At 37.2% G+C, this 72089-nt stretch overlaps 2 protein-coding genes across 2 annotated transcripts; one reads left to right on the top strand and one right to left on the bottom strand.

Annotated features, from left to right (window-relative positions):
* Window positions 1-31404: 31404 nt before the first annotated feature.
* LOC123252351 lies at window positions 31405-43174 on the bottom strand. Its single transcript, XM_044681703.1, has 4 exons — window positions 43166-43174; window positions 42738-42938; window positions 42202-42639; window positions 31405-31533 (listed from the first exon to the last, which is right to left on the bottom strand). Exons 1-4 carry the CDS (start codon window positions 43172-43174, stop codon window positions 31405-31407), a joined length of 777 nt encoding a protein of 258 aa, XP_044537638.1.
* ZNF330 (zinc finger protein 330) lies at window positions 42694-68749 on the top strand. The gene is made up of 10 exons (XM_044680301.1): window positions 42694-42836; window positions 47475-47606; window positions 55369-55388; window positions 55495-55565; window positions 58101-58180; window positions 60665-60791; window positions 61258-61362; window positions 64379-64425; window positions 66084-66201; window positions 67997-68749. The coding sequence occupies exons 2-10, from the start codon at window positions 47487-47489 to the stop codon at window positions 68269-68271; spliced, it is 963 nt and encodes a 320-aa protein (XP_044536236.1). The 5' UTR covers window positions 42694-42836; window positions 47475-47486; the 3' UTR covers window positions 68272-68749.
* The last annotated feature ends 3340 nt before the right edge of the window (window positions 68750-72089 follow it).

Here is a 72089-nt window from a genome sequence, read left to right as displayed (position 1 = left end):
TTTAATCTTTGAAAACTTCTCAAGTCCTTTTTTTGACCACTTCCCTCTGGAGTAATCCAAGTATCTTTTCTCTATGATTGATACTCTAGTATTTGGAAAAGGGAATGAGGATACTATCCCAAGGATCTCAATTCTAATCCCTTCAAAAACCAGAGAGGGCAACTGTCTTAACTAGCCAGGAGGTATTTCTTTTTCCAAGGTTGGTTACCACCCTACCACCTATAATCAATTGGGGAGTTAGAGGGAAAGCAGTGTTTAACTTTAGGGTTTTTTTTTTCACTTTTTACCCATTTTCCTAAAGAGGAAGGTTTGGAAAGCACAGAGAAATATTTATTTCTTATATTTTCAGATGAATCAAAAAAACTTTTTCATATTTTTACACTAGTAATTTACACTAGTAATTCTTGAATTGAATGTCTAATTTTTTAATACTATTTAATAAATATTCTTCAACTGAATGTCTTCTGGGATATAACAAGTGTCATTCACCTGAATGATGGCCCAAGTCATTATATCTTGCCCTAGCAAATAGATGTTTTCATAATAGGGAAGAAGAGTCAGATCTATGTGCTATGAATTTCTTATCTCTTCTATTTTCCCTTGAGTAAAGATACAGACTCAAAGCCAAGCTAACCCCAGGCAGCTCTCTGCTGCCAATCTAACCATTCTGAGCTTTCCATGTGCAGATGCAACCACTCAAGACTGAAAAGGACTTACTGGAGCCTCACCACAATTCTGTAAGGAAGGCAATATAGGTATTCATATCTCCCCTGCTTTGCAAATAAAGAAACTGAAAATCAGCAAAGTTAAGTCATTTGCCACAGAGCCACACAGCTAGCAAGTGTTGGAGGCAAGCATTTAACCAGGGTTGAACTGAATGGAATATGTTGGGTCTTCCTCTCAGGTTCTATACATTGTTCCTAGAACAAATAAATTTGGAAAAGCAGAGCCCAAGGCACTCTGCCTAAAATTTGCCCTTTATATAAGTGGCTTGAGTTTCCATCATTTTATGATTTGGAATGTTTGAAAGATTCATTGTGCTGAGTTTTCTTTAGATTTATGCTTATTTGGAAAGGCAATACCAGCTCTAAGCTCTCTAGACCTTCTGAAGTACACAGCTTAATCAAAATCTGTCTGTGCTTGAGATGGGAACACATGCTTGCTAAATCACCACTCAGTCACATCCCTGCTCAGTCCCTTCCTCAAGTGTCCCCATATAATTTGTCACAGATGTTCCTGCCTATGGTACACTCAGTCAATGGCTGATCCACTACAGGTTGAGTGGATGCAAATTTCTTGCCATCAGAGAATGAAAGGAGAAAATCAAGAATGCTTCATTGGGAACCATTTTGGTGCTTAACTCTAGTGACTCAGCCATCACATTCACCTTTCACATGTACAGAGATGAAGCATCATTCCTATCACTCTTTTTGATTTTCCTGGGATTTGAATTCAAGGAACCCACAAACATTCATTGAGCACTGGTATGCAAGAACCTCAACTAATTGCTAAGCAAAGTAAGACCAGATGAAAAATGGCCCTTGCCCTCAAGGGCCTACTGTGGAGTTCTGACATGTAAACAGAGAAGGAAGTCTGGGATCATTTTAAGAAGGGCTGCTAGGTGGTATGGTGGATAGAGCATCTGGAGTCCAGAGATATGAGTTCAAATCCAGTCTCCCACACTGACTAGCTGTGTGACCTTGGGTGAATCATAACCTCATTTTCCTTGGCTGTAAAATGGAAGCAAAAATAGCACATCTCACAGAGTCGTTATGAGGATCAAATAATATTCGTAAAGTGCTTAGCACAGTGCCTAGCACATAGTAGGCACTAGAGCAATGCTAGCTACTAGTATCATAGTAATAAAGAGGAGGAAGACAGTATTAGCCACCAACAAAGTCAGAAAACAAGATTCCAATGGGAATAGTATATGGATTAAGCCTTGAAGGAAGCCTGGAATTCAAAAAAGGCTGGTTGTCCAGAAGGTTCCAAAGTAGCTGAAATATTTAATTAAATTCATTCCCTGAATGCTTATTGACTCTAATAACATACATGATAATATACCAATATATTATTAGAGATAAATAAGAAATTCTCTAACTAGAGTGATTTTTATTTTGTGATTCATTTGTTGGCTAGCCTTGATCTGACTTCTCTGAGAGGGAGTGCCCCCAGGCTCTGCTTTCCATTTGTTTCTTTGCTTCAATCTGAACAATGGTTCACAGAGAAAGAAATCCTTCTGGCTGCTTCAATGACACTTTTCCTTTTGCATACAAATATTGTCTCTAATTTTTTTTCAAGTTGTGAGTAGACAACCATGGCACATGAGCAACAAATTGAAGACTGAACAAACTCACCCAGGACTTCGTGTGGAAATTAATTAAAACTTAGAGCAAAGTGAAGCTGAAGCATATTTAATGAGGTCCACAGTCCTTGCGCTGCCTAGTAATTAGGCATACATGGTAAATCATTCATATAAGTGGAAAGAACAAGTATTATTTTTACCCAGACAAACTGAGCTTTTCTGGGGTGGACTGCCAGTGGAGGGAAGAAGAAGGGGACAGAGGATGGGAACTGGGGGAGATAAGGAGGGAGAGTGTGATAGCTCCCACACTAGAGGCAAGACTAGACCACTGCTCAGCTTTCCCTTCTTTGGTATGATGTCAGGGTAGGTAGGATATGATCCCAACGTCATATTTGTTCTTAATACGCAGTTGATACTGTCCTCACTCCCCTCTAGGGATCAGACTGGGAGTACTTTTCATTTAGTCTTTTATCTAAAGATATGGTAAGAGGCTCAGATTACTGGTGGTACAGGAAATAGGGACAGGAGAGCTTCAATCAGGCAGGCAAGAATTGCCAAAACAAGGCAGCTAGATTGCACAATAGATAGGGTGGAAGACCTGGAATCAGGAGGACTTGGGTTCAAATTTGGTTTCAGATTCTTCCTAGCTGTGTGACCCTGGTCAAGTCACTTAACCCCCATTGCTTAGCCCTTGGTCCTCTTCTGTCTTAGAACTGATACTAAGATGAGAGGAAGAGATTTTAAAAATATTGTCTGGACAAGGGTTCCAAGATATCAGAAGAGCTAGCAAATCCTTCCTCAAACTTTTTCTAGCTATGAGACCCTCAGTTTCCTCTTCTGTAAAGAGGAGGAAACAGCACCTACTCATGAGATGGTTGTGAAGTTCACAGGATGATAGATTAGGCCCTAGAAGGGACTGCCTGACCTCAGAGACCACTTCACTAAGCACTTTCATTTTACAAAAGAGGATACTAAGAAATAAGAGATATTATTTATAAACCAGTGTGTAACCCCAATGATCATATTATTACTATTATTTTTACTTTGATTGTGGTGGAGCATAATCATCCACATTCATTCCTTAAGCTCCTATTTTGTGCCAGCCACTGTACACCAAGGAGATAAAGAGAGAAGAGAAAGTTTCCCTGCCCTCAAAGAGCTTATATTCTATTGAGGAAGTAAATACCTACACTTAGAAATAAGGACAAAGTGGAAACAAAATAGACAGAAGGTGACTGAAGGGAAGGTTGGCAGCTTGGAGAACCAGGAGAGGCTTCCTGTACTTTATCTTGAAAGAGACAATATATTCTAAGGTATGAAGGTGAAGAGAGAGTACAATTCAGCATGGGGGACAGTTGGAACAAGAATTAAGGATGAGAAATAGTAAGAAGGTCTATTTGCCTGAAACCATAAGCTGGTTTCAGTTTTTACTGCAGAATTATCAACAGGGTGAGTTGGTGTTGGGGAAGTATATTTAGCAAAGACAGTCTTCTCCCTGCTTCATGTAGCACCAATTACCTAAGCCCCTTACTGAGCCCGAGAATCAGGATCTCTGCATAAAAGAATGAATGAAAGGTTCTCACAGCCTGAGTTCTAGGGGACCCTAGGTGACAGTTTCACCTGGGCATTAGGAACTAGGAAGGGTATAACACTGGGCCAACACCTTACCATATAATCATACTGAAAGGCACATATTATTCATATCCCCCAATCAAGAGCAGTCTTTCTAGGTCTCAGGGAGGCATCTAATATTGTCCTTTCCTATGTTTCCCCAAGACCATACACCACAGAAGTTCAAAGCAGTCAGGGTGGTACAATTTCACAGGTACAGGGAAAAATCGCCATTATCTCCAGGTGCAACATTGTGCATAGTCAAAAGACAGGATGCATTTCACAAAGAGCAATGTTTGCTTAATACTCAAATTGGTCCTCTAAATGAACTCAAAGGCAATAAAAAAAATAAAAGCAAAGACAGTCAGCTTCCAGTCTTAGAAGATAATGTGGAAAAAAAAAAAAGAAGAAGATAATCTGGTTCTGCAGAGCTTCCCAAACACATGGAATTCTTCCTAAAAGGATTTAAGATCCAGCATTGACTGGAAATTGCACCATCATGTTGAGGTGAGAAACCAAACCACTTTGACCTGGTAATCGCAAACTGTTCTGAATGCAAAGGGGTGGGAATACTTCATCCTTTCCCTTTTCTTATAGGATCAATGACTCTGCCCTGGACTCACACTCAGAATGAGTTTAGGTCATTGAATTCCCCAAAGGGAAAAAATAAAAAAAATGAAAATCAAGTTTCTTATCTCAGGAAAGCCAAGTACCTGCCACAATTCTAGAGCCTGAGACTCTCTAGACAAGGAATACAAACCTGAGGTCAACCAGAAATCAGCCCCTTGTCCTCTGGTGAGAAACCAACTGTCCTGGGTGAAAACTGCACCATGACTTGCTCAGCAAATAAGACCATCCAACTAGCATCTGGAAAAAATTTCCCAAGTGTCCCTTTCTACACCTGGCACAGTGAGATTTCTCTAGGGGACTCTGTACCTATTGGAATTTAGAACTCACCTAATAACAGGACAAATAAGCTCAGTTAGAGAAAAATAGCAACCAAGGTCAAATAAGCTGAGAAGGTAAGAATCACAAGAAAAGAAAGTAAGAACTAAAAGATGATTACTTGAGATTTCCAGTTATGTAGACAAACTGTGCCCTATGAGCTTATAAGGAATTTGTTGTGCATTTGTTTCAATTGTATCCAACTCTTTGTGACCCCACTTGAGATTTTCCTGACAAAGATATTGGAGTGGTCTACCTTTTCCCTCCTCGGGTAATTTTAAAGTTGAGGAACTGAGAAAAACAGGGTTAAGTGATTTGTCCAGGGTCACACAGCTAAGTGTCTAAAGATAGATTTGAACATAAATATTCCTAACTCTGTGTCAGTGCTCTCTCTATCCATTGTATCACTGCATAAATATTTCTTAACTAGGCATCAACATTTTAATGATGCAACTCCACACTCCTAATTTTGGGCTCAATAGCAATACCTATGAAGGCTTCAGTAATAGAGTAAACAAAAGCTCTGTTAGTGGAGTATAGTAAAGCATGGGCTTGATAACTGCCTTCAAGTATTTGAAGGTTTGTCATGTGAAAGAGATCTTTCTACTTAACCAGAGAAGTCAGGAATCGAAGCAATAGATAGACATTGCAGTTTAATTTTGGTTCAACATAAAGACTTCCTAACACTGATAGATAATCCAGAAGTAGGATGGGATCTTCAAAAGCCTTTTATCTCTGCCCATTTTAATGTAGTATAAAGTAAAAAAATGGTTAGTCTGGGGTGGCTAGGTGGTGACTCAGTGGATAGAGAGCCAGGCCTGGAGTCAAGAGGACCTTGGTTCAAATCTGGCCTTAGACATTTACTAACTATGTAACCCTGGGCAAGTTACTTAACCTCAGTTGCCTAGCCCTTACCCCTCTTCTGTCTTGGAACTGTTATAAAAAATAATGAGGATTGATTGGTGGTAATAATAATAGAGGCTATAAGTTAGAGGCTTTAAAGGTGGATTTTGGTGTGAGAGAGAGCATACTCTCACCCACGGCCTCGGTGTAGGTGCTGCTGGTAAAGCTATGCCTCTCCTCTCCTGACAGGCTTGCTCAATTAAGCCTGTCAGCTATTCTTATAACAGTTGCCCAGACAGGGAACCACTGAGAAGTTATAGGTATAGTTAACCTCTCTAGTTCCTCAGCCTGGGGTTAGAATAGATATTGATAAGGCTATTGATGTGCTATTTGAACAATGGTGAAATCCGACTGAGTAAGGATCTCCCTCTCCCAAGGACCTAGATATAATGCCCACTCAGGAAAGGTATTTGATGACAAAATACTGTATTTGATTCTAATCAATGGGGTTAGGAACAAGGGAAAAGGATGAAGGATTTGGGAACCTTATTTGCTAATGCTCTAAACTATTGATCAGACTATTGGAAGAAAGCTAGCTCAAGCAGAGGCTGGAGGTTCTTCGCCCTCACACTAACCCTGGCCTGACTTGGCTGAAGCCAAGCCAAAGATTAGGGAAGGCTATTGATGATCTTGATGATAGTGTCACTATTTCCTCTCAGCTCTATTATCAATGATGGTGATTGCTCTCTAGCTCTCAGGATGACAGGTTGGTTAGCAGGTACAGGTACAGGTCATGTCTACCCTCCCTCGAGACCTCCCATCTCCCAAGATCTGCTCCAGAGTGAGCCCTAGGTGCTGGGCCTCATGGGTGTTTATAGGGCTGGCTCCAACAGACTTTTTGCCCTGGCTCAGAGCTTCTGGGTATGTTCTGAGGTGTTCAACTGCTGGTCTTGTCATTCAAAGTTGGTATCCATCTTGTCCCAGAAATCAATATAACAGAACCAATCTTAGTTTTGGTTCTGAGACAGAAGGTAAAGGCTTAAAAGAAGAAGAAAAAAGGTTAATCTGACATTCTACCTCTTTTCACTAATACCTTGAATCAATATTCTTCTCTGGCCAAATTATTGTATTCCCTCTTTGCCCTTGTCTCCCAAAGGACCATGAAGATTTTTTTATGTCTATACCTTTGTTAACTCATTTAGGTAAGCTAATTTAATTAATACCTCATCTCAGTGAAGGCTTCATGATACAGAGGAAAGAATGTTGAATTTGCTGTCACAGAACTTGGGTTTGAATCCTGGCTCTGTTACTGTATGATCCTAGGCATCATTTAACTTACATTGGCCTTAGTTTCCTTATCTGAAAAATGAAGGAATTGGACTAGTTGACCTCTTAGAGCCCTTCCATCTCTGAAACCACGATCCTATGATGTAATTAAGACCAGGTTCAAGTTTTAAGTGGTCGGGCCCTTCACTCTCCCCTTCTTGCTTCCAACTCAGTCTTCACAGCCATTCTTAAAGCACAAAAGTATTCACTTACATACAACAAGCTGTATTTTGTCATGCCCCAATGGATGAGCACTTTCCCTTGAGTTTCCAGTTCTTTGTTACCACCAAAGAGCTACCATAAATATTTTTGTTTTCTTTTTTATCTCTTTGGGATAGTGACATTTCTGGTTCAGTTTAGTCACTTTTTGAGTGTAATTTCAAATTGTTCTCCAAAATGACTGGGACCAATTCAAGTTCACCATCAAGCTCAGTTGAAGTACTTATTTTCCTGAAGCCCCTCCAATGTTTGTAAGTTTCTATTTTTATCATTTTTGTCAAACTGATAAGTATGAGGTTGAACTTTAGACTTTTTTTTTCTTTTTCATTTCTCTAATTATTGGAAATTTGGAGCCTTCTTTTCACATGGCTAAAGATAGCTTGGATTACTTCCTTTGAGAAATTCTTTGACCATTTATCTATTGGTGAATGGTTCTTTTTAAAAAATAAATTTGAATTGGTTACTTATATACCTTGAAAAAGGACTTTTCTCAGAGGAACTCACTGCAAAGATTCCACACCCTCTCCCCCTACATTAACTGTTTCCCTTCTAGTCTTAGTGATGTTGGTTTTATTTGTAAAAAAAACCTTTATGATTTTACATAACCAAAACTTTCCACTTTATCTTCTGTGATCCTCTCCGACCCTTGTTTGAGCATGAACTCTTCCCCTATCCATAGATTCAAACATAATTTCTTCTTTCCTCCCCTCATTTGTTTATGAAACGACCTTTTAAGTGTAGATCATGTGTCCATGTGTGGCTTATCTTGGTATGTGGTATGAAGCAACTAAACCTAATACTTGGCTCCATTTTGAAAATTGCAGGGGGCAGCTGGGTGGCTCAGTGGATTGAAACATGAGGTCCTAGGTTCAAATCTAGCCTCAGATACTTCCTAGCCATGTGACCCTGGGCAAGTCACTTAACGCCCATTGCCTAGCCCTTACCACTCTTCTGCCTTGGAACCAATACATAGTATTGATTCCAAGATGGAAGGTTAAGGGTTTAAATAAAAAAAAAGAAAGGAAATTACAGTGGCATTTACCTTCCTTTAGTCATAGAGTTAAGAGATATAATAACATAATAGCTAGGAAGTTGTTTGGCTGTGCCAAATGTACCTGTGTTCAAGCCTGACAGATATTTTTGGCCATGTGATGATAGGTAAGTTTTTAGCTATAATTAATCAATCAATAAAAATTTACTAGATACAAGTACCAGTCACTGTTCTAGTCATGGAGATGCTGCTGCAAAGAATAAACAATATCTACTCTCAAGGACTTTAAAGCCAGTATTTGCTCATCAGTTGTTGAAGTGTATTGGTATAAGAAGTTTCCTCACTACAATAAAATCAGAGGTTCCTTCTCCAATCTCCTGCTCACTTACTCCCTTCCCTTCCCCAAATCTTGTGGCATCTCTTTCATTCTGGATTTTTTCAAGATCACTGACAGTAGCACAACAATCACATATGTCAATTCTTTTGGCAATGAGATAAAATTCATTTGCCTGTGGTCACTTTTGCCAACTGAACAGAAGGATGAGGAGGAAGAACTATCCCAAAAGTAAATCCACTAGGCATTCACTTACTCTTGTATTATGTATCTTGAGTTGTTTGTTGTTTTTTTTTTTTTATCATTTTTGTTCATTCCTTTCTAGTTCAAATGTTATTCTCCTGGGCAGAGAAAACAAAATAAAACTAAGAAGTTTAGGGCAGCTAGATGGTTCAGTGGATTGAGAGCCAGATTTAGAGATGGGAAGTACTGGATTCATATCTGACCTCAGACACTTTCTAGTTGTATGACCCTGGGCAAGTCCTTTAACCCCAATTGCCTAAGAAAAGAAAGAATGAGATATTCTACTTTCTCTCCTTCACATTCTTTATCTCCCAGGCAACACAAGAAATATCCCTCTTTGGATCTTTTTCTTTCAAAACCAACAAACAGAAGTTATGGCTCAAAGTCTTAAGGGGACAGCTGGCCTTACCCACAAAGAGAATAGTTTCTCACATGAATTCTGGGACTTTGGGAAAGCCCCAGTGCCTATTCTAAAACCTCTTCTCCCTCTCATTGGTTAATAACTGAAATCTCCAAAGAAGTTCATTCTTTTAACTTAAAACTTTCTGGGTCTATTAAAATATGAGTACCTTTGGGAGAGTTAATGACTTAAACTGTTGTAATGCATAATTTATATTTTAATATGACTCAGTAAAGCAACTCTCTTTTCAGGGAATAGGAGGACACCTGAGGGAGTAAGGGAAGTATGGGATGTCGATGAGTAGGGAAAAGGAAATGACAAGGCTAGGGGAGTCAGAGAAATTCCCTCAATCCCTATTTTTGCCTAAATTGGTCCTTCTGAAAAACAAGGCTCAGATATTATTCTTTCATTGTTCGTGTGATATAAAGGAAAGAGTATTAGATTTAGATTCAAAAGAGACCTAGTTTAGATCCTCACCTTTGAAGATGATTAGCTATTTATGTTGCCCAAGTTTTCTCATCGGGAGAATGGAAATAAGCGTACTTGAAGTACCAACTTGCAGTACCAACCAGGGAGATGATGAGATTCACATCAAATAATATATACAAAACATCTTTACTGAGATTAGCTATTGTAATGAGTATGTGTACATGTGCATGGAGAGAGTGGTACGAGAAGGTGACACCATGGGAAACCACCTTAATAATTTTGCCAGTTGAATAAGCTGGCAAAGTATTTTCCCCCACAGGATTATTCTACTCATAGAGAGGATTGGAGGCAAGTCATATAACTCCTCTAGACATCTATTTCTTAATCTGTAAAATTATATATTTCAACTAGATGACCTTTAAGTTCTGGTCTAAAATGATCAATCAATTATCAATCACCAAAGATTCATTAGAAGCATTCTGAGTTTCAGGTTCTGGGGATAGGAATCAAATAGTGAAGGAGATCTTACTCTGGGACCTTTGTTTTCCTGGGAGGATTTCATAGGTTCACAGATTAATAGTATAAGATATTTGCAAAATAAATACACTAGATTGGAAGCAGGAGGCAACTAGAAATCAGGGTCATCAAGGAAGGAAGGAATAATATCCTAGGATTCTCCCAACATTTTATAAGCCCAAACCTCCAGTGAATGATTCCATAGTCTTTTGTCCTCCTTTTGTGATTAGGAAAATAATTTTAATCTTAATGCTTCTTGAGGATGGATGGTTAGGGCTATACTTAATATTGTTGCTGTTGTTCAGTTGTGTCCCGCTCTTTGTGACCCCATTTTGGGTTTTCTGGGCAGAGATGCTGGAAATGGTTTGCCATTTCCATCTCCAGCTCATTTTAAAGATGAGGGAATTGAGGCAAATAGGGTCAAGTGACTTGCTTGGGATCACCAATTTATAAGTGTCTGATTCCAGATTTGAACTGAGGTAGATGAGACTTCCTGATTTCAAACGTAGTGTTCTATCCTCTGAGCCACTGAGCTACCCTACTATATACTTAATGATAAATGCTTAAAAAGTATTCAACTTTTATCATGATCAGACTCCTATAAGTGATTGATTTTTTGCTTGATTACCCTCATTTGGATATGTGCTTTGTAATGTCTATAATGCTCACTATACATACAATACACAATTCTCAGTGTGATAAATAACTATAGCAATTTAATTGCAATTTCTGACAAGAAAATCAGATGCTTACTTGCAATGGCTGGTGAAACCTGACTGAAGGCTTCTGTTCATTGTTCACTTTGAATTAGAGTGAATAAAATCAGGAATATTATCTTTTATATGTAATATGCACTCAAAGATAACTGCCAGTGTTCAGAGGACAATTAGACTTTACTAGCTTATTAGAGTCACTGGACAAAAGGATAAAAAACTTTGTATAATTGCTACTTAGCAATGTAGGTATAGTACTTAGAGTTTCCATATACTGTTCCATATTTTGCCTGTTGTGCATATTTTTCTCCCTTTATTTAAAGCCAACAGCATTTCCACATGTCAATGAGACTACATGAGAGTTCTGAACATCTTAATCAATAATGAATTCTTTCTCAGTAAATAACAATTTTTCAATCTGGTGCAAATGTAAAAATATTCCATCTGAATAATCTGATTCTTTGGGAATATTGAACTAAAAACAATTCTGACCCCCTACCAAACACTGTATGAAATCTGCATGACATATACTTTAATACTTTAATGGGTCCGCGTTCTCAGAAATTTGAGTACTCTGCTAGTGGGGAAGATTTCAATCTATCCATTTTTGTCCAAGCTCTGATGTAAATCCTCCTTAGGGAGTATAGTCAATTTGCAAGAGTCTTTCTTTTGATCTCTTAATATTATGTGGGTACCATTGAAATATGTCCATATATTATCCTTCAATCTCACTACATGCCTGACCCATTCCCTTTTCTAGTCATACATCTCTTTGATGATAATCTTTTTGCATGCATCTTATGGTTGGTAATAATGCTATACTCTACTTACGCCCACCTTGCACTTCATTGGCCTTTGGATGACCTACAATATTGATTCCTCAGAAACTGTGGTATTCCATGATTTGCAGGCAGGTAGCATTACTGGAAAAATATTGACTAACATACTTCAATTTTATCATTCTTTAAAAAGTCAGAGTAATCTATACAGTAATCTTTTTTAAACAGGTTCTATATAAATTATTGTGGGTCACTATCTTAATGTTTTCAGTAAGTAATAATTCCAAAATAGGTCTATGGCCCCACTTCTGAATTATTCATTCTTTTAAGAATGGTTAAGTTGCTTAACCTTTTAAGAATTTTAAATAAATCATCAATAAACTATATTCCAGCTTCTGTTCATTTTCTGAAATGATATAGATGGGGGGGGGAGAAGTTAGCATCATTATGTTTGCCATGAAAACTTTAGTATGACTAAATTAATGTGATATTCTGCTTAACTTTCAAGGCCTTCCAAAATTTGGTACTCCTGTTTATAATCAGTCAAAAAACATTTATTAAGTGCCTCTATATACTAGGAACTTGCTAAGTTCTGAGGATAGGAAAAGAGGCAACAAATAAAAAACAGTCCTTTCTCTCAAGGAGAGACAACATTCAAAAAAACATATGCAAAGCTTGCACCATATAGTATAAAAGGAAATAATTAACAAAATGAAGGCACTGGAATTAAGGGGGGATGAGAAAGGCTTCCTATAGGAGGTAAGATTTTAGTGAGGACTTAAAGGAAGCCAATGAGGCCAGTAGTTGGAGCAGAGGAGGGAGAGCATGGAGAACAGTCAGAGAAAATGCCCATAACTAAGAGTTTGAGTGCCTTGTTCATGGAACAGCTAGAAGGCCAGGGTCACTGGATCTACACTGGGGGTAAGGTGTGAGACTGAAAAGGTAGGAGGGGGCTAGGTTATGAATGACTTTAAATGCCAAATAGAGAATTTTGTATTTGATCCTGAAGGTAATAGGGAGCCACTGGAGTTTATTAGTGTGTGTATGGGAGTGACATGGTCAGATCTGCACTTAAAGAAAATCACTTTGGTAACTAGAGGATAGATTGAAGTGGGGACAGACTTGAGGCAGGCAGACACACCAACAAATTATTGCAATTAATCAAGGTAAGAAGTGATGATGTACCAGAGTTGTGGCACTGCAGAGGAGAGAAGGGGTTGGTGTTGCAAAAGTGAAATCAATAGGCTTGGCAAAAAAAAAATGGATTTTGGGGGAAGAGCAGTGAGAAATATTGAGGAATACAAGATGACTCTTAGGTAGTAAACCTGAAGGACTAGGAAGACGGAGTTGCCTTTTACAATAATTATATATTAATGTACAATATAGAAATGATAGAATAATCGTGAAATAGAATATTTGAGTAAGAATGTATTTTTCAAAAGTGGCTAGGATTTTATTTATATTTTAAAATATTTTATTTCCCAATTACAGGTAATAAAAATTTTAACATGTTTTCTGAAATGATTAGATCCAAATTGTCTCACTCCCTTCATTCCTTCCCCCATCCAAGATATGGTAAGCATTTTTATTTGATATGTATGACCATGCAAAACATTTCCATGTTAGTTATTGTTGTTAAGAGAATATTCATAGCAAACCAATCCCCCCCAAATAAAAATAAAAATAAATTAAAGTGAAAAATCATATGCTTTGATCTGCACCTGACTCCAACAGTTCTTTCTCTAGAGGTAGATAGCATTCTCTTTGTCATGTCTTGCTAGAAAGATAATTTGTTCTAAAATTTTTCACTTGACAGATATGAAATGACTTATTTAATTCCCAATACTCTTTTCATCCAGTTGTTGTCCTCATCATCCACAGTTTGTGGCTCTTCTTACATAGTTTCACCTCCCTAGAAAATCTCTCCCTCTTCTTTCCTATTTTGTGAATTCCATAAGGACAAGGACTGTATATCCAATCTTAACTTTGTATTCCTGATCCCTAGAATGGGACTCTGCACAGAGTGGGCAGACAATACATATTGAATGGATAAAATAAAACAAAATCCAACATATTTCCAGAAGTCTTCCTCCTCCTCTTCATTTGGATGTAAAAGGGGCATATCTGAAAGACTAAATATTCCCTTTCTTTAAAATTGTTTTTACTAACTCATTCATTTTATTATTTTTTCACTTACATGTAGAAATAATTTTTTAGCAATTGTTTTCTGACCTTTTGCAATCTATATTCTCTTCCTCCTTCCTTCCCCTGACCACTACCCACTGCAGCAAACAACTGATGGAAGTTATTCCAGTGTTGTCAATGCAGTGGTATGCATTCCTCATATTGTGAAGGAAGACATATATTGTACATTGAAGAAAAAACTCATGAAAGAAATTAGGCAAGATATGGCATGGTTTGTTGTGCATTTATACTCCAACAGTTCTTTCTATGGCTAGGGATGACATTTCCATCAGGAGTCCTTTGGGATTGTCTTCGGTCCTTGTACTGCTGATAATAGTTTAGTTTGAGAAAGACTACATTTTTCTATGACCTCTGGGTGTAAAGGAAATGTCTAATTAAAATATCCAGGATTATGATACTTGTAAGATTGTTACTATAACAAACTGGCTAAAAAGATGTTGAAGAAAGAACCGTGTGGAGACTACAGTAGCAATATCTAGGAGTGTAAGAGATCAGGCACATTCATGAGATGCCCTGAAACAAGGGGTAATAGTTATCTCAAGCAGAGAGTCAAAGTACAACAGCCCAATCTCTGCAAATACAGTCTTCAAACAAAGATACCTGCCTTTTCCTTCATTTTGTTTCTGGGGTGTAGGGTAGAAAAGCAGAGAAAAACACAGACAGACACAGATTGACAGCTAGCCAGAGACAGAGAAGAGAGGTGGAGAAATTCAGAGACAGAGACAGAGAGAAAGACAGAAACAAGAGACACAAAGACAAGAGACACACAGAGAAAGTCTGTGACAGAAGACAGAGACAGAGAGACAGACAAGTGGACACACACACTTAAACACACACCTCCACACCCACACACACACATTCTTTATTAGGGAAATTTGAGTTTTAAAAAAGACTTTACAATATTTCTTGCTTAGAAATGAGAATCTTCACCTCTAGAATGTGTATGCCAAGATTATTTTTCTTATTTCTTAGCTGATTTTTCTAGTCCCAGGTTAAAATTTTAGTCTGGTACAAATTGGATTTAGATATTCTAATAGGGTTCTCAAAGAAGAAGGAATGGCTCCCATTCATGGCCCAGTTTGCCTCACATTGAACTTCATTGTTTGTGTGAATCTAGCATAGAATGGAATATAAGCTATATTTTAAATGGGGATGATCATATACTATCATGCCTCTAGGCCACATTGATTTTTCACTTCTCCAAACTCCTTTTGCATTTAAAGTAGCACATTGTCTCACATTGGATTTCTTTCTTTTTTTTTTCTTCCTCCCTCCCTCCCTTCCTTCTCTTCCTTCCTTCCCTCCCTTCCTTCCTCCTTTCCTTCCTTCCTTCCTTCCTTCTTTCCTTCCTTCCTTCCTTCTTTCCTTCCTTCCTTCCTTCCTTCCTCTCTTTCTTTCTTCCATCTTAGAATCAATATTAAGTATCTATTTCAAGGCAGAAGAATAGTAAAGGCTAGGCAATTGGAGTTAAGTAACTTGCTCAGGGTCACAAAGCTGGGAAGTATCTGAGGGAAGATTTGAATTCAGGACTGTTACTCTATTACCCTGAGCCATTTAGCTGTCCCACTGAAATACTTTCTGATGGGTTTTATAAGTAATATTCTAGTCATTCAAACTAAAATGTAAAACCCTAGTGGTCGGGCTGTTTGGCATTTCTTTGATATCTCATAGAGACTACATAGTGCTTGGCACCCAGTAGCTTCTCAGTACATACTTACTGGTTTATCTGTCTGTCTGATTCACAATAATTAAGCTCTGTTTCCCCAACCTAAGCTGTTGTTTGATGCCCATTCCCACATTGGCAGATAAAATGATTGGCTTGAAGGCACAACCAGTTGCCTGAGTGGGCTCATCTATGTATTTAAACAGGTAGGATCACTAAAAAGTCAGTATGGCAGCATCTTTTCTCAGTTTATAGTTTAAAAATACAAATATACTCAGAGGAAAAAAAGCACAGCTGCTTCAAAGGAAAACAGACAAACATAATCCAGAGCTGATAAACTCATACTGGTCTGAAAGCATAAAGAGAGCATGTTTGAAAGGCATCTAGGTAGCTTAGTGGATAGAGCACCAGCTCTGGAGTTGGGAGGACCTGGACTCAAATCTGGCCTCAGACATTTCCTAGTTATGGGCAAGTTACTTAACTCCAATTGCCTAACCCTTACTCCTCTTTTGCCTTAGAACTAATACTTGTATTGATTCTTAGAGAGAGAGAGAGAGAGACAGACAGACAGACAGACAGACAGAGATGGAGAGACAGAGACAGGGAGAGAGAGAGAGACAGAGAGAGAGACAGACAGAGACAGAGATAGAAAGACAGAGACAGAGAGAAAAAGACAGAGAGACAGAGAGAGACAGAAACAGAGAGAGCGCAAGATTGGATACAGTCTATCTGTAAATGCCTAATGGTCCTCTGGAGTACTCTGACTCCATCTATTCAGTCCTGAATCTATTGATATACCAAAAGATTGGCTGTCTATCTTAATATATTTCCAAGATGAAATATGGCCTTCTTAGTGATCAATTATCAAATTAGCAGAATGGACAAACTCATTCTATTTGCTTGTTTCACACTGTTTTGATCAGTGGCTAAGATAAAGTGTTGAAATGGCGAGATTGTTTTTCAGTCATTTCAGCCCTGTCCAGATCTTCATGACCCCTTTTGGGATTTTCTTGGGTAGTTTGCCATTCCTTCTCCAGCTCATTTTAGATATAAAGAATAGGGTTAAGTGACTTGCCCAGGGTCACAAAGTTAGGAAGTATCTGAAAGAATATTTGTACTTAGATCTTCTTGACTCTAAACATGTGCCACTGTGCCACCCAGGCTGGGCCATTAATATAAACTAGGGTAGACTATTTCAAATGTTTTCCTTTTTCCTTTTAGTATTTATAATATTTATGTGGATAGATACAGTCTTTTCCAACAAGGCTAAAGCTTTGATAGATTTAACTGATAATCAAGTGATAGAATTCTAACACTGTGCTATTTAATTTATTTTATTTTATTTGGTTATTTCTTTCTAAAATTTTCCTGCCCCAAATAACTGCCATTTTGAACTGTTTTTTCCTCTGATGAAATTAGTTTTATTTCTTTTTTTTTAAACCCTTGTACTTCGGTGTATTGTCTCATAGGTGGAAGATTGGTAAGGGTGGGCAATGGGGGTCAAGTGACTTGCCCAAGGTCACACAGCTGGGAAGTGGCTGAGGCCGTATTTCTTTTAGTTAACAAATAATTTTACTTTGAAATTCTAGCTTTGCTTGCTCTATCTTTGAATTTCATAGAATTAAAAAGTTAGAACTAGGAGAGATCCTATGGATCACCTATTCCAACCAGGATCCCTCAGTGGTCATCATCACTACAGTGTCTTTAAGGAATGACTATCCTAACCAACTGATTCAACTTTTGGAAAGCTCTATACAACACATGAGTTCTGAAGGGTCATTATCCTAACTACCACTAACACTCATAAGTCTGGGTCCCAAAGTGATGCTGGTCACATTTTCTCCTCAAAGTTCTAGGATTATTCCTAAGTGTTTGGGAAGTATCTTTCTCTTGCTATTGTTTTAAATCCCAATTCGAATGCATTCTCTCCAATATCTATGTGTGACCCTGAGCAAGTTATTTAACCCTGTTTGCCTTGGTCTCTTCATCTGTTAAATGGCAGAAGGAAATGGCAATCCACTTCAGGATCTTTGCCAAGAAAAATCCAAATGGGGTCATAAAGAGTTGGGCATGACTGAAAATGACTATACAACAAAAGAAAAGGAGCCCAGGGTGGGGGCAAGATTTGTAAGAAGCCATGTCTAGGGGTCAGGGCTGCCAGTTGGAAACTTAGACTCTTGGGAGATCCCTGATGCCATGCCAGGGCATGAGACCTATCGTCATTTGGGCTGTGCCCTATATAAGGGAGAGAGAGACCAAGTCCTGGTTGACTCAGTGGTTAGGCCAATCCTTTCTCTCTTCAACTTACTGAGTAGCTTAGGGATCAGCCAGCATGCCTTGAGGTTACAGGATTTACTCCTTAGCTTTAGGGTCAATTGACACCATTCATCCAACTACTACTATCTACAATTTATATACAGAAGATTTATCCAACTAATTCTCTTCAATCCAGCAGCAGCCTAATCCATCTATAGGCAAGCAGTGTCAATTAAAGCAGGCCAGTGAGGCCTGGCTCAGCCCAGTCCTAGCATTCTGAAACTGTTGGACTTAATACTTTGAGCTAAGATTAGATTTTATTTAGTGATTTCTAAAACCCTCTTCCCTTCCCTCAGCTTCCTTGATTATTTAAATAACTTAAGTAAAACCCTTGTTATAAAACTTAAACCATCTACTGACCTTTTGTTGGTTGACCTGACAGCAATAGTGAAAGAAGGCAGCCTCAAGAGAGTTTTGAGGAAGCCTGAAGGGACAGAAAAGTGTCCAGCTTCATCCTCAGAAGCTGTGACTGATTACCATTCTTAACCGCAGTCAGATGTGTTATTGATCTTCATCAGTAATTTGATAACACTGACTCATCTATCATCAGTTGATCAATAGTTGATTACCAGGAAACTAGTTTTCCTGAGAAACCATACTGTGATTGGTTGAGGGAATTCTAAAGGAAGTCTGGTTATACTAACAGACTTCCTGGTGATACCAAGAAGAGGCTTTAGACTCTTCTAACATCTGGAGCTTTCTGCTTCATTCCTCTAAGCCAGTAACATCATTTCTACTATTTCTTTCAATGATCATTACATAATATAGGCACTCAGGGATATAAATTTTCCCCTGAGTACTACTTTGTCTATATCCCATAGATTTTGATATGTTGTCTCCTCATTGTCATTCTCTCCAATGAAATCAGTAACTGTTTCTTTGATTTGTTCTTTGACCCACCCATTTTGAAGAATTAGATTATTTAGTTTCTGATTAATTTTAAATTTGTCTCTTCATGAACCCTTATTAATTATAATTTTTTATCACATTATGATCTGAAAAGCTGCATTTATTATTCCTGCTTTTCTGCATTTAAAACTCTCTTTATGAGGGAGGAACTTAGAGGTACTTTGCCAAGTACTTCCTAGATAGTGTGGCATAGTGGACAGAGTATTTGATCTTCAGCTTCAGCCAGGAAGACTTGAATTAATATTCAATCTATGATAACTAAAAATTAAGTCACTTTCTCTTTCTAATCTTTGGTTTCATCTGTCAAATGGGATTTAACAATGCCTATATTGTCCACCTTACAGAGTTGTTGTGGGGATCCACTGAAAGTGCTTTATAAATGTTAAAGAGTAATATAAATGCCAAAAACTACACAGGTAACATTAGATTAACAAAGGTTTTTGTTTCACGTCTGACTCACTGTGGTCTTTCAGGCCAAAATATGATTGAGAAGAGGATTTCAATTCTGATATTGATCAAATGTGATTAAAGGCTTGGGAACAATGGGTGGAAGTTGCAAAGAGACACATGTAGGCTTAATGTATGGGAAAACTTCTTAAAAACTAGAGTCATCAAAAAAATGGAATGGACTTGCCTTGGGAAATAGATTTCCTCACCATCAGAAGCTCTTCAGGAAATGATGAATGACCATATCAGACATATTGTAGAGAGAATTCTTGTCAGATACAAATTAGACTATATGAATTCTTAGGTGCCTTCCAAATCCTGAAATTCTGTTTGTATTCTGTAGAATTGGTCTTTTAAAAGGAACATACCAGAATTTCTGCATCCAAATGAATGTCATCTGTCAAAAATGTAGCTTATGCAGGCTTTATGCTTAATCCACTGATACTGCCATTGCTCCAATGTCTTTGACCTTTGGCCCCAGTTCCCATAACAACTTTATTTAAAGTGAGACCCCCCCAGGCCAACTATTTCTTCATTTATCACTTGGTTGTACTTCTCTGGACTTTTCCATCATTCACCACTATGGGTACTTTCCTCCTCTCCCCTTTCAGCTTTGTTTTGTGGGTTGTCTTCTCTTATTGGATTGTAACCTCATTGAGAGCAAAGAAAATTTTCATATTTGCATTCTCAGCTCTTAACACTGTGCCCAGGACTTAGTAGATACTTAATAAATCTTTATTTTACTGGCATACACCAATCAATCTTGTGACTTCATAATCACCTCTTCTATGTTGTTGAGAACACTTGAACTTGTCACTTTGAGTATCCTACTGTAGTCATGACTGGAGAAAACATTAAAGAGATGGTGGCAGAACCATCATTTCAAAATTAGTTATGTATTAGATTACCAGCTAAAGCATCTATTTCTTCCTTTTAGACTTTGCTACTGAAAACAATTCTTTAGGATGAAGTTGTGGGTGAATGCTTAGGTATCTGATAAAAGAAAATACAACTGTAATAAATCTTAGCCTCAGGTTACATTGTTTTTCTTTCCATGTAAAAGAAATGTTTGTTTATCTGTGCTGTGTGGAAATAACAGAAGGCCTTTGTGGCTGTGTAGTTTCATAATGTACATCCCAACCACATTATCATTTAGTTGGATCTATCCCCAATAGTATTTCTCTACTGCTACCAAATTGATATTCTGGGAGCTTGGATCTGTCTGAACATTTCTCTTCCTTACTCAAGAAGCTTTAGTGACTTCCTCATACCTCCAGGATAAAATACAAACTCTTCTGGTTGACATTTAAAGCCCTTTATAATTGAGCTCCGATCTTTTTATTTTTGAGGCTGATTTCACATTCCACCCAGTTCCTCTACATGCAAGTTCCAGCCAAATTAGCTATAAATGACATCCCCCTTTCCACCTGTGTGCTTTTACAAAAGATGCCTCCCAGACTTTGAATGTTTTCTTTACTAGCCTCAGTCTATTTCTTGGAATCTATAGATCCCTTCTAGGTTTAGCCACCTCCTCCAGAAGTCTTGTTCCTGATTTGCCCATTTGACAGTGTTCTGCCTGACCCACTGATATGACCTCGTATATATTTTGCATATCCTTGCTTGCTTCCTTATTCCCACCTGGCTGTTCTACTTTTGCATTTCTTTGACTTCACTGTACCTCAGGAGATTCTGTACTGTTTAAAGACTTAATGCAATCAGCCCAATATTAGCTACAAATAAGATCACTTGGAGACACTCATCTTCTCTCTTGGACACCAACAACTGATATCTGTTAGGGCTTAAGTTAGGCAAGAGGACCTGACAAAATCTAGTGCTTAAAATTATAAATAAATAAATAAATACCCATACTTTTTGATCCTGTATTACCACTCTTGGGTCTGTATACCAAAGAGATCATTTAAAAAAGGAGAAAAGACCTACTTGTACAAAAATATTTATAGCAGTTTTTTTGTGATGTCAAAGAATTGGAATTTGAGGGGTATGGCTATGCAAATTGTGGTAAATGATGGTGAGGGACTACTATTTACTATAAGAAAGAATGAACAGAAGAAATTGGAAAGATGCACATGAACTGATGCAGAGCAAAATAAGAAGTAATGGGAGAACATTGTACACAGTAACAGCAATATTAGAAGATGATCAACTGAAGGAGTTAGTTACTCTCAGCAGTACAATGATCTGGGACAATTCTGAAGGACTTGGGACAAAGAATGCAATCCACCTCCAGAGAAACAGATGCAATCGGATACAGATCAAAGCATACTCTCTTTCACATTAGTTCATTTACTGTTTTATTTCAGGGTTTTGGTTTTATATGAATATTCTCTTATAACAATGACCAGTATGAAAGTATGGATTTTATGATTATGTATATATATATACACATATATATGTGTATATATATATACAACATGGATCAAATTGCTTACCATCTCTGAGAGGGAGGAATAGAGAAATGGGGACAATTCAGATCTTATCATTTTGGGAAACACATTTGAAAATTGTTATAACATGTAATTGGGAAAATAAAATATCTTTGAAAAATTATAAATAAAATATAATCATCCCCTCAAGTCAGGGTGGTGGTGGGTGAGATAAGGATCAGTTTCTTGGTTTTAATCATTACATCTTTATTATTCCAAGCAGAGCAGACTTACCTTACCTTCTTTTTCCCCCATGCCTCATTATGATCCTTGGATAATATTTATTTGTACCTGTGTTAGGTTGAAAAAGCAACAGAGGGGAAAGAAAGTACTTTCTCTACCTCTTACCTTAGAAATATAAGTGTTATCACCCAGCCCACACTCTTCCTTTTCTCTTTAAACAATGGTTTTCTCACCTCATTCTCACCTCTGTCCTAGCAGAAAGTTTTCTCTGGGCATGCCTTAAGGGAGGGGGCAAGAAAGAGTGAATGCGGCTTCCTGATCAGAGCCTAGGGATGTCCCAAATTGGGGAGGGGGAGAAAATGTTCTAACTTAAGAGAAGAAGGAAAGCCCAGTTTAGTTATGTCTTTTTGAGAAATTTATCCAACATCAGGAAGTAAAAAAAAAACATATAATTCTCTCTCCTAATTTAGCTCTACCCCTAACCAGGAGAAACTTCTGGACCTGGGCTCAGGTCCTTTCTACCTCTCAGTATACTCAAGCCAAAACACTGTTCTTCCCTCCTGCTGCTCTTGTTCATAATTAAGAAGATACACAAATAAAAAGCTGTTAAAAGAGGTCAGACTTATAAAGTTCCTTAAAATAGAAAAAAAAAACCCTCAACATTAAAGAATTGTTGACTAGGAATTACACTTCAGTTTTCCGTAACAGAAGGAGAAGAGGGAGGGGGAAGTGGTTTCATCCATTAGCTGCCTGGATTCTCGGCCACGGAAAGCTCATCCATGGTTGACTCTCCTCACACTCTGGTCACAGCTGTCATCTTTGCTCCCCCTAGATGAAGATGCCAGTTGAAATCCTCCTCTCCCCCACAGCTCTATCTGCTCCTTCTGCCACAAAAGCTGCTTAGTTCCAGAATGTCTGTTTTAGCTCAGACTATGACTCCTGGGAGAATCCCCAGTCTCTTCCAGTTAGCTCTTTTGTCTCTTTCAAATTAAATCTCCCTGAAACACAAGTAGCCAGGCTGTTTCTCAAAAGTCTGTTACACTTGCATCCACTCCCACAGGTCAAAGAAAGTAAAAGGTTAGGGAAGAAGAAGAAAGCCAAAGCACTTAATAAAAGTAAGATCTGGATACCAAAAAAGTTAAATGTTGCAGTTCTTCCCATTCTTCCTGAAGAATGTCTTTTGATAGGCAGCTGCCTAAAGACCAGCTTGCTACTGATAAGAAGAAATGATAAGAGAAAGGATACAAAAGAAAGTGCTGCCAGCTTCTTAGACTGTAAGACAACGTGGTGTGGTGGACCATGGGCTAGATTTGGGTTTAAGATCTGAATTCAAATTCCACCTTTTCTAGTAGTCATTGTTGTGACCTTGGGGGGATTTCTTTGACTCTCTGGGCTTCTTTTTTTTAGATTAGATTGACCTAAGGTTCATTCTGCCTTTTAATTTATATACAATTGCTCAAACTTCAAGATATTCTAGGTTGCACTGTCTCCACATATCTTTGAAGATTTATTACTTCACTCCATGCAAACTTTCCCATATCTGCCCATTCCCCTCCCCATTCCTAAAATGCATCTTTTCAATTCTTCAGAAACTTCAGTTGTACTCAGGGGTTACATCTTTAATGAAGCCTTAGTAAAACTCTCCTAAAAGGCAAGACAACAGGGATGGTAGGTACCTATACCCATCTGACTTTGGTGTTCTATGCTAAGTTTCTACATCATGAAAGCTTTCTATTCCGTGTACCTAGGAGAGTATGAATATTTGGTATAGTGACATCTATTTAAAATATTGTTCATAAATTTTTATAGGTCAATGTTATGACAGTTACGGACAACAGTTCAGTTTGTGATCATGAACATTTTAGTTGGAAGAGATTATTGATTGAATTTTGCAAGATATTTCAAGGTATTTGTAGTATGAAAAATTGTTTGTTAGTTCACAAAAGAAGGTGACTGATGTACAAGTCTAGCTACCAGGTCATGTCTTGCTAGATATTCAGTAGGTGCTAAATTTTTACAGCTCACAGTGATTTGTTGCAGGATTTCTACCTTTTCCTTGAATAAATTTCTTTGATCACTAAAGCTAGGCTCCTTAATAATAATCATTCTGTAATTATAGCAAGTGCTAGTTTTTCTTTTTTAAACTCTTAGCTTCCATCCTAGAATTGATACTAAGTATCTATTCCAAGGCAGAAGAGTGAGGTTAAGTGACTTTCCCAGGGTACCAGAGCTAAGACATGTCTGAGGTCAAATTTGAACTCAGGTCCCTCTGACTCCAGGTCTACCTAGTTGCCCTATACCAGTCTTTTTATTAAAAAATTAGTCTCTTTTTGCATAATTGGTCAGCTGGTTGGATTAATGCTGTCAAACTCCAAAAGTCAATTTTTGGGGACAGGGGGAAATCTGGTGTTTTTTTTTTAACTAAAATGTTATAAAATTCCATCTTAAGTATGCCCATTTCCTTTGGAAATCATTCAATTATATTGTGTATGTGACAGGTTTTGAGGCCTATTCAGCCAGATACATTATGTGTCCCAACTTTAAAATGACCTTTGTTAAATGTGTTCATAATTGAACACACTCTTTTAGATGTGGCCTAACCAACTTAGGATACAATGGTATTCATTCCTCCTTCATTCTGGACAGCTTAAATTATTCAAAAATGTTAAGTTAGGCTCATTTTGCCTATGAAAAATTAATTTCATGTATCAAAGTCACAATTGGCTTATAAAATAATATTATTATTACTAATAATTATCATACCTCAGAACTCAACTCAGTATCTGTGGGAGGTGTCAGAGAGGGAACAATAGCACAGTAAGGGAAAACCAAGCAGAGTAAATACACATTTTGCTTGGTTATTAGGTATAACTTCTGGACATTATAATAAGGGAAGATTTTCAATCACCTCAGTATTTTCAACGGTTACATCTTCAGATTTTAGCAGCTCCTTGATTTCATCCTTTTATGTCTACCTGGGCTTGAAGATAAAATTTTTACAATGATCATTGCACATTGGTCAGCAATGCATTACTGTGAGATTTGGAATAGAGGATAATTTTAATAAAAATAGTGTGGAGTCATTGTCTATACTACATGAGATTTGTTTCCAGTTTTCTCTTGGTGAATAATAAAATTATTTATGCTTTCTGTACATTTCAAGGGCACTCATGGGTTGCTGTTGTTTTTCATTAGGGGTTAGTGCCATCTGTACCAAAGCATTTCTAGCAGGCCATATGGGCATTTATGATTTATCTTGTCTTTTTGTGGTACCAAAACATGAAGGAGTCCTACTCACTGCACTATCCCTCAAGTCATTACATTAGTTTTGTGCAGGGCTAATGTACTAATGAGCAGAAGATGAAATGACTGAGGAAATAAAGAGCTGACCATCGAGTATAACAGTTCATTAAACAATGCATGCCTATTGCCCAAATACTCTGGATCAGGCTCCTTCCTTAGCTCAGGACTGGATCCTTGAATACTCAGGGAGACAGACCTGCTCATAAGTTGGATTTAAGTGAGGCAGAATTGCACAAAGTCATCAGCCTCGCTTTTTCTTCCAGAGTCATTGAAGTTCAGTGATCAGACAAAAGTCTGAATAATTGGAACAGTGACTTATTATTGTCTTTAACTCAATGACAGCACTTCCTACCTTCTTCTTTGACAAAATGCTTTTAATGTTGAACATCCATTTATGGGTTTATTTTTTTAAAGTACTTACCTTTCTGTCTTAGAATCAATAATGGGTATTAGTTCTAAGGCAGATGGGTGGGAAGGGCTAGGCAATGGGCATTAAGTAACTTGCTCAGGCTCCCAAGCTAGGAAGTATCTGAAGTCATATTTGAACCCAGTCCCTCCCAACTTTTGGCCTCTCACTCTATCCACTAAACCACCTAGATGCCCCTCTAATTCTGTTTTGTATTCAAGCTTGGTGAGGTACATCAGTACTATGTCAGAGAGGAAAGGAGAGGAGCAAGAAAGGACAATAGGGGTAATGAAGAGAGATCTAATTCCTAGGTTGAGTTTCCTCAAAATAGAGCTAGCATAGACTAATAGAGGCTTTACTCACATTAATGTGTATACGTAGAAGTGAACTTCCTCCTTGTGGCAACCAAGTTTCCTGAACCTTTTCATCTCCTTTTGTCCCAGGGACCATCACCTAGCAACCCTCTTATGGAACTCACCTTGATCCCTAACAAACATAGGATCCAGGGCTACCTTCTATATATTAATACCTATAATCTGGGTACTTATTTTCATTTTTCCCCCACTGGTTTTATATTCTAATTATGACTCCAGTCTTTATAGTGTTAAATTTTTTTAATGTGTCTGAAATGCTACAACATAAAGCATAACCCACACTCAGAAATAGTTCTGTTGCATTCCGAGAATAACAAAAATGATTTTTAGAACATGGAGACAATGATTTTAGGCTGGAGAAATGACACTGGACTGTATAACTGGTAAGTAGTTACAATGCCAAAAAGCCATGGTCAGGAAAAGACTTCTCTGAATTAACTGGTACATTAAATCTCTGAAGGTTAATGATTTAATATTGTTTTCACCTTCCAGAAAACTGATCATGTCTGCATTTTCGTTGCATGAATAAAGAAGGAAAAAAACCCTGGACTATTCCTTCTCAAGGAGGTCTTTTAAAAAGAGGTTATCATTTTAAATACTTCACAGGATCTGTTATTTGTAGGGCTCATAGGATTCCCACAGGATATCCTCTCACGCATGTCAGAGGCTCAAGAATCAAATGCATTTACTCTGTGGACAGGGGTAACAACTTTTTAAATAGGCTATCAGGATTGCTTTCAAGATCTTCCAGAAGAGAATTATCACAGGTGAAGATCTAGCAGATAATATATATGTGGCCCCTTTCCCAGAGGAATAAGTGCTATTCCACAACCTAAGTGTTTTGATTGCCCCATGTCCATCACTCAAGGTTAGGGAAATTCATTACTGTGTGTGAGATATCTGTCTTCTTGAATAGAAATTTACCTGTTCTGTATTTCATCTCCTAAAGTAATGTTCTCAGTGTCTTCCGAGGTGACAATTAGCTAATGTGATAAACTATTCCATGCTAATAGAAGCATCTAGGAGAAACTCCTCTTTCCAGTCCTTTAGAGCATGTGTATGTTTTAATAATGATCCCCTGGAGTGATGGTGTCTGGAGGGATGGTGTCCAATTCATCACATTAACTAAATGGATTAGACACAATATAATCATATATTGAAAATGATGTTCCCAAGGGAGTCTTTAGTTCAGTAGGAACAAAGGGAACTATGCAAAGGAAGAGAGCTTCACATCCATAGATTTAGAGCTGGGAGGGACCTTAGAAGAAGATTTGGCCAATTTCCAATGGGAGACCATGGGAAGTTATAAGAATTTGACCTGTGTTAAAGAGTGACAAAGCCAGGTTTCAAACCCAGGTCCTCTGATTCTAAATCAGGCACACTTTCCACTCCACCCTACTGTTGTTCTAGTCAGAGGTGTGCTGAATATTCAGGGCATAGTGGGGTAAGATGACTGGGTGAAGCTAGTGGTGTATATTTGGTAGAGATGCTCAGAGGAAAGACTTGTTTATCTAGTGTTTGACTAAAGTCTTGTTTAGTAGGGGGACAGCTGGGTAGCTCAATAGATTGAGAACCAGACCTAGAGATGGGAGGTCCTGGATTCAAATCTGACCTCAGATACTTCCTAGCTGTGTGACCCTGGGCAAATCCCTTAACCCCTATTGCCTAGCCCTTACCACTCTTCTGCCTTGGAACAAATACACAGTATTGTTTCTAAGACAGAAGGTAAGGGTTTAAAAAAATTAATTAAAATCACTTTAGTAGACACAGGGCACTGATTAGAGTGGGAACATTACAGAGAGAGACAAGGTTATGTGGGGTATATCAGTAAGTAAAACAACAACATAAAAGGAAAAAGAAGAGCTTTATGTAGCCCTCATCTCCAAAATATTTTGCTTGCTTTATTTTAGTTGAGTCTGTGGGTCAGGCATGCTAGGTAATATTACATCCATTTTACAGAGAAGAAAACTGAATGTCAGAGAGATTGAGTGATTGGCCAATTAACCCATGATCACCAGCTGATAAGTATCAAAAGCAGGATTTGAATGGAAGTCTTTCTGATTTGGAGGCAGATATGCTTCCCTCTTTAGTAGTGGTTCGCAAACCTTTTAGTCTCGGGAACCTGTTATACTTTTTAAATTTATTGAGAATGATCCAAAGAGATTTTGTTTATATGGGTTATATTCATTGATATTTATTGTACTAGAAATTAGAACATCTTAGTAATGTCATGAAAATAGTCTTGAACTTGCAGATACCCTGAAAAGGTCTTGGAGACCTCTGGGAGTCCCCAGACCACATCTGAAGAATTATTGTTCCAAGTTGTTGCTGTTCAGTCATTAAAGTTTTGTCTGAGGGGCAGCTGGGTAGCTCAGTGGAGTGAGAGTCAGGCCTAGAGACAGGAGGTCCTAGGTTCAAAACCAGCCTCAGCCACTTCCCAGCTGTGTGACCCTGGGCAAGTCACTTGACCCCCATTGCCCACCCTTACCAATCTTCCACCTATGAGACAATACACCGAAGTACAAGGATTTAAAAAAAAAAAGTTTTGTCTGACTATTTATGACCTTATTTAGGATTTTCTTGACAAGAATACTGAAGTGATTTTTCCTTTTCCTTCTCCAGCTCATTTTTCAGATGCAGAACTAAGGCAAACAGGGTCATATAGCTAGTGTCTGGGGTCAGATTTGAAACTCAAGAAGATGAGTCTTCCTAACTCCAGACCTGGCACTCTATAGTACCATTTAGCTGCCCCTAATTTATGCTGTAAATCCTTGTATTTTCAGTCCAGATGTGAAGTAGGTCTATAAGACAACCCCCAGGCTTCTAGCAGAAGGTATCACAATATGAATAGAAAAAGCCCATACTTAATTTCTGTGATTACTTGGGCAAATTCTAGGAAATGGCAGCAATATATCTTATTATATGTCTATATCTATATCTTTATCTTCAGGGGACCCCATTTACCAACCCTTGAAATAACTAAGACTCATATACATGACTGAGCATATAGACCAACAGAACTGTACAAAATTGCAAAGAAGATCCCTTTCCAATGCACAGGCTCTTGGTACCTTTCATCTGAGGTCATCATCATCTAAGAAGTGATCAATATGTGATCAAAAAGCCTCATCTTGGTAGGGCAGCTGAGTGGCTCAATGGATTGAGAAACAGACTCAGAGACAGAAGGTCCTGGTTTCAAATCTGGCCTCAGACACTTCCTAGCTGTGTGACCCTATGCAGGTCACTTGACCCCCATAGCCTAACCCTTATCACTCTTCTGCCTTAGAATCAGTACACAGTATTTATTCTCAGATGAAAGGTAAGGGTTTAAAAAAAAGCCTCATCTTGTAGCAGAACTTGTTTATTCCATTATCTGAAGTTTCAAACATCATATAGTTTGGAAGATATCCAGAATGACCAGAAACAGAATTTAGAATGTGTTTTAGTCTGATGTGTTGATTTGGGAACTTATTCAGGATTTCACACAAGAATTAGACCAGGATTTAAAAGGTAATAAAGAATTGTTTGGTGAAAAGGAAGGAAGAAAATAGGCATTTATTATTTGGTAAGCCTAAGAGGCTATGTGATTTAATTTGAAATATCCAAAGCTAGGAGCACACAGAGAGACAAAGACAAGAGAAGTACATTATGACAATGTCACTCTTTCCCTCATCACTTAGCTCTAAAGAAAAAAAACAACAAACTAGAGTATTAGCTAACACCTTCAGGACTGGATGGGAAAGGACATTAAAGCAATACATTTGAGCAAGGACGTTTCCAGAATATCAGGAATGATGGTCTTGAGGCCAAAGCAAAAGAGAGAAGAAGTCCATGATTGACCCTTAGGAGGCCCTTTTCTGGACTTGGTAATAGTTACTCTAAGTTCTTACCTCTCCTCTTGGTTCAGTGTATGGATTTTCTTACTTTCTCACTTTCCGTATTTGGACAGCTCAGGGATAGAGAAGAAGGTTTGGGATTTTATAATGTTTTATTTTGTCTTTCCCAGGGTGTTTTGGTTGGCTTCTAATCTCTAATAATAGATAAGGTCTATCAACGTTGTACCATGGAGCATCAAGATGGCAGCAACTGTAAAGTTCCAGCATAGAGGAAGATTGCCCCAAAAGTAAGGCGTGCAGAATAGTATGGCATCCTAGAACAGGAAATGTGTGTCACAAACTCAGGAAACAGAGTTGTATTCCCAATTACTCCAGAATGGCAGAAAAGTTTTGTAGTAGAAAGTTGGAACCATTAGAGATATGAGTTAGAAATCTGTTTCCTGTACTTAAGATTTGAGAGACTTAGAATAAATCATCTTACCCTCTGAGCCACAGTCTCCTTGCCTATAAAATAGGAGTCAAAATACTTACAGTTAATGACCATACCAGGTTGTGAAAATCAAGCAAGATAATGCATGCAAATCATTTTGCAAACCTCAACTGCCAGTCATAGTAGCTATTGTGTCATTATTGGACAAGGCTCTCCTTCCCTTTGCAACAGGGAACTGGAATTTCCCTGAACATAGGGGAGTATTGTGAACATTGTCATTATTCTACAAAAAAAAAAAGGCATAGCTCTAGAATAAAAGATCTTAAGGGAATTTTCTAACATGAACAAGTAGAATGTTAGAAACTTTCTCAAAACAAATAAGACAAATTATCTTCAGATTCTTTAAGGGCCATGGCACAATGATCAAATATTCTTTGTGATACAGTGGAAAGTACTATGACCTGTGGGTGGAAGGGATAGGTAGGTAAATTTGGGCTCAATGCAAGAAAGAACTTTCCAATACTATAGATGTCCCTAAATGGCACCTTGGGACAAGTTGAGAGCTCTATCACTGATAACATTTAAAAAGAGGCTGGATCCCTTTCAGGGACATTGCAAATCACTGCATTGGGAGGGAGGTTGGATTGGTTGACCGCTAAGGTACCTTCAAACCAGATTTATAAATGTGTCAATCTGTGTTAATGAGTTTTTAAGTCAATCTTCAGTCTTGTAATGCAAAGCACTTCTGGCAAGGCGATTATCACAAATCTGTTTTGATTTATTGGACTTCATCAGGGAAAATGTATGTTGATCTAAACAATAAAAGCTTTAATCTGGGCAGGATGTGTTTTGAGATCTGGCAAGTTCTCTTAGTAAAAAGAAGTATAAAACTAAATAAAACACATGTATTTTAATCGCTTCACTTTTGTTATATAGAATTTCAAATTAAGAAGCTCATATTTGAGGATGTGATGCTTTACCAATATCAAATAAGAAAAATAAAGGAATCAGAAACCATTTCAGTAATGTTGCTATCATTTAATAGCTATCAAATATCAGAATCCAAATGGAGTATTTTCATTAACTTCAAGGTTGTGGGGTGGGCAGGAAGGGAGCAAGTATTTACTCAAATATGAAAAGAAAATCACTGAGGCAGAACTAGGAGCCAAAAGCTATTTATTAAAGGGATAAATAGGACCACAAATCATTCTCACCATCTGAGATGCCCCTCCCTTCAGGGCATAAGTTTTTGTAATTCTTGATATCCAGCGGGTAAAGAAGATACAGAATAGACAAAGTAAAATACAGATGCTCTGGTCAATAAATCTTTATCTTGACTCTTCAAGAGGGTCTTCAAGGAAGGCTGCAAGACAGATGTGACATGGGTGATCTATAGCAATTAAAATGATCTCAGGAGACTGTTTTTTTTTTCTTAATTTAAAAATAATTTATTAATAGATGGGTCAAGACATCCTGATTGTGGTCAAATGACTCTCAGTTATCGTAAGACAAATAGAAACTCCTAGCCCAGGTACATATAACCATTTTGGGAAGTTCATTCTTCAAGTTCTCCCTTGAACTTCCCAAGACATCTTTAATTGTTGATAGGTAATTAAGCAATGATTCATCAGACCCTCAACCCTTCCCCAAACTGACAGATGGGGATTCACACGTCTGCTAGAAAGGTATTATTATAAAACTTTTTTTTTTAAACAGCTGGGTCTATGATAGGACCATATTCCTCAGGATAAAAAGAATGCAAAAATCTATAGACTGAATGGAGCCAAGTCCTGAGACCTGGCTCAAGAATTCTCTCTAATTATATCCTTCATAATCTAGGAACCTGGTATAAAAATAATATAATATATAAAAAATAAATTTTCACAGATCATAGGATGAGGTTAGTCACTCTGCTGACTAAGGATTGACAGGCAGAATGCCTCCCATGTTGGGCAACCATGGGGAATAACAAGAGCGAAAGAGTAAAATCCAAGGGGCTCTTAAATAACTGAGGGACTTTCTACAATATTAGGACATCTCTATCATGCTGAATCTGGATGATCAGATTAAGGGTAGAATTTGGTTCCTTTTGCTCAGAGTGGAAGTCCCCTGATTAGCATGATTAAGCAAAGCAAATGTAATTTATAAGTCTAATATGAGAAAGCAGGTTTTTAATCTGATTCAATCATCCTAAATGTATGAATATCTATTGATTAACCTATCTGACTAAATATATGACTAACTAGGTATTGATGATAAATATGAAAGAAATCATTCAATCACTAAACTGGATGATACTGATTAGAAATAAAATAGGGAATAGATGTAGATCAGTCAAACAATCATTTCTCACATTGAATATGTTTAAATTTGCTCTTACTAAGTAGTTCTGGGAAGAGTAAGGAGGGGATAGGATCAAGGATAGAAGGAAGGAGCTTGGCATTTAAAAGGATGTTCTCTTCTTTTCTCAGAGCCCATGGTAGGAAATGGTCTAGACTCTAGAGGAGTTTTGGGTTGTGAGGGAGGAGAAATTCATTCATTTATTTGGCAAGCCATTTCTTAAATAGCCATGTGCCAGGAAATGAACTAACCTGGGAACAAAAATAAAAGTAAGACAGTCCCTATTCACAAAGTGTTTATACTGTATTGTTCAGACCACCTGCACACATATAAAGAAATGTGAAATATATACAAAGTAAATTCAAAAGGGGTTTTTTGGTTTGGTTGGTTGGGTTTTTTTTTTGAGTAGAGCACTAGAAACATAGTTGGAGGGATTAGGAAAAAACCTCTTTGAAGGACACTAGGGATTCTAAAAGGTAGAGGAGAGAAAAGTGAAGAGGAAGGCAATCATTTCTATCATGGAAGATGACCTGAGGTGAGATGGAGTTTCTTATATGGGCAACAGTATACAAGCCAGTTTGGCTGGACCCTAGAAACCTTGAAGGACAGCAATATATAACAAGTCTGGTAAGGTAGGCTAAAAGTGGACTTAGGCAGTCTTTAAATATCAAACTGAGGAATTTGTAGATTATCCAAGAGGAAATAGGGAACCATGAAAATTCTTCAAGAGGGTAATAACCTGCACTTTAGGAACAGGAATTTGGCAGTTTTAAGGAGATCCATTGAAGAGGCAAGAGACTGGAGGCAGTGAAATCAATTAAGAGTTTGTGGCCATAGAACTGAATAAACTAGGGATGATGAGATTTGGAACAAAGTCTAGTTAGTGAATAAAGGGGGGGTGGAGGCAAGAGACAGAAGTCAAGACTTGGCAACTTATTGGGAAACAGGGAAAATGCACCAAGCTGGGAAGATGGCAGTCAAGAAGCAGCAAGACTCCAGACCTCCATAAAGCCCTTCACCATCAATCTAGGACAAAGGGCTCCTAGGGAACAAAAAAAACATCTGATGACAGAATAGAGCTGGGGAATCTTCCAGCTGAATCCAACTTAAAAGGTACACGAAAAAAAGCCTGAGTTCTTGGAACTTTCCAGAGGGAGGGGAAAGAAAGGAGGAAGATCCCAGATCCCCTCCTCCACCTAATGTGCTGAGTCTCCAGTGGATCCTGGAATCTCTGCGTGGGCTGGGGCACTAGTCCGAGAGAGTGCCTCACTGGCACAGCAGTGCCAAACTCAAGGCTCTGATCACAGACAGCAGAGAGGCTACAGGGGGAGAAACCCAGAGAGGGTGAACATACAGTCCATCTTGAACTGCCCCCCATCACCTTCTCTCAAGGTTTTGACCTCAGGGCACTTCAAGCTGTGCAGATCAACCCCACCTGGCTTAATCCTATCAATACAGCAGAGAAGAAGTCTTCAGAGGGCAGGGAAGCTCCAATAACCCTCCCCCAAAGACTACAGGGAAAGTAGCCTTATTCACTTCTTTAGCTTTTACCACCAGCTGGGAAAATCTGGCCTAGGGTCCCAGGAACCTAATTAATCAACAAAACAGAGAAGAAGCCCTCCCAGTACTGAATAGCCCAAACCAACAGAAAAAAAAATGATCAGAGGATCAAGATTACAGCCAATTACAGGGGAGAAAGAAGGAAATATGAGTAAACAGCAGAAAAAGAAAAATGAAACCACAATCGACAGCTTCTATCCAGAAATTGAACATAGAGCAAATGGATTAGAAGAAAATAGAGGAACACCAAGAAAAAAACATAGAAACTTCAGTGAAATAGACACAGGCTTTGGAAGAACTTAAAATTCAATTAACTCAAGAACTCAAAATTCAATTAACTCAAGAACTCAAAATTCAAATAACTCAAAAACTCAGAAAACAATCAACAGAGGCTGAAGACAATTGGGAAAAGGAAATACCTGATCTAAAACAAGAAAATAATGTCTTAAAAGCCCAAATTGACCAGCTTAAAAATGAAGCAAAGAAGGTGAAAGATGATCTACAAAGAAAAAAAAAAACCAAAAAGCCAGGGATGAAATTCAGTCTTTAAAAATTATAATTCAACAACTAGAAGCAAATGACTTCACAAGGCAGTAAGAATATATAAAACAAAATCAAAAAAATGAAAAAATTGAGGAAAATATGAAACACCTCATTGACACAACCACAGATCTGGAAAACAGATCTCAAAGGGACAATTTAAGAATTATTGGTCTACCAGAGCATCATGACAAAAGAAAAAGCCTAGACAGCATCCTATAGGAAATTATACTTGAAAACTGTCCTGACATTCTCGAACAAGGGGGGAAAGTGAAAATTGAAAGAATCCACAGATCACCTCCTACATTTAATCCACAACTGACAACTTACAGGAATATTATAGTCAAATTAAAAAAAACCTACTAGACCAAGGAAAAAATATTACAAGCTGCTAAAAAGAAGTCATTCTGACCCCAGGGAACCACAGTTAGGATAACACAGGATCTGGCTGCATCTACACTGAAGGACTGGAAGGCATGGAATATAAATAATATTCTGGAAAGCAAGAGAGCTGGGTCTACAACCAAGAATTAACTATCCAGCAAAACTAACTATATTCTTGCAGGCAAAAGTATGGTCATTCAACAAAATTGGAGACTTCCAAGCATTCATTAAGAAAAAACCAGGCTTAAACAGAGAGTTTGCTGCCCAAACACAGAACTCAAGAGAATCACCATAAGGTAATTAAGAGAGAAGGGGGAAAAAAACACAACAAAACCTTTTCTTTAAAGGATCCAATAAGTTCAATTGACTTATATCCCTATAAGAAAAGAAGATATTGGTAACTCTTAAAAGTTGTTATTATCAACAGGGTAGCTAGAAGAAGTATATTTAGAGGGAACAGGGACAAACTGTATAGGATGAAATATCAAGATATATGTTTATATGCATATACATATATATGTGTATAAATATGTATAAAACTAGAGGTAAAAAAGGAGATAATATTAAGAGAAATGGGAAAATAGACAAAATGGAGTAAATTTATATTTCACAAAATAGCATATGGGGCGAACAGGGGAAAAGACCAACATAATGGAATGGTAAAGAGATTGGAGAAAGTAAATACTTAATTCTTAAGTGCATTGAAATTAACTTAAAGAGGGAAGAACAATCAGATCCATTGGGGTAGAGAACTGTTTCAAGCCCTATAGAAAAGTAGAAGGGTAACAAATGGACCAATGGGGAGGGAAGCAATATTAGGGAAGTGGGGTGTGTGGCTTAAAAAGAAGGGAAGTACAATAAGGGAGGGGATTAGGGGAACTGATTAAAAACAAAACACTGGTATAGAAGGAAATAGTGAAAGAAGAAAGGGCAGGACAAGGAGAGGGAATCAAAATGTCTGGGAATACACAGTTGATAATTATAACTCTGAATGTTAATGGGATGAGCTCGCCCATAAAACAGAAGCAAATAGCAGAGTGGATTAGAAACCAAAATCCTACAATATGTTGTCTACAAGAAAAACAAATGAGACAGGTAGACATACATAGAGTAAAAATAAAAGGATGGAGGGGGCAGCTGGGTAGCTCAGTGGATTGAGAGCCAGGCCTCGAGACGGGAGGTCCTAGGTTCAAATCTGGCCTCAGACACTTCCCAGCTGTGTGACCCTGGGCAAGTCACTTGACCCCCATTGCCTACCCTTACCACTCTTCCACCTATAAGTCAATACCCAGAAGTTAAGGGTTTAAAATAAAAAAAAAAAAATTTAAAAAAATAAAATAAAAGGATGGAGCAAAATCTATTGGGCTTCAACTGAGAAAAAGAAGGCAGGAGTTGCAATCATGATTTCTAACAAAGCCAAAGTAAAAATAGATCTGGTTAAAAGAGATAGGGAAGGTAATTACATCCTGATAAAAGGTAGTATAAACAATGAAGAAGTAGCAACATGTATGCGCCAAATGGTATAGCATCTACATTTCTAAAGGAGAAACTGGCAGAGCTCAAAGAGGAAATAGATAAGAAATCTATACTAGTAGGAGACCTGAGCCTTCCCCTATCAGATCTAGATAAATCAAATCAAAAAATAAATAAGAAAGAGATGAGAAAGATAAGTGAAATCTTAGAAAAATTAGAGTTAAGAGATATATGGAGAAAAACAAATAGGGACAAAAAGGAACACACCTTCTTTTCAGCAGCACATGGAACATTCAAAAAGATTGACTATGTACTAGGGCATAGAAACATGGTAAACAATTGCAAAAAAGCAGAAATAATAAATGCAACCTTATCAGATTATAATGCAATAAAAATAGTTATTAGCAAGCATACATGGAGAGGCAAACCAAAAACTAATTGGAAATTAAATAATATGATTCTCCAAAATAAATTAAAGAACAAATCACAGAAACAATTACTAATTTCATTGATGAGAATGACAACAATGAGACTTCTTACCAAAACCTATGGGATGCAGTCTAAGCAGTACTAAGGGGGAAATTTATATCATTGAGTGCATATATTAACAAAATAGGGAGGGCAGAGGTCAATAAATTGGGCATGTAATTTAAAAAACTAGAAACTGAAGAAATTAAAAATCACCAGATGGAAACAAAATTAGAAATCCTAAAAACCAAAGTAGAAATTAATAAAATTGAAAGTAAATGAACTATTGAATTAATAAATAAGACTAGAAACTGGTCCTTTGAAAAAACAGATAAAATAAAGTACTACGAAATCTAATTAAAAAAAGGAAAGAAGAAAACCAAATTAACAGTATCAAAGATGAAAAGGGAGACCTCACCTCTAATGAAGAGGAAATTAAGGCAATCATTAAAAACTATTTTGCCCAATTATATGGCAATAAATGTAGCAATCTAAGTGATATAGATGAATATTTACAAAAATATAAATTTCCTAGATTAACAGCAGAAGAAATAGAATACTTAAATAATCCAATGTCAGAAAAAGAAATTGACCAAACCATCAAAGAATTCCCTAAGAAAAAATCCCCAGGACCAGATTGATTCACAAGTGAATTCTATCAAACACTCAAAGAAAAACTAATCCCAATACTATACAAATTATTTGATATAATAAGCAAAGAAGGAGTTCTACCAAATTCCTTTTATGACACAGATATGGTACTGATTCCAAAGCCAGGCAGACCAAAAATAGAGAAAGAAAACTACAGACCAATCTCCCTAATGAACATAGAAATCTTAAGTAGAATCTTAAATAGATTACTAGCAAAAAGACTCCAGCAAGTGATCATGAGGGTTATCCATGACAATCAGGTGGGATTTATACCAGGAATGAAAGGATGGTTCAATATTAGGAAAACCATCCACATAATTGACCATATCAACAAGCTAACAAACAAAAATCACATGATTATCTCAATAGATGCTGAAAAAGCCTTTGACAAAATCCAACACCCATTCCTACTGAAAACACTAGAAAGTATAGGAATAGAAGGACCTTTCCTAAAAATAATAAACAATACATATCTAAAACCATCATATACAATGTAGATAAATTAGAAGCCTTCCCAATAAGATCAGGAATAAAACAAGGATTCCCATTATCATCTCTATTATTAAACATTGTACTAGAAACACTGGCAGTAGCAATTAGAGAAAAAGAAACTGACGGTAATAAAATAGGCAATGAGAAGACCAAGCTATCACTCTTTGCAGATGATATGATGGTCTACTTAAAAAATTCTGGAGAATCAACTAAAAAGTTAGTGGAAATAATCAACCACTTTAGCAAAGTGGCAGGATACAAAATAAATGCACATAAATCATCAGCATTTCTATATATTTCACACACATCTCAGCAGCAAGAGTTAGAAAGAGAAATACCATTTAAAACCACCCAAGAGAATATAAAATACTAGGAATCTATGTACCAAAACAAACACAGGAATTATATGAACACCACTACAAAACACTTTCCAAACAATCAAAACTATATCTAAATAATTGGAAAAACATTGATTGCTCATGGGTAGGAAGAGTTAACATAATAAAAATGACCATTCTACCCAAATTAATTTACCTATTTAGTGCCATACCTATTAAACTACCAAGTAACTTTTTTTACTGAATTAGAAAAAACTATAACAAAGTTTATTTGGCAGAACAAAAGATCAAGAATATCATGGGATATAACGAAAGAAAAATGTGAAGGAAGGTCGCCTAGCTGTACCAGATCTTAAACTGTACTATAAAGCAGTGGTCATCAAATCAATATGGTACTGACTAAGAGCCAGAAGGGAGGATCAGTGGAGTAGACTTGGGGTAAGTGAAGTCACCAAGACAGTGTATGATAAATGCAAAGAACCCATCTTTTGGGACAAAAATCCACTATTTGAAAAAAACTGTTGGAAAAATTGGAAAACAACATAGGAGACATTAGGTTTAGATCAACATCTCATACCCTATACCAAGATAAACTCAGAATGGGTGAATGACTTGAATATAAAGAAGGAAAGTTTAAGTAAATTAGGCGAACACAGATTAGTATACTTGTCAGATCTCTGGGAAAGGAAAGATTTTAAAACTAAGCAAGAGTTAGAAAAAATTACAAAATATAAAATGAATAATTTTGATTACATTAAATTAAAAACGTTTTGTACAAACAAAAACAATGCAACCAAAATCAGAAAGGAAACAACAAACTGGGGAAAAATCTTTATAACAAACAACTCTGACAAAGGTCTATTTACTCAAATATACAAGGAGCTAAATCAATTGTACAAAAAATCAAGCCATTCCCTAATTGATAAATGGACAAGGGACATGAATAGGCAATTTTCAGATAAAGATATCAAAACTATCAATAAACACATGAAAAAGTGTTCTAAATCTCTTATGATTAGAGAAATGCAAATCAAAACAACTCTGAGGTATCACCTCACACCTAGCAGATTGGCTAAAATGATAGCAGTGGAGAGTAATAAATGTTGGAGGGGATGTGGCAAAATTGGGACATTAATGCGTTGCTGGTGGAGTTGTGAACTGATCCAACCATTCTGTATGGCAATTTGGAACTGTGCCCAAAGGCCTATAAAAGAATGCCTGCCCTTTGATCCAGCCATAGCATTGCTGGGTTTGTACCCCAAAGAGATCATAGATAAACAGACTTGTATGAAAATATTTATAGCCATGCTCTTTGTGATGGCAAAAAAAAACAAAAAACTGGAAAATGAGGGTATGCCCTTCAATTGGGGAATGGCTGAACAAATTGTGGTATATGCTGGTAATGGAATACTATTGTGCTCAAAGGAATAATAAACTGGAGGAATTCCATGTGAACTGGAAAGACCTCCAGGAACTGATGCAGAGTGAAAGGAGCAGAGCCAGGAGAACATTGTACACAGAGACTGATACACTGAGGTAAAATAGAATGTAATGGACTTCTGTACTAGCAGCAATGCAATGATCCATAACAATTCTGAGGGATTTTTCGAAGAAAATGCTACCCACATTCAGAGGAAGAACTACAGGAGTGGAAATACAGAAGAAAAACAACTGCTTGAATACATGGGTTGATGTGGACATGATTGGGGATGTAGACTCTAAAGTAGGGCTCGGTAATGTATAGCTCTTGAGCCATATCTGGCTCTTTTGAGGGCCAGATATGGCTCTTTCTGCAGTTGCCATAAAGTCAAATTTTTTTCAGGCACTGTTACAGGAGTGTGCACTGTGAGCACTGTACAGCTCTCATGAAATTACATTTTAAAAAATGTGGTGTTTATGGCGCTTATGGCCAAAAAGGTTGCTGACCCCTGCTCTAAAGGACCACAACAATGCAACTATCAATAATATAGAAATAGGTCTTGATAGATGACACATGTTAAAACCAGTGGAAATGCGTGTTGGCTACAGTGGTAGGGGGGAGTTTTGGGGGAGTGGTGGGGAGAGTTAGAACATGAATCATGTAGTTGTGGAAAATTTTTCTAAAAAATAAAAATTCAAAGACATAAAAACAAAAAAAGAAAAGAAAAAGCACCAAGCTAAATAAGAGGACCTGGTTCAAGTTCCACCTCTAATGCTTGCTACTTGTGTAAATGGGCAAGTCAACAGATCCGTTTGTTTGCTTGATGGCTGTCTTAGACTATAAGCTCCTTGAGGGCAAGGACTGTCTTTTGCCTCTTTTTGTGTACTCAAAGCTTAGCACATTGCCTGGGACACAGTGGGTGCTAAAGAAATATTTACTGAATTGAATTTAACCTCTTTGGGCCTCAGTTTCTTCTCAGCAAAATGAAAAGGGTGATTTAGATGGCCTCTGAGGTCCTTTCCAGCTCTTTAGCCATGATCCTATGAGGGTTGTAATCCTTAGTAGAGTCTAAGAATGGTGGGTAGTGCCCTAAACAGAAAGACGTAAGTTAAGAAGAGAGGACTGAGTTGTTACTGCTTTTTCTGCTTTTCTTCTTCAATTTTCTATATTCCTATTCCACCTAACTTTTCTCTCATTCTCCTCTTGTCATCCTTTTGGTGCAGGAGGTTAATCTGGGGTCCATGGATTTTTTTTATTTCCAAATATTTTTATAACTATGGCCCATGAATTATACATTTATTACTATATATAATAATATAACTATATATTATAAAATGATATAATATATAAACACATAAACATTGTATTAACATATGATTATAATTATGTATTGATATAGAATATATAAATTATAAATATATATTTAAAAGTATGTCCCATGAACTTAATTAAAAAAACAACACAATGTTTATTTACATAATTATGACCAGGGCAGCTAGGTAGCATAGTATATAGAGCACCAGAATGGGAGTCAGGAGGACTCCAGTTCAAATTTGGCCTCAGGGGCCTCAGACACTTCCTAGCTATGTAATCCTAGGCAAGTCACTTAACCCTCTTTTGCCTAGCCTTTGCCCTTCTATCTTAAGAGTTACTACCAGAAAGTAAGGATTTAAAAAAAAAAAATCCATGGTCCATGATCTTTTTAAAACTACATATTTTAAAAATATGGCTCATGAATTTGTTTAAAAACATTTTTTTAAACTATGGACAATGAACTTTAAAAAATTGGTAACTATGGCCCTTGAACTTGCTAGAATTAAAAAAAAAAAAATTAAGGCAGGGACAGCTAGATGGTTCATTATACTGAGAACCAGGTTTAGAGATGGGAGGTCCTGGGTTCAAATTGGCCTCAGACACTTGCTACTTGTGCGATTCCACCTCTGCTGCCCCCATTGCCTACCCCTTACTGCTCTTCTGCCTTGGAACCAATATACAGTATTGATTCTAAAATGGAAGAAAAGGGTTTAAAAAATAAAATAAAATAATTATGGCTTATGAATTAGTTTTTTCAAAAAACATTTTGATAACCATAGTCCATGAACTTTTAAGAGAATTTTAATTCATGAAATTTTAAAAGTTTTTGAAACTACCGTCTATGAAATTGTTTTAAAAATATTTTGATAACTATATTTCAATTTATAAGTACTTTGGTTTTCATTGTATTTTGGGCATTTAAATTAGAAACTTTATTCAGAGATGGGATAAGGAAAGCATTATGTAGGCATCTCTGTCAGCCCCGCCTCCCGCAAGGGAGGGCGGAGTGAACAGAGGCGAAGGGGGAGGGGAAGGGAGAGGAGGGGCCCACCCGCCGACGTGACGTGAAGCGTACAGACGTGCTGACGTTGAGCGGACGCTTCTGGCCGCGCCCCCTTCCGCCTACCCATCTTCCTCGCATCAGCCTTTGGCGCCTCTGGTGTTCTCTGGTCGTTGTCACTCCGCCCCTGTCCGGTTTCGGCCCGCCGCCGACTCCGCCGTTGTTTCGTGTGGACGCTGGGGGAGCGTGGCCTACGGGGAGAAGGCGCCGGAGGCGTCCTGCCGAGCCGTTGTTGCGGGCCCCTTGGGGGGAGGTCGTATCCGGGCGGTGGGGGCGTGGGGCTCCCGGGGTCAGGCACCGCCTCCAGCCACGGCCGCAATCGGAGGTTAGTCCTACGTTTCTGGGGAAGGGAGCGAGTCCCCGATCCCCGGGAGTTAGTCCTCTAGTGACGTCGAACAACCCCCAGGCTTGGGGACCGTTGATTAAGAGCTGGAAGCGACCTTAGATGCCATCCGACTTGTGCCCTCTCTTTTTTACAGATGAGTAAACTGAGACCCAGGGAAAGGAAGTAACTTCCTGAAGGTCACGCCACTGCCCAGGTGGCAGAGGCAGGATTCGAACCCGAGGCCCTCCGACTCCTCAAGTTGAGCATTCTTCTCTGTCTCGGCGAGTTCTGCGTTCTTCAGGTAGGGCTTAAGTCTCCGCTCCCTTCCTGCTCTCAGAGTCCATGACTCGTCGAACCTCCCTTGTCCCCCGAGAATGGAGGCTTCTCGCTCGTGACTTCCTAACTAGGAAATGCACACACGGTCCCGGCAAGCCCAGAATTTCCCAAAGTAAGGAATTTAAGAAACCCGACGATTCGCTGGTGGGAAAACAAAACTTTGGGAGATGGAAAAAAAGAAACAAAATCCAACTCCTTTGGGCAAACCCAACCGGGCTTTCTCAGTTCAGATCACCCCCTCCCCACGTGACTTTCCTTACTTATTGATTATTGCCTTCCTGAAACTTTTCAAACCATCGACATGGTCACTTCTATCCCTGAGGATCACAGTTATTAGAAATTATTCGAAGTCTTAGAAGTCATCTGTCCCACACTCCTTATTTTACTGATGATGAATCAGAACTTCTAGAGGTGAAATGGCTTGCCCTAGGGATATGCCAAGCATTTCCCCCCCCCCCCCAGCCTTAAATTGTTAAAGGGACATTTCCTGTATTCCACAAAAAGCGACATGAAATTTTTTATTTTGATAAAAAGCTCTTGTGAAGCTTATTGGTACATATGGTACAAGCTGTTGGTTTAAGCAGGATATCAGCCAAACTTTTTCCCAGTATTCCCAGCAGTTCTTAAATTAGAGTAGGAAATACTTTCTTTTTGTTTTCACTCTGAACTGTTTCCCTGCTTCTTAAATGTTCCTAAGAAATTTAGGAATGGGGATGGACAGGGGAAAGTGAATCTAAAGAGTTCTGTAAAATTTCATGTCCCATTTAAGGCAGACACCCAGAGTAGTCCATATTTTTGTTATTGCACCATTTTTAATTCAGTATTTTGTAAATTTTTATAGGTCTAATAGAATGATAATCATTAACATTTGCAGAGCACTTTAAAATTTGAAAAGCACTGTGTGTGTATATACACATATAGACACACATAAAACTTGTTTAAACTTTAACACAGTCCTGTGAGATAAGTGCTACAAATGCCATTAACCTTATGGAATTCAATTTAATTCAGTTTAACAAACATTATTTAAGCACCTACTGTGTGGCATACATACATATCCAAGAGTACAAAATGAAAATGGGAGTAACTTAAGTTGAACGTTACCAGTTTCCAGCTTGTTGCTACTGTACTTACTGTAGCTTAATGGTTTTTCTCTTTGTTCAAATCTTTATACAGCTCTTTAAAGAGATTTTACCAAGCTTTTAACTTTTTCAGAAATCAGTCAACAAAAATTAAATTCTGTATGGTAGAACACTGCACTAATACTTCTGACATTCAGAGTTTAGATAAAAGATGGTCCCTGACCCAATAGGTTTTGCAGTTTAAAAAAGGGAATAATAAATCTGGCCATGTTGCATATGACGGCTGCAAATTTTCAATGTGATGTAAGGAAAAACTAATGAAATTTTAGCACTGTCAAAAGTGAATTGGACTAGGGGCAGCTGGGTAGCTCAGTGGATTGAGAGTCAGGCCTAGAGATAGGAGGTCCTAGGTTCAAATCCGTCCTCAGACACTTCCCAGCTGTGTGACCCTGGGCAAGTCACTTGACCCCCATTGTCTACCCTTACCACTCTTCCACCTAGCAGCCAATACACAAAAGTTAAGGGTTTAAAAAAAAAAAAAGTGAATCCGACCTGCTTTTGAAGGTTATGGGATTTCTCCCCAAACTCTTTTGTCACTGGAAGTCTTCAAGTAGAAGCTGAAAGTCCACTGAGGGGTATTCTAGAAGGGAATCTTTTCCAAGTCCAGGTTGAACTGGTTGGCCATTGAGTTCTCTCCCATCTGTGATTCTTTGAATCTGCTGACCCAGTTCCTGAGAAGTTCTAGAGTTTGGGGCATCTGCATTTTTGGGAGCATAAAAAATCTGGAGCAAGAAAAAGAAGGTTGTATCTCTAAAGCGAGTTGAATGATTCAAAGGTGTTTCTCTTACTCATCTGGAAACTCATGTAACTTTTCAACCACAGAAAAAGTGTTGTATCTAGGATCATTGAGCTGGAACTTAAAAGGAGTCTCAGAGACCAACCAACTAGCCCAACTAGTTCAAATCCTCCTTTTTCCAAGTGAGGGTGCTAAGGCCTGACAAATAATGATTTGTCCAAGGTCACACATATAGTATCACAGGCAAAAACTGAAGTTTAGTTCAGAGTTCTTTCAGAGGTACCATTCTGTACCAAAATCTAGACAAGAATATGCAGTTCAGTGTCCCTCTGCTGGCTGGGAATGGAGGTCCAAAGAAGAGTGATAATTTGCACAATTATAGAGGGGCGGTAGTGACAGTCAGAATTCAAATCTCAGGCCTGTGATTCTGACTCTACTTCAGTTATTCACTAAAAATGTGTTCTGTGGGCTGAGCACTGTTGAGAGTTCTCCCAATCAGCCAAGTTCACACCTAGGAGTTATTGGTTCTTTCCTCCTCTTAAGAGCCAATCAATTAACAAGTCTTGTCATTTTTATCTTCATACCATCCCTTAGATCAGTGATGGGCAAACTATTCCCCTCTGGCCCTAGTCTGCCCATCACTGCCTTAGATCTATCCCCTTCTCTTTTGTCGAAGTCACTATTTTCAAACTTCTATCACCTTTCACAAGGACTGCAGTAGGAGTCCTATGGGAAATAAAAATCTAGATGAGTTTTGGTAGAAAGAGGAATCTCCTAAGGTTTTATTTCCTGTCTAGAAAGTGTTTTCTCCATCACTGAAAGCCTTTGAGTGGAAGTTAGATGATTTGTTGTCCTAAATGTAGATGAGATTCATGTTCAAGTGCTTTATAAGCACTTTGTATTGCCTGCTCTGTTTAAATTTCCCCAGGGGCTAACCCTACTTAGCTTTATCATTCTCTTATATTTGTGGCTTTAGACCCAGTTCAGTAATGTTGTATCTGCCATGGTAAGTTATTGTAATATTGTGTGTCCCCTAAGAAGCTAAGCATCAAGCAACCAACCACTTAACCAATCTGCAGACTTAATAGCTTCCTTCCAGAGTTGTTATACAGATGATTGGACATAGCAGTTCAAGATTGGATACCCATGAAAGTTAGAACATAAATTAAATAAATACTGTCATTTTATCAATTATAAGTTTAAGACCCAGAAAGATCATTTACATAGCTGGTAAGAATTTGAATTCAGCTCATTTGACTCCAAATCCAGTGCTTTTTTCATCTACACTATTATTGTAGCAACTAAGTACATTGTACTGTCAGACTACCTCACCTCTGTGCTATTGGTATGTGTTATGTTTGTTCATTGTGTTGTCCTTTCTTCATATTTTTTCTTTTTATTAGTCCAACCTCTTAAATGACCATGTATTTCTTTGAGAAGACCCTATAGTATTCTTAGTCTTGACTAAATTAATACTATGTCATCAGCAAATGAATCTAATGAACCTATCTGTTCTGTTGTGACTGAATTCTCTTCTAATTGGAATTTGAAAACCATCTCAGCCTTTTACTAATTTTGTGATTGAGGCAAATCATTTAACCTCATTGAGCTTCATCGTAAAATGATATAGTTAGAGTAGCAAATGTGTGCCATTCACTCCATTTTTAAATCTGTGATCCTGTAATTTTTGCACACAACCTCCATGAGAAGACAGCCTATATTCTTAAGATAGTAGACTTAATTTTTTTTTTTTCAAATGAAAAAGTCTGCTTCATACTTAAGATGTGGTGATGTCATTTGCCACTTAGCCTCAACTTCAGAGCTGCATGGCCTCTTTAGTTTTGCTTGATTTATTAATATATATGCAATAAAAAGGCTTCTTTTTTTTTTTGAGTTTTTGAGTCATTCTAATTAGATTTTATTTTCCTAGTGTTGTTTTCCTGGGTTCCTTAAACTATGTTGATTTGGAAATTTTTCTTTCAGAGTTTATAAAGCATGGCTAATGACTAATTCCTAATTGACTAGATAAGAAAACTTACATTTAAGGATGGTGTGGATATAGATTTGAAGTAAAGAAAATTAAAATATTAAAAATTAACTTGTTTTATTACATTAAAATTGCTTAAATATTAACTTAGACTATATGTAGCAAACAGTTCCCTGAAAATAGGTTACATAGAGAATTTGGTAATAATTTTGCAGAGGAAACAGATTATACTTGTGAATAATGCTATTGTTTAGCATATTTAAGTATTCAATTTTTTAGATCAGCAGTACAGTAAATTATGTCTGTTTATACAATCGTGCCATTTGGAAGGATGCTAAACACTAGATAAGTAAAGGATGATTTTTATTTTTATATATGTACATGTATACTTATTTATATATATATTTTTTTCCCTAGAGCTACTGTTTCCAGCAAAGTTTTGGTGTTTTTTTGTTTTGTTTTTGAAGAGCGAAGCTTATAGTGTATCTTTGGAAGAATTTAGCACAAATAAAGTTTTAATTTACAATAAATGTTTTGACTTTTCAAAATAAATGCTTTCTATTTTTCAAGTTTCTCATATTTTAAAATATTCTGTGAATGCAAATAAGTGCTATATTTTAGAAGACTGATTAATCCATCAAAATGACAAAACTGTGAGAACATTGTATTATATAATTTTAGTTGGGTTAAAATAGTAGATGCAGCCAGATCTCAAATCTTCTTTTCTCTTATGTGCAGAAAGTAGGCAAAATGCCTAAAAAAAAAACTGGTGCAAGGAAGAAGGCTGAAAGCCGTCGAGAACGTGAAAAACAGCTAAGAGCAGCAAGAGGCAACATCGATTTAGCTAAACATCCATGTAATGCTTCAATGGTAATTCTTCCCCCCTCCCTCCATGTTCAGTCATATAAACATTTATTAGTACTTTTCTATGTACTAAGCTTTGTTCTAGACCCTTAGAATATAAAGACAAAAACTAAATAGTCACTGCCCTCAAGGCACTTAACCTGGTACTTGGTAGAGAAACATAGATTCATCATTATGGAATGATTACTTCATTTGTAACTGGGAGAAACAGATTTTGAGTAGAGGGTATCAGCTGAACTAAGCCTTGATGAAAGTTTTAAGAGGTAGAGGAAAGCAAGGAGAGCATCCTAGTCACAGAGGGATAGCTTATATAAAGACATTGGAATGCAGTGTTGAGTTTAGGGAAAAGTTGGTAGGTCATTTTGGCCAGAATATGGAATATGTAAAGGGATATAATATGAAATGAATCTAGAAAGATAAGCTGGAGCCAGATTGTGTAGGATTTGTGCCAGTTGAAGAATTTGTATTTTATTCTGGCATTAAGGAACCACAAAAAAAATTTTTTTAATAGGCGTTAGATTTGTGTTTTAATTGTAAAATTAATTTGGTTCCTGTGTGTTGAAGGATGAATTGGAGAAGGGAAAACTAGAAGCAAGAAGGTCAGTATGAGATAGTCACTGTAAGGAGAGAGAAGGGGATAGGCATAAGATATGCTATGAAGGTAAAATTGATAAGACTTGATTGGCTTTGGACAGGAGGGAGGGAAAAGCCAAAAATAATTACCAGATTGTGAATCTGTGTAGCTGGGGGTGCCCTCAATAGTAGTAGGAGTCAGCAGGAGGGATGGGTTTAGTGGAAATGTTATAAAGAGTTCTTTTTTTGACATTGTGAGTTTGTAATTCTGATGGAGAAGCCCAAAAAGCAGTTATTGATTCAGGACTAAAATTGAGAGAGGCTGAGGCAGAATATATGGTTTTGGGAGTCATTTACTTGTGTATAGATGAGAATTGGACCGGAGGAGTTGGTGAGATCATCCAGAATAAGAATATAGAAAGAGAAAACGGTTCAGGACAGATATTGATAAAGCCAGTTACTGTTATTTATAGCGTAAAATGAAAACAGTTCCATTATTTATGGTGTGCTGTCACATTTAATTTTAGTCTAGAATTTGAAGTCACAGAATGATGCCTGTGTTCATATATGTACATACCTATAATGTTTCCTACATTGATTGTATTTCATTCCATACTCTGTATAGTATCTAGCCTATGACATATGCTAAACAGAGCATCTAAATAAGAAAGGTTTCTTTTTTGATAGTTTAGAAAAGTTGTTCCCAAATAATGTTATATATCTTTATGGTGCTATTTGAGCTTTTCAAACAGTTCTTTAACCCGTAGCAATTAAAATTATCTCAAGAGACTGATTTTCTTAATTTTAAAGGAATTTATTAATTGATCAGTCAAAACAACCTAATTGTGGTCAAATGACCATAAAAAACAAACAGAAACTCCCGGCCGGCCCAGGTACATTTATCTATTTTGGGGAGCTCATTCTTCAGCGCCTCCCTTGACCATCGGAACACATCTTTAATTGATGGTAGACAATTAAGAGGTGGTCCATCAGACCCTTCCCAAAATGACAGGTGAGGATTTGCAGGTCAGCTTGAAAAAGTAGTATAGAACTTTTTCTTTCACCTGGAATCTATGAAAGGACCACATTCCTCAGAACAAAGAGAATGGCAAAAATCTATAGACCGAATAGAGCCACGTCCTGAGACCTGGGACCTGCTCAGGAATTCTCCTTAATATAGCATTTATAATCCAGGACCCTAATATAAAATTAATACAAGATATTAAAAAATTCTCATTAACTCTTGACATGATTTTAATAGGAACAGCAACAAAAAAAGACACATAGAATTAAGCTTAATTTTGAAAGCATTTTTATTTTTATACCATATTCATCTTGATAGCCCTTTCTTCCCTGCCAGTGCTCTCCCTTAAAGAAAACAGTTTAAGTTAAACTGAAATTACCTCTGCCAAGAGAAGGGAAATTTATTTTGTCATCAGTCATTTAGAACCAGAATCAAGATGGGTCATTAGGTTTAATCTGATTTCTAATGTTTTTTAGTATTGTATTAATTGTTCTTTTCTACTTTCTTTGTTCTGCTTCATTTCATAACCAACTTTCTTTGTGTCTGAATTTATCTTTATTTCTTAAGATGAAATGATATATTAATTTACCACCATAGCTTGTTCACTCATTCCCTGACCATTGGACACTTGCTTTGTTTATATTTTTGGACTACTACAGAATCCCCTCCAGGACTATTTTATTAATTTTTTTTTCAATTAGTAAGCATTCTTTTTCTCTTCTTCCAACTTCCTCTGCCTCCATTCAAAATTCAAAGAAGAAAAGTAGAAGAAAAACCTCTCAACAAATATGAATAGTTGGGCAAAACAAATTCTCCCTTTGGCCGTGTCCAAAAACATGACTCTTATCACCTCTCTATTAGGTGGTGGTAGCACATTTTATCATTGGCTGCTAGGATTCTTGGTTTATATTCTCTTACTGAACTCCTTGGGATATGTGCATCATGGGGAGATTAGTGGGTCAAAAGACATGAACTAGTTTCTCACATCATTCAAAGTTATTTTCTTGAATGATTGGATTAGTTTACAGCCTCAACACCAATATATAAATATATACCTGTCTTCCAGAGCCACTCTAGCATTGACTGTTTCTTTCTAATCATCTTGGCCATTCTGATTGCTATTGTGGTACCTGAGAATTGTTTTAATTTGCATTTCTTGCTATTAGTGACTTGGAGCAATGTTTTAATATGGGGGTTGGTATTTTGTTTTTCTTCTTTTGAAGTCTTTTTAAAATATACTTTGACTGTTAAATGGGAGGGAGACCCCTGTGTTATAATGTGGACGGATGATCAGGATTTTGCTTCCACCTGATCTATCTCCCTCTTGGACAGAGAGGCAAGATGTCTGGACCCTCCCTGTCCTGGACCAGTACAATTCAGTTGAGAAGGTAAATACAGCCACTGAGACAGGGATAAAGGAATACCTTAGGTGATGATGTAAAAGTTTAGCTGGGGGTTTTTCTTAACCTCGCCTCTCCAAGGTGTCCTGTCTTGAATAAGAAACCTGACCTAGAAGAGAGATCAAGATGGGCAACTGGGATATTTTGCGTTACCCTGTATAGTAAAATCTCTCTCCAGGATAAACCCTTACGCAACAATCTTTTCCTTCCCTACATAGTAAATCTGAGTGCTTTCCTGTATATTTTATGGTTATTTATTAAATAAAGGATCATAAGGGTGAGGTTAGGGAAAGAGAGTTATTAGGGTTTCCTATCTAATGATACCAATCAATGGCAAGTCCTTCAGCCTCAGCTAAAGCCTGGCTGGCTTGGAAATCTCTTTGTCAGATGTTTCTTTCCCTATGCTAATTAATTCTAGGTTAAATCTCAAAAGAGTAAGTCTCTGGTTAGTAGTTGGCATAGGTGAGAGGTCTGTTTTCAGAACTGATCCAGCCTACTGTCAGAGTAAACCCTTCAGAGCTTCCTGTCAGGTAAACTGACAGTTTGAGGGTCCACTCAAGTCTTTATTCCTGAACAGGAGCAATGGCAGGGATTCAGTAGTTGTCAGGGTAAGGTAGGAATCTCTCATGAATGGGTCTAGGAGCTGCTCTCTCACACAGTCCCTGAGCACTCCCCCTCCTCCTGAGAGTTCTTTGTTCTCCCAGAAGCCCCTCCTCTCAAGGTTCCAACTGACTCCTCTTCTCTGTTTCACCACATTCCATTCCATGCTCTTGCAAAATTCCCTTTCCTCATGACTCTTTTCAATTGGTTTAGCATGGAAAAGGTTATATTTAATTTAAAGAGTTTTGGCAAAATTAGATTCCAGTATTGCAATATTAGAGTCACAAGTGCAGATATTTAATTTATGAGCTTATTACTTAATTATGTTCTTCCTAATAAAGATATTTCCAGTATTTTAACTTAATTTTAAGTTCACTGATGATTTGGATTTTTTAAGCTATATACTCTGCTGAAACATTAGAAGTACAGCATCAGGATCTACAGGGTCCCCCTCCCCAACATCTTGTTCTCATAGCAGTCTTATTGTACATCAGAGAGATCATAGGATACTTAAGTTTTGCCATTTCCCATCCTATCCATTTCAAAGTTACATTGGTGGGTGGGGAGGGAAGATTTAAGGTAATAAGCTTATCAACATTTTTTGGTCTCTTTTATGTTTGGGATACTATTCTGATTCTTGGAGACTTGGAGTGGCTTTTCTCTGAAAAACTGGGTAGCAAAGTCTCAGTCTCCTTGGAATCCAAGGGTTAAAGAATAGGCACTGCTCTGGCTTACCAGGATTTAAGGAGCTACTGATTTTTTTGTGGGTGGTACTTCTGGGGGCAAGGGAGAACCCTAACTCAAAGTCTGTCTCCAACTTCCAAGGAACCCCTGGCCTTTTGTTTCCTTTGTCTATAACCTTTAATTTCATACTTTAAGAAATGGCTGAAGCCTAGCAGAGAGGGCATGCTGGGTTTAAAATGTTGTGTCCAAAAGTACCTATAGATGATTAAGCTATATTTGATCAGCAGTAGTCAGAGGTAAGAAAAGGGGAGATAGTGAGTAGTGTGTTATATTTCTTTATTTTATCTAACTTTCAGCTTTTCATTTTCTACCTCTCTAGATCTCTCTGCATTCATGAATGTCTTTCAATTGTAAGAGGGAGATTTTAGGTATTTTTAGATATATAAAGTGTGGCCGCCAGGAATCAACAGTTCAGATTGATTCCGTGATTAAAATAGACCCAAGTCAGGATTGGGTTAAAGGTAGTTTATTTACAATTAGGAAGGTAAAAGGTAGGGACATAGAGAGAGGGAGAGGATAGTCCAGGCCTGCAGAGGCCTGGATGGAGAGAGAAGGTTAAAAGGCTAAATAAATGAGGCTACAAGCCACAAGGCCTAGCAATCAGATAGGCTAGAGCCTACTTAAAGGTAGAGGTTGGAAATGCCAAGGTAGGCCCAAGAAGTCAGCCTAACTTACCCATGTGACCATTCAGAGTAGAAGCTGCCTGAGGTCTCATACAAGATCCTTCAGCAACAAGTTCAAAGCAGAAACTGCCTCAGCAGGAAGTAACCAACATACTTGAAGAGATAGTGTCTTTTGTCACTTCCCGTGGGTCCACCTCTAATTCAGGTGGACAAATGGCAGCCTCTACACTGATTTGGACTGCCCAAAGGGCAGTCCCTTGTTCTTGATTTGTTATTTATTGTCACCTGTGGGTAACTCATCTCCCCTCCCCACTAAGGGAGGTGGGGATGACATCATCTCTATGCCTAGGGTAAGTAGAGTTTGACTATGAATGGGCTAGAGCTAATTCTACTGTTTACAGAGAGATGCCTGAAGAATCTACATTTAATCAAGAGATCCAGAATGAACTTTGGGTTGCAATTGATTGAGTTAATGGGGTTTGTTGCATCAAGCAATCCAGAATGAACTTTGGGTACAACTGATTGGACTGATGGGGTTTGAACAGCTACTTTAATTGTACATGTTATATCAATAGGGGACTGCCCCCAATTGGTTTCTTGTCAATGCACTTAGCAAACATTGGTTTTGCTTTCTCTCTCTTCCATTCCCCTCTTATCTCTAACTAGTGTAGTTAGAAGACCTTTGTGAGTATAAGATGATTATGTAAAATGATCACTTGGGGTGACTAGGTACCCAATGATCATCAGTGGGGACTGCGTAAATAGAATTAGCTCTAGCCCATTCATAGTCAAACTCTACTTACCCTAGGCATAGAGATGATGTCATCCCCACTTCCCTTAGTGGGGAGGGGAGATGAGTTACCCACAGGTGACAATAAGTAACAAATCAAGAACAAGGGATTGCCCTTTGGGCAGTCCAAATCAGTGTAGAGGCTGCCATTTGTCCACCTGAATTAGAGGTGGACCCACGGGAAGTGACAAAAGACACTATCTCTTCAAGTATGTTGGTTACTTCCTGCTGAGGCAGTTTCTGCTTTGAACTTGTTGCTGAAGGATCTTGTATGAGACCTCAGGCAGCTTCTACTCTGAATGGTCACATGGGTAAGTTAGGCTGACTTCTTGGGCCTACCTTGGCATTTCCAACCTCTACCTTTAAGTAGGCTCTAGCCTATCTGATTGCTAGGCCTTGTGGCTTGTAGCCTCATTTATTTAGCCTTTTAACCTTCTCTCTCCATCCAGGCCTCTGCAGGCCTGGACTATCCTCTCCCTCTCTCTATGTCCCTACCTTTTACCTTCCTAATTGTAAATAAACTACCTTTAACCCAATCTTGACTTGGGTCTATTTTAATTACGGAATCACAATATCTTTGACCCTACACTTCCACAAGTCTATTGAGTAGTTCTTTTACTAGCTAAATCTCTAGTAAAAACGTGTTTATTTTCACTGATTTTCGATAATCATAGATATCATCACACTAGATATGGTGGTGGTTGTCCTTGGCCCTATTCATCTCTTTTTTTTCTCTAAAATTCCCAGGAAGGAATTGTTCGAATTGGAATTAGCATAAGATATGAGGAGTCAGAACTTGAGTCTCCCTACTCTGACCATTCTCAGCTTTAGTTTTTTTTGTTTTTTGTTTTTTTTTGGTCAGGATCACTAATAGTCTCCATCATTCATTCCTTCTTATTTTCCTTCAAACCTTAGCCCAGGTCCTGCTTTCTCTGTGAAGTCTTCTTTAATATTCCCCTACCAGCATAGTGTTCTTTTCCTCATATTACTAGGTCTTATACTCATCCATGTATCTCTCATATATTCCTCATGGGATGTAACTTTGTCTAAGGCTAGAACCATATTTCTTCTTTTTATCATTAGTGTCTAGCACTTTCCTTGCACAGTGTATTAAATGTTACATTTGTTGAATTTCAGTTATGTTGATATTCCTTCTCTAATTTTTTCTGTTTCTCCTATAACTGTGCTAGGTTTCTACTTCAGTCTTATGGTTTTCCCAAGGTACTCCTTTATGTTCCAGTATACCACTGTCTGCCATTTTTTGTAGATGTCACTTCCAGAGGAATTTCTTTGTTTTTTATAGCAGATATGACTTGGAAGAGTATAGGCCAATAATTTCTGGACTTGGTTGGGATTTTTCAAAGATGTAGTAAAGTAGCATTTGATGTAGCCTCATCTCTTGCCTTTTTGAAAAATCTTTCCTTATTTACTGTGACATGCTGAGCTATCCTGGCTTTCTCTTACCATCTTACCATCCCTCTTAGAATCAATACTGAGTATTAGTTCCAAGGCAGAAGAGTGATACAGGCTAGGCCAGTGATGGGCAAACTTTTTAAAAAGAGGGCCAAAGGAAAGGAAATACTCATCCGACAGTCTGTTTCTAAGGCAACTCATTGTATTGTATCCTACTCATTGTATTCGTCAGATTAGGAATAATGTCTTGCAGCTGGATAGAACATTTCAGGCTCCCCCCTTCCACCCCCATCTGGCCCACTGGCTGTAGTTTGCCCATCACCGGGCTGGGCAATGGGAGTTAAGGGACTTGCACAGGGTCACACAGCTAGGAAGTGTCTGAGGTTAGATTTGAACCCATGACCTCCTGTCTCTAGGCCTGTCTCTCAATCCACTGAGTCACCTAACTGCTCCCTCATCTCTTTTTTATAGTCCGTTTCCTTCTATTGCATTATTTTAATGTCTTATGTATCAAAATTATGATACAACCTTTATAAATTCTCATGACCCTTTTATGCTAATAGAAAAAGATTTTTCAATGTATTTTTTTTTCCCCTTACAGGAATGTGATAAGTGTCAAAGGTAAAAATTTATTCATTATTTTTTCTTTGTACAATTCATTATGAAGTTTGCACTTTGTTTTTATAATTAGTTGACTTCACTCTTTATTTTTATTTCACATGACAAGACGACAGAAGAATAGAGCATTTTGTTACTTTTGTAATTCTGTACAGAAGTTACCAATTTGTGCACAATGTGGTAAGTATGTACGACAAAGGACACATCTCTTTTTCTTTATAGAGCATTCTGTTTGTAGTACTAAAAAGTTTTTACCTGAACATGAATGTTCTCCACAAGCAATCTTATCATAAGGACCCGTTTCATCGATAAACCTAATGTTAAAATACATTGCTTTTTGACTGGCAGAAAAATACCTAAGAATTAGTAAAATGTTGGAAGGGCCAAACTACTTTTTTTAAAAGAAGAATTGAAGTTTATTGTGACTAATATCCTAAGTCAGATTTATAGAGATCCACTTATTCGGAAATCCTGATCTCCTTTGTTAAAAAACCTGTCCATCTGTTGGGTAAGAAGTAGAGGCTTTTTGCATTTCTCTAATTATTAGTAATTTTCAATATTTTTTTTTGATGTGACTATTAATAGCTTAGAAAAAAATTCAAATCTTTTGAATTATATTGTTTTTGTTGCTACTAGTGGTGTTTATTTTTCCCCAAACACTTTATGTCTTAATATGAATTCTAAGAAGAGTAACCAAGGGATGGGCAGTTGGGGTAAAGTGACTTGCCAGGGTTACATAGTTAGGAAGGGCCTAAGGCTAGGACCTCCCAGTTCCAGGCCTGGTGCTTTATTGTGCTACCTAGCTGTCCCTTGCTGCCAGGATTTAGCAGATGCTCTTGAAGATTCTTCAAACCCCTGTACTTCCCTGCCTGTTTTCAGTTTAGAATTGAGCAGAATATGCTACTTCCCATAAATAATAACAATAGCACTAGTTATGAAAGGTTATTCAGCCTAAAAATATAAGCAGGTTTAAAAAGGATTTAGATGCATTCATGAGTGATAGTTACAGATTGGGAAAGGAGTTAGAAGTATAAGGGCATAACTTTTAAAGGTAATGTTTTGGAGAACTATTTATCATACTGTCACACAAACTATTTTATTGTCATTTTTAGAGCTAGGAGCAAGAAAAGTAAGTTGAAGGGATCATTGCTCCATCATGTGAGTTCATTTAGAATATAGTGTCTTCAGGGATGTGAATCTCTCGGATAAGGGCGCTGATGTTAAAAGGATGATTGAGAGGTCAATTTACTGACTTTTTTTGTTAGGAATATCATCGTAATGAGTAAAAGATTATAATTACATAGGTAGTATTGGAGAATTGGAATAATGGGAAGGAAACATTTTAACTATATATACTGTACCTGCGGATGTTCTTACTTGGTGTCAGAAGTATGGGAGTGTTGGGTAGCTGCTGTATAGAATTTATTTTCTGTTACATCTTTTATCCCTACCATTGTTCTTGCCTATCCTAAGGGTTTTATTCCATAAGCAGGCAGAGATGTTGTAAAAATGTTTCTTTTTTTTACATCTTTTCATTTTAATTCTTTTTGAGAGTTTAGAAATGTTATGTGAGATTTATATAGTCCTTAATGGCTTACATAGCACTTTCCCTTACGTTTTCTTTGTCATCCTACTAGGCTGCAGACTGGGGTTTTCATTTTGTCAGTAGTGATTCCCATTGACTTCTTCTGGGGTCATTGGTCTCAACACAAATCTATAATAGTTTTTTTATGCTCCCTCAGGCTCTACTTGAAAATTTCTATTGTCAAGCCTATAGAGTTAAAAATTTTTTTTTCTGAAATGGGTAGTATGGCTAATCAGACATATAAATTCACAGTGAATAAACTATAAATGTTCTTTGTCTTTTTTCAGACTTGAGATGTGCTGCAAAATGAAGTTAACAATACTATTAAGCCTAACCATTTTTATATGAAATAAAATGTGAAATTAACAGGACTTTTTAAAAAATTGAGGCATTTTCATAGAATCTTAAATGTGGAATGGAAGTTTAAGCTCGAATAATCCAATCTAACTGCAGAAAAAAATGGCAAACTACTATATTAATCTTTGCTAAGAAAACTCTAAAACTGGGGTCACAAAGAGTCGGACATAACTGAAACAACTGAAAAACAACAGAAAACCCAGTCTAGACATTTTCGAGATGAGGAAACAGTTCCACAGAGATTGTAACTTGTCACATAGGTAGTAGTTAATGGGAAAGATAGATCTAAAACCCATGTCTCCTGATTCCCAGGCTGTTGTTTTTCCCCCCATACTACCAAGCTAAACATTATGTTGGGTAGTAAACATAACAAAAATAAATGATTTTTAAATAGTAACGAGTATATTTTTAAGTATGGCATATACAATTTCAGTCTTTGTGTCACAAAATGTGCAATATCTATACTAGATCATAAAATTATCCATAAACTTATATTTGGTTTGATTTTGCCTGTAAATAACTTGTATAAAATGTTTATTTAGATTTACTAATATTACTTATCTTGAAAGAACTCCCACACACAGTTAAATATTTTAGTTTATAACTACTCTCCTACTCACTCAGATAAGTAATAAAGAATATTGATTTAATTTATTTTCCTCCTGGATTATCTTCTGTAGGAGAGTAGACTGAGGAAAAAAATTTGGGTTAGTAGATATTTTTGTACTATTCTTCAAGGCTAATTTAAAACCTTAATTTTTTTTTTAATACAGGAAAAACAAAATGTATGATGAAGTCTTCAGATTGTGTCATAAAGCATGCTGGTGTATACAGTACTGGCCTTGCAATGGTGGTAAGCTTTTTATAATATTATCTTTTAAAGTAAAACAGTATTTAGGACAGCACATCATTCCAATGGAAATTATTTTTCTAAGACTGATATCAAAGTAATCTGTCTCTCTGTACAAGTCACTCTTAATTATCAATGTTGTAGATTATTCATGGAAAAAAACCTTTTACTCTCCAGATAATTTGCTTTATTACTTATATGCAGTTTCTCTTTGTTGTTATGGTCAAGGAATGCAAATCCTGTTAAATAATAGTAATAATATTATAGGAAGATGTATTTCGTCTATGCTTTGCTTATTAGTGAAAGTTACGTTTTGATTTAATAAAAGATTTTCAGCTAAGTATTTTTAAATTTACTAAGAGCCTTAACCATGACTTAAACCCTTAGTTAAATAAATAGTTAATTTAGTCTAGTCAGGAACAAAAGGATTTATAGCTAGGGCCATTTTAGAAAACTTGCCTGCCCTCTCTTCTCTTCTTCCTCTGTCTTCTCTCCTACAGTAATCTCATCAGCCCCATTGGGTTCAGTTACCTCTGTGGAGATGATTCCCAGATTTATATATACCAACCTCTTTCCTGTTTTACAATCTTACATCAACAGCTTGTCTTGGATATTTTGAACTAAATTCTCTCAGACTTCATATCTCTAAGATAAAGAACTCCCCTTTTCCTTAAATTCTCTTCTTTCTTCTTTCCTTATTACTGTCATGGGTACTACTATTAACCCAGTAACTTAATCTTAAAACCTTGCTGTTATCCTTGATTCTTTACACTATCTCACTTCCCATATGCAATGATTTGCCAAGTCCTATTGATTTCACTTTTGTAATATCTCTTATATCTGCACCCCTCTCTCCTCTGACTCCTCCCCATCCTGGTGCAGGCATCTGGACTTTTACAATAGAATCCTAGTTGGTCATCATGTCTTCTCCCTACTGTAGTTCAGCCTCCATCAGCTGGCAGAGCAGTACTTTCCAAAAGGCAGGTCTGACCATATCACCCTCCTACTTAGTAAACTTCTGTGACTCACTCCCTATTATCTCCAGGATCCAATGTAAAATCCTCCATTTGATTTGACAGTCTTTACAACCTTGCCCTTTCCTACCTTTCTGGTCTCTCCTCTCTACACTATGATCCAGCAACAGTAGTCTTATTATTATGCTCATATGACACTCTCACATTTTTATCTTTTTGAAAACAAAACTTTTCTATATATTGTCAGTGGGAAAAAGACTTTTTTGGTAAAAATCCCCCTTAGGGTTAACTTTATAGGCATATTCTCTTATGAGAAAATTGATGAAATAATTCCATATTGGGCCATTCACTTGTCAGAATCAGTAGTGTCCAAAAAGTCATCTTTTGCATTCTCTGCTCCCAAATAATATTGCCAGTGTTATTCATTAGTAAAGTAGTTTCCATGATGTCTTAGAAGAATGTGTCCAATTGCCCTAACCTTTAAAAAAAAATTCTTTTTTTCAGTTATTTTTCCTACCTCCTGTCTCTTCCCTTACTGGAAGAAAAGAAAAAACCTCCAAAAACTTTGTAATACATCTTACATAGTCAAGCAAAACAAATTCTCATATTGTAAAAAACATCTTTTTAAAAAATTCCCTAAGGTGTATGAATGGGAAATATAATTACTTCCATTTAGTAGATGGACAAACCAATAAAACCATTTAAATATAATCACACATAATTAGGGCATATATCTAGTAAAGTGCTGTATTTCAGAATTATGGCTCTTTTAGTGGCATATGCATTAGCATTCTACTTTAAAAGCTAAAAACATTCGGCAGATTTACTGTTCCGTGTATTGTTACCACTGTACAAGATCGAAAGGTTTTCTTTAGAAGAATATTTATTATGTGCACTCTCTTAGCCTGGAATAAAGCTAGAGTAACTTATTTTAGGGTTTGGTTTGTATTCAATTTTATCCTTGTCAACTAAGAAGCAGCATCCTAAGTGAAAATTTAAGAATATCAGTCATCTTTTTAAACAACATTTTAAGCATTTTATCTCACTTATTCCAGAATAGCTTCATTATCTTCTTTTAAAATATAAAATATACTTTTTTGAAAGTTAAAAATGCTAATGCTAAATTATAAGAAGTCTTACCAAAGAAGAAGTACATAGACTACCACATCAGAATTAGAATTTATTTTGAGGGATACAAGTGAAGGAGCCATTGTACCTAGCCTCTCACTTTGATTTAATATTGTATACATTCTATGTGCGTATCTAATATGGAATGGATGAATAGGCTGCCAGATTCATGGATTTTATTCTGCTAATATTGTCCTAGTTTCAAGTAGTCTGCATGTGGTGAGCGATTGCTAATGTTTCTCAGGCATGATATTTCATTTGTGTTGTAGGTGAGCTATCCTGCTGTGACACTATTTATTGGCATTGAGAACAGATGAATTATCACACCCATAGGATTTGAAATGATTAGTGGGCAAAAATTAATATTTTCTCCCTCTAATTCCAGGGTGCAATCTGTGATTTCTGCGAAGCTTGGGTTTGCCATGGTAGGAAATGTCTGAGTACACATGCTTGTAGCTGCCCTCTTACTGATGCAGAATGTGTTGAATGTGAAAGAGGTGTATGGGACCATGGTAAGTTATTAGAAATAAGGCAAAGTGAGGGGAAAAGATATTTGTTAGGTGTGTAAGATCTCTTTATAGCATTCTGAATGCCACTTACAAATATACTTACAGAGTTATGGTTAATGGAAATAATTTTATACCAGCTGTTGGCAGCTGTGTTAGTTCTTATGACAGTATGGAAAGGGACATGTGCCTTTAGTGATTGTAGGTACCAGTAATATCTACCCAGGCAGTAAGAATAAATAGACTTTTTAAGGAATTGTGAATATTGTGTAGGAGAGACAGGTGGCCAGTGGGAAAGAAGGGACACTGAGGTTTGTAAGCTTTCTCCCCTAAATTGTCTGACAGTTTTCATTGACTCTTATCAGAAGAGAAATTGTTTATAGATCACTACTTTTTCTAAACAGTGTCAGTTGTGTTTGCTTAACTTTACTATATCAATGTATTTGGGTGTTGTCTTGGGAACTTCCAACAGGAGGCAGAATATTCAGCTGCTCTTTTTGCCATAACTTCCTGTGTGAGGATGATCAGTTTGAGCATCAAGCTAGCTGCCAGGTTTTGGAGGCAGAAACATTTAAATGTAAGTAATTTCATCTAAGTTATTCTATCTATCCAAGGTACTCTCTTTTAGAGTGTTAACAGTTAGTGGAAAAAATAGCATGCTTATTATAAACCCTCCCATGAAACTATAAGTAGATATTAATTATCCATTATTGCATAAAACAGTTCAAAAACACATATCCTATTGACTCTAGATCACTAATGTCTCTGTAAATGAAACAACTTATTCTCCACAAATCTAGATACTTAGTTTGAGAAACAACTTATTTTCCACAAATCTTGATACTTAGTTTGAGAAGGCCGAGTTTGTTCATTTGAAGTACATTCAGAGGCTCATAGAGATTTGGTATCAAGAAATGCTTCCTAGATATGTTCCTTATCTCTGGCTTTAAAGTAAGTTCATCTAGTAAGGGATTTCTACAATCTTGTACCGTTTTTAGGCTAATAGACAAAATTTCAGAGAGTAAAGGAGTGTCTGGAATTATGAATCAACTGAGCTTTTTAGACACATTGTAAGAATATGTAGCAAAACACTTTTTTTTCCTTTGTGCATTTTATAGGACGTGGAATAAAAGGCAGGGAGCTGTGAATGATGAGGTTATAATTCTGTCATCTTTTAGTGGTGCAGTAAGAGACACAGCATAGCCCCAAAGCTCTGTAATCATCAGCGTCCCAAGAGGGAATGATCACCTTGTCATTGATGTGTAATATTAAAATTACTCTCATTGTAAATTCACAATGTTCCTCTCTTTGCAATAATTAATTCTTAAAAGCTTTCTTTTTCTCTGCTCTCTGGTTTATTTTCTTCTCCATTTTCTCACCAGTCGCTGGTGGAGCAGAGAATATTTTCCTTGAAATGCTATCCCATGCTTGCATGTTATTTCAACAAGTATAAATTACTTTTATCCCTCACTTGGTTGAATCCCATAATTTATACATTTGACATTATGACTAATTGTGGGAGTCTTTAATTTGTACTATGACAACATTCTTGAGAGTTTCCCAAACCAGATAAAATGTAATTGGGAAATAGTAAAATAAATAAAAATATAATGAAGCATAAATAACAGTACATTTCAAAACTAAGTCAATATGTAATTATGGGGATCATTATGTATGGATTAGTGGCCTCTGTTTCTGTTTGGGTTTGACACTATATTGCATTATAGAATGTTTTATATATTCATAATCCTGGTTCTAAGACATGTATATTTAGTTGCACTGTACATGTTAAAAATATGCTGCAAAGGGGGCAGCTGGGTAGCTCAGTGGATTGAGTCAGGCCTAGAGACGGGAGGTCCTAGGTTCAAATCTGGCTTCAGACACTTCCCAGCTGTGTGACCCTGGGCAAGTCACCTGACCCCCATTGCCTACCCTTACCACTCTTCTGCCTTGGAGTCAGTACTCAGTATTGACTCCAAGACAGAAGGTAAGGGTTTAAAAAAAAAATATGCTGCAGGAAGATACTTTTTAAAAATACAATTAGGTGAAAAAAAGTCAAGGTGTTAAAATACTTTAAATCCGATTTGTCATTGGCCAATTTTCTTGACTTAAGAGTTAGTTAAGGGCATACTACGTAATGCCTGAGTTCAAATTCTGTGTCAGACACTAACTAAGCAGTAAGTCCTTTATGTAAAGAACTTAAAGCATTATAGAAATGCTAGCTGCTATTATTAATGCTAACATTGTTTTTCCAGCATACATAATGCAGCAGTGGAGAGGCAGGATTTAGCTGTTAGGCAGTATTCACTTAATAGCTGATTGCCAGGTAGACTTGAAGGGATAGATGCATCTGGGCAGTCCCTGTTTCCCTCCTGGCCCCTCACAAACTGCCACGTGGACCAGACTCTGGCCAAGACGTAGCTTAAATGTAAAGTGATCGCTATAACTGGGAGAGTGAAATTGACTAGAAATTGACTCAGCCATCAAATACTTAATCTCTTTGATAAGCACAAAGGCAGCCACTAAGAGAAATACCACTTTAGAGTATAAATGTGTTTGTGAAACATGGGGAGAGGGTAGTAGACTACAAGCTATATTGCCCAGCAAAATGGTTGTTTGGTTGTTGCAGTCATATCCAATCCTTCGTGGCTCTTTGGAGTTTCCTTAGCAAAAAACTGGAGTGCTTTTGTCATTTCCATCTCCAGTTCATTTTATATGAGGAACTGAAGTAAAAGGGGTTAAGTGACTTGCCCAGGGTCACCCAGCTGGTAAGTGTCTAAGACCAGATTTGAACTCAGGAAGGTGAATCTTCTCGACTCCAGGTCCAGCACTCTATCCACTTGCCCCCTACCTGCCCTGCCTAACAAAATAGGAAGGATCATTGGGGAAGAAGCCAAGTCTGCAGAAAACTTGATGTTGTACCCATCTAACCTAGTTGATCCCAAGAGTATAGCTATGACTGGAAGGAGGAAAAAAGGTTGCAAAATGGAACAGATCTGCCAGTGGTTCTCTGAAAAATAGTTTTGTACTCTTAACACCATAGTATTTAAAGTATTTTTCTGTCTGCTTCCAAATTCAGTGCTCTGTTTCCTTTCTTCACTCCTGTTTTGCTTTCTTTTTCTGTCCGCTTATCTTACATGGAATTGGCAAGGGGCACTGGTAGTATTTGTATCTGTAAAACCAGAGCCTTCTATCAGTAGTGTTATTTGGGGTTGCCCTTTAAAATAACCTAAATTATTTGTATGTGATTAAAGGCAAGGCCTTAGCTTGGATCAGAGAGGTAAAAGAGTGTTTTGGTACCCTTATAGATAAGTATCATGATGGTAGCAATTTGTTCAATACTAGCAAACTGGAGAAACCTGCAGTGACTGGAGAATAAGCAGAGTTCTAGAAATGAAAAAGATGTTTATGGATTTCTTTTTTCCTTTATTGAGGATTCCATCATAACTCTGTGCTTATATCTTCTAGTTTGTATTTTAGAATGATTAGAAGGTAGATAATGGATCTGAGGGTTCAACCTTAGATATAATTTTGTGGAAAATAGCAATGTCGGTTTTAGTTTGAAAATGACATAACTATATCTTTTCCCATAGGTGTTTCCTGTAATCGGCTGGGACAGCACTCATGCCTCCGCTGTAAGGTAGATATGGACTGGGGATTTTAGTTTAAGGTTTCCTTCATGATTCTAACTCTCAGCTACCAGTTCTTGGTTTGTTCATAAATGTTGTATTGCCGAAAGGAACTTGAGACAACTTCAGAAGTTGAGTTCTCTCGCTTTATATTATACATAAGGAAACATGAACCAAGAGAAGTTACAAGTGGTACAAGAGCAGAAGTGGGAACAAAAACTGGGTCTTCTGTATTCCATTCAAATATTCTTCCCATCATTTCTACTTCCACTGTGGAGGAAATCAAAACATACCATCCAGAATAATAGTCTTTAAATGCCATGTAAATAGACCATTTTTTCTCTTCTTTAGAAATATATTTGTTATTACCAGAAAGGAAAGATGTGCCTAGAATTAGGAAGACCTTAATTCAAATTTGATCTCAGATGCTATAGCAATATAGTTCTAAGCAAGTCACTTAACTTCTATTTCCTTAACAGTTTCCTCATCTGTAAAATGGGGGTCATAATAGTGTCTGTCTCCCAGGGTTGTTGTAGGATAAAATGAGATAGTATTTGTATAATGTTTTCTGGACCTTAATGTGTATATAAGTGTTAGTTATTATTATTTTAGCTTGTATTACACGTTACTGACAACGACTATTGTATTTAGCCTGCATTCTCTTCCCTCTCCCCAACCTATTCACTATTGTTGCCCTTAGACTAAGGGTTCTTTATGTTTGGGAGTGAGAGATGGGAATAGAATGAAGATAGGGATTAAACATTTATAAAGGTCCTACTACACATATATAAAGGATACTATACTAAGTGCTTCACAAATATTATCTCACTTGATCATCACAACCCTTGGAGGTAGGTTTTGTTATCCCCATTTTATAGTTGAGGAAACTGAGGCAGGATTTGAACTCAAGTCTTCTTGACTCTAGGTCTAGCTCTATTCACTGTGCTACCTAACTGCCCCTTATAGTTAGCATTTATTTAGTACTTTTAAGGTCCATGGGCTTCCTTTTGTTTGTTTATTTGCTTATTTATTTGGTATTTTGATAACTTAAAATAATTAATTTCCTTTGCAATCTTATACATGTTTGATGCATTTAAAAATATCATTCTGAGGAATCTATAGGCTTCGCTAGACTTCAAAAGGGGCCCATGATAAAAAAATAAAAAACATTTACCTTAAACATTTTTACATTGTCAAGAGTCACTTAGCCATTTTTCAGTGCAGTAAACTCATTCATTATTTTTTTACAAGGCCACATCGATTATTAACTTTTCCCATCTCTTTGGATCAGATTTGCTATTCGATAGTACAATTTCAATTTATAACTTCTGGTGGTTGCTTCAGTCCTGAGCATATGTTGTAATTGTGTGTGTGGGGGGGGGGGCGGGGAGACTTTAATGGTACTGAGTGCCTCTGTCTGTGGTATACTACATGCATGAATGAGACACTGCTCTGTGGTAAATTATAGTCTTAAATTATAATTTACTGGCACTGCACTGACTGATGCAGTTTTTGTTTCCCCTAAGAACCTCAATTGTATTTTATTCCCTCCCAGAAGGGAGATTTCTCTGACCATGTGAAAACTTTATTTCTCTCTGCTGTATCCAGACTTTTTTGTTAACTCGGTGAAAAGTAATATTGACTCATTTTTTCACTTTTTTCTTTTTAGGCTTGTTTTTGTGATGATCATACAAGAAGCAAAGTATTTAAGCAAGAGAAAGGAAAAGAACCTCCCTGTCCTAAATGTGGACATGAAACTCAAGAGACTAAGGATCTGAGCATGTCGAGTAAGACTCTTCTTAGCATGATAATGGAATGAGTTTACATACTTAGACATTATACTCAAATAGAACTTTTTTTAAACTTAGAGGATTCACCTGATTAAGATAATTGGACTTGGCAGCACTGTGCCAAAGTATGCATATGAGAATATTTCATAATTTTTCAGCTTACTAAATTTAGAAATAAGATCATTTTGAGGGGTAGCATTTGTGGTCAGCCATACGTTTGTCTGAGTTAATGCCATATTAAATATAGAAATTTAAGACTAAAGAATTGAGGTTCCTTTCCCCCAGCCCCCCTCAACTTCCTATTAATTTATGGTTAACTAGTAAATTCATGAGAAATATTTGGTGGTAATTTTAGGTTTGGTGAAATTCCAGGGCTATTTCCCAGTGCAGTCTTAGAATATTTGTTCATAATCATAGAATGAAAGGCATCATGGAACAGTGGAGAGAGCAGGCCACAGAGTTAGGAAGATCTGCCTCTGATACAGTTGACTGTATGACTGTGGGCAATTCACTTAACCTCTCAGTGTCCTCGGTACAAGGTCTGCAGAGAATTGCCAGGCTGCATTAGTAGAGGGTGTTTTTTTTCCAGGAGTTCCTTTCACAATGAAATTACATGTTCAATAAAAATGAAAAGGGGTATTAGGGCTAAAATGCACAACCCCTTCTTTGTATTTAAGAAGAAAATGAAAATATACCATATTTAACAAGCTTATATAACATGTGTAAAACTTTTGGGTTTTTGGTAAGCCCGAAGTAGGCCAAAGGTGTATGGAAATGCAGTTTGGAGTTTCTAAGAAATCCCTTAATCTTTTAAAGAACATGTTAAATGGAATTCTCCTATTAGCTATATAACTGACTTTTGTAATAATGTATAATTTAATCAAAAAAATGATATTTCTGTGATGAAATGAAAAACAGGAAGTATCTTTTTACAGCCCATTCCCCCCCATCTATTGCTTATCTTCTAGGCTAACCAGTTCTTGATTTGCTTTTCAGAGTTTTGCTTTTGAGGAAAAACCAGACAAATTGAGTGAATCTGTTCGCCACAATATCTTGTTCATTTATATGTGTCTAAAAAGAAAACTCTTACCTTTCCTAGTTTCAGTTCTAAGACAGAAGAGCAGTAAGGGTTAGGCAATGGGGGTTAAGTGGCTTACACAGGGTCACAAAGCTAGGAAGTGTCTCCTGCTTTCAGGCCTGGTTCCATCCATTGTGCAATCCAGCTGTTCCTCTGTCTTAAAAAAAAAAAAAGATAGTATATGAAGTCTGTCATATCCTGAGAGTAATACGAGTACAAATTAAAGAATGAACTTTTGTTGTACATCAAACCTAGTTAAAATACCAGCTTTTGCCACTCAACAAGACATTGGATTTGATACCTTGTATTATCTTAGTGTCCTTTTGATGTCTTCCCAAAATGGCTGTCTGCCATAGTATAGTTATGTATCTTCTGGTTTGGCAACAAATCAGCAATAGTGTCAACCTGGGGCCCAAAAGAAACAGATTTGGAGGCCCGTAAAAAGACCTTCCCTTGTCAGTTTCATTTGATGATAGAGGTGCCAATTCTCAGGATTAAATGATTTTTTTGCTATACATGTATTAATTGTTTGATGTGTATGTCTTACATGTGTGTCTATTACACACAGGGCATAAGCATTTAGCAAAGGATTTTAAATTTTATTGGGTGGTGTTGCCAAAAAGCAGCCTGTGTTTAAAATTATTTCATACATATTAGAAAAAAGATCTTGAAAAATGTCAGTGCTGAATTTATGCATACTCTTTTCTGTTGTAGCACGCTCCTTGAAATTTGGCCGGCAGACTGGAGGTGAGGAAGCAGATGGAGCTTCTGGATATGATGCCTATTGGAAGAATCTTGCATCAGGAAAGTATGGTGATACAGGATGCCAGGAAGAGGAAGACGATGACTATGAAGCAGAAGAGGATGATGAGGAAGACGAAGAAGGAGGAAAAGATTCAGATACAGAGACCACAGGCCTCTTCTCTAATTTGAATTTAGGAAGGACCTATGCCAGTGGCTATGCTCACTATGAGGAGCCGGAAGACTAGGAATTTACATTTGGGTGGCCTAGTATCTGACAGGAGCATGTGTGCGTGCGCGTGTGTGTATGTACGTTTGTGTTTGAATTGTGTATGGGGTTTTCAAAAGTAATAGTTAAGCCTTGTGCTAAAGGGTAGCTGTGCTTATTAGGGGGAAAGGGGCATAGAACTTTTATAGAAAATTCAAAATCAGGCTTGTAGCACAAGGAAAATGAGTTGAAAGGAAAATGATTGTTCTTGTTTACCCAAGTATTGAAGCATCATGGATGAAGTTATTCCTGATTATTGTGGCTTCACAACAGCCTGGAGATATGGAAATGGTGGTATAGGAAAATAATTGTATTTGTTGGAAATTAAATTGCCATTTTTCTTAACAGTGTCTAATTCTATCTTGTTATTTCATAAGCTATGTTATTATAGAAATTCATTAATGTATTTTCTTCCTTGTGTCGATAGATGCCAGAGTTCTGTTACATAATATATATTCTGAAATAGCATTACGTATTCATGTTGTCTTGATTTTTTAATTGGCCCTAATTTTTATATTCTGCATCTCATAGTTCATTGTGGGTAAGATACTATTGAAATGAAAGGAGCTTAACATCTATTTTTCTACTTTTGAACAATATTTCTTTAATGCTTCCATGGAACCAGCGCTTTCATCCAAATGAATATTCTTTCCATTGGAGACCTTTTTTCAGTATAGCTGTTAGATGGCCTAGTGGTTAGAGTGCTGGCTTCAGAGTCAGGAAGACCTGAGGTTAAATCTTGTCTGGGACATTTCCCAGCTCCATAACCTGGGCAAGTCACTTATTAACATCTCGACCTGAGGAAACTTGTCCTGCAAAACGGGGATAATACTAGCACTTATCTCCAGGGATGATTGTGAGGATCCCCTGGGATGATCAGTGTGAAGGACTTTATAAATAATGTTAGCTATTACAACGTTCATTTTCGAATCCTCTTCTTGCCCATTTCCTGGGTATCAGTTCAGCCCTTGAACTCTGCCAGTTGTGCTTTATATGTGAGCAGCCCCTCCTCACTATTTCCAATCATAAGCTCCTTGATGCCACTGTCACTTCTTGCATAGAAGTCATCATTGGAAATGAATTACATTGTGCCTGCCCTTTTTCTTTTCATTTCCCATTCATCACTCAGAATGTTGATTCTTGGAAGAATGCAAGATTTGTATTCATACAAGATCATGAAGGAAAATTTTAAGGTTTGTGTAGTAGGAAGACACTGGCCCTGACCAAAAGGGGACTGGCATTTTCCCTTTGTAGGCCAGCCACAGCTTTCTTCCTCTTACATAGTTTTGGGCCCCTTATCCAATTGCAATGTCTAACACATACACACATTTCTTTCTAACTTATATCCCATTACGTTAATTCAATGAGTTGGGCATTGGACCAGTTTTTTATAGCCTGAAGAATAAGCATTTAAACCACTTTTTTTTTTTTTCAGGATGGACTGTTAGACTGATCTCTTGAGTGCTCATGTATCTCATTGAGGAAACCCTGAAATGTTCACTTCCTTGATACAGTTAGTACTGTTATTTGAAAAGAGAAGTGTTTGTGGAGAACCTCACCATCTATAGGGAGTCCCTCTTTCTTCTACCCTTTAATAATTAGAAGAAAACACTGCTTTATATCTTACTTGATGTTAATATTCAGAGTCACTGAACAGTTATCTCTAGTTATTAGGAATAATGTATGATCTTAATATGTACATAAGAAACTGAGGATGGCCTTTAAGAGTGTGTTTTGCTCTTGTGAGCAGTTTTTGTGATAAATACAATAGCACCTTGTGTTCTTTGCCTATATGTATTTTTCAATTTGGGAGTTCTTTTAATCTTGAAAGAAAAATGAGCATTTCTATATATGCAGGACAAAATGAGAATTGAATTTCCACTTCATATTACTTGCTTTAACATTTTTTCTGAACTTTTCTTCTGTACATTTAAAAAGTATTTATTTCAATGAGTCTCCTGGCTAACCCAGCCCCTCTCCCATTTAGAAAAAAAAAACTAGAAGGAAAAAATTTAAAAACCAAATACTTTTAATCATTGTCAAAGCAAAAGCAGCCCTAAGTCCTTTAAAGAAACAAGGTTGGTTACTTCGTTGATCAGAATTCTTTAACCTTTCAAAAGTGTTTTTCTTAGCAGTGTTTTCCTTCTATAAACTGTTCTCTGGTTCTGCTGACTTCATTCTATGAATTCAAGCCTCTTAAATTTGTTTTGTCATAGCCTAACAATAATTTGATACTATTCTAGCACTCAGGCCACAATTTAGCTATTTCCTAATTGATGGGCACCCCCATTAGTTTATTTCTTTTCATTTTTTTCCTTTGAATCCCCCTTAGAATCAGTAAGTTAGTTTTGCTTGTGACTTTCATTCTTTCCCTTACAGTTTCTTCCATCTTAACATTACTTTCAATCCACACATTTCCCTGTGAAGAATGATATATATTTTTTATACCAATTTCTGAGTGTGTCCAACTTTTCTTCATCTTCCAGATAAGTGTAGTTCATCTGATGCCTGGTACCCCCATCCTTTATCCATATTTCTATACTCTTATTATGCATTCAATAACAAGCTCTCCTCCTTCCACTTTTTCTTTTCCCTTTTAAAATTCTTAATAGATCCAATCCCCTAGACCTCTTTTCCTTATTCCATTTAGAAGATACTCTTTCTAAAAGGACACTTGTTTTTTTCTCTCCCTATTAGAAGGTTAATAATATATCATCATACAATCCCTTCCAATTATTTAAATAAATATAAATTTCTAGGTTTCTCTGTACTTTATGTCTGTAAGTTCATATTCTGGTGTTTTCATCAGAAATGCTTGAAATTGTGCAATTCTATTCCATTAAAGATCCATTAAAACTCCAAAGTGTAGAAGAACTCAAGAGCTATGCTACAATGATTTCCTTGTAAATTTGAGCCTCATCAATAAAAAGAAAATGATGCATATTTAAGGAAAGAAGTCCTGGCATGCCAACAAAACACTGGAATGCTTTGAACAGGATATTTGACTTTCAAAGCCCACAAAAACATAACAAAGGTAAATAAGTACAATTTAGGAAAGAATAATGAAATAAATTACCCCATGTTTGGAGGTTTAAACATCTTTTTAAAGACTACCGTATGGGGTAAAAACATCTTTCTGTAGGGGAAAATACAGAATAAAAATGAAAGCTCAACTTGCAGAAAAGGGAGAAGTCAAGAAGGAGCCTAATTGGCACAATAAACTAAAACCCACAACCCTCTATAGGTAAATCTACTTTGCTGAATGAGGAATTGAATAGATGAGGGCCGGTGGAGGTGGAAGAGGGAATGGGTAATTGAATAGTGAAGGGATGATGACAGCCCTTCTCTAGACAAGACATAGGGGTGTAGGTAGAACAAAGAAGACTGAATCTAGCTGCTGTGCTTGGTTTCTACTCGAGTCGTTGTCATCCAAGCTCTTATCAGAATAAACTCTTTGTGAAGGTCCCTTCAGCTCTGGAGTTCACACCTCATTACTTCTGATCTCTGATTAGAGGTCTGGAGGGTGGAGCAAGAAACTTCCCCTTCTAGCTTCCCTTTATTGGGAGCTTAAAATCCCAGGCTTTGTGTTCACCAACAGTACCTACACTTCATGTCCATTCTATCAGCCCCATTAGCATGCTCCTTGTAAGGCCTCTCTGCCCCAGCTTTTTCAGCTCTTTTGTGGGTTGCCTTCCCCAGTTATACTGGAAGCTCTGCTCTTTTTAGAGAAAATACCCTTATTTCTATTCCTGGCAGTTAGCACAGCACTTGGCACATAGTAGGTGTTTAATAAATGAT

The sequence above is a fragment of the Gracilinanus agilis genome, chromosome 6 (genome assembly GCF_016433145.1).
Source record: "Gracilinanus agilis isolate LMUSP501 chromosome 6, AgileGrace, whole genome shotgun sequence".
Taxonomy (NCBI): Eukaryota; Metazoa; Chordata; class Mammalia; order Didelphimorphia; family Didelphidae; genus Gracilinanus; species Gracilinanus agilis.
The sequence above is the reverse complement of the archived record's forward strand: the minus strand, read 5'-3'. Positions and strand labels throughout refer to the sequence as shown.

Bases quoted from the DNA above. Each gene is read 5' to 3' on its own strand.
- LOC123252351 (XM_044681703.1), bottom strand. The intron at 42,640-42,737 runs GTGACCTTCAGG...GGTCGCTTCCAG, and splicing joins TCTGCCACCTGGGCAGTGGC to CTCTTAATCAACGGTCCCCA. The intron at 31,534-42,201 runs GTGGGCCCCTCC...TCTGTCTTGCAG, and splicing joins GCTTCACGTCACGTCGGCGG to CCTTCCTTGAAGACCCTCTT.
- ZNF330 (XM_044680301.1), top strand. From the start codon at position 47,487: ATGCCTAAAAAAAAAACTGGTGCAAGGAAGAAGGCTGAAAGCCGTCGA. The intron at 47,607-55,368 runs GTAATTCTTCCC...TTCCCCTTACAG, and splicing joins ATCCATGTAATGCTTCAATG to GAATGTGATAAGTGTCAAAG. The intron at 55,389-55,494 runs GTAAAAATTTAT...TCACATGACAAG, and splicing joins GAATGTGATAAGTGTCAAAG to ACGACAGAAGAATAGAGCAT.